Source organism: Poecilia latipinna, unplaced genomic scaffold (genome assembly GCF_001443285.1).
Source record: "Poecilia latipinna isolate Pla-1442-1.1 unplaced genomic scaffold, P_latipinna-1.0 Scaffold350, whole genome shotgun sequence".
Classification (NCBI taxonomy): domain Eukaryota; kingdom Metazoa; phylum Chordata; class Actinopteri; order Cyprinodontiformes; family Poeciliidae; genus Poecilia; species Poecilia latipinna.
This window is the reverse complement of record NW_015112966.1, coordinates 166,418-232,921: the sequence shown is the minus strand read 5'-3', so window position 1 is coordinate 232,921 and position 66,504 is coordinate 166,418. Positions and strand designations below refer to the sequence as shown.

The 66,504-nt window shown below is 39.5% G+C and overlaps 4 protein-coding genes across 11 annotated transcripts in view; 1 reads left to right on the top strand and 3 right to left on the bottom strand.

Annotated features, from left to right (window-relative positions):
• Positions 1-8,599: 8,599 nt before the first annotated feature.
• Positions 8,600-21,681, bottom strand: LOC106949547 (ral guanine nucleotide dissociation stimulator-like 1). Its single transcript, XM_015035871.1, has 18 exons — positions 21,427-21,681; positions 21,239-21,331; positions 18,524-18,816; positions 17,351-17,395; positions 17,053-17,255; positions 16,768-16,913; positions 16,432-16,674; positions 15,775-15,878; positions 15,323-15,407; positions 13,799-13,870; positions 13,194-13,280; positions 12,557-12,589; positions 12,144-12,265; positions 11,803-11,892; positions 11,063-11,192; positions 10,462-10,776; positions 9,004-9,118; positions 8,600-8,917 (listed from the first exon to the last, which is right to left on the bottom strand). The coding sequence occupies exons 2-18, from the start codon at positions 21,260-21,262 to the stop codon at positions 8,778-8,780; spliced, it is 2,247 nt and encodes a 748-aa protein (XP_014891357.1). The 5' UTR covers positions 21,263-21,331; positions 21,427-21,681; the 3' UTR covers positions 8,600-8,777.
• Positions 21,682-25,691: 4,010 nt separating this feature from the next.
• LOC106949548 (choline transporter-like protein 2) lies at positions 25,692-48,462 on the bottom strand. Of its 5 annotated transcripts, XM_015035873.1 has the most exons (23): positions 41,709-41,961; positions 38,800-38,848; positions 38,648-38,721; positions 38,471-38,555; positions 38,107-38,191; positions 37,815-37,928; positions 37,656-37,716; positions 36,841-36,964; positions 36,667-36,750; positions 35,825-35,937; positions 35,193-35,324; positions 35,019-35,118; positions 32,795-32,887; positions 31,415-31,499; positions 31,041-31,303; positions 30,491-30,585; positions 30,274-30,377; positions 29,294-29,367; positions 29,146-29,216; positions 28,927-29,015; positions 28,678-28,762; positions 28,083-28,279; positions 26,416-26,505 (listed from the first exon to the last, which is right to left on the bottom strand). In XM_015035873.1, exons 1-22 carry the CDS (start codon positions 41,740-41,742, stop codon positions 28,110-28,112), a joined length of 2,184 nt encoding a protein of 727 aa, XP_014891359.1. In that variant the 5' UTR covers positions 41,743-41,961; the 3' UTR covers positions 26,416-26,505; positions 28,083-28,109. The 5 variants fall into 5 exon arrangements, with proteins under 5 accessions (XP_014891362.1, XP_014891361.1, XP_014891359.1 ...); XM_015035876.1 differs by lacking the exons at positions 28,083-28,279; positions 41,709-41,961 and adding an exon at positions 48,253-48,460 and having other exon boundaries at positions 25,692-26,505; XM_015035875.1 differs by lacking the exon at positions 28,083-28,279 and having other exon boundaries at positions 25,692-26,505; positions 41,709-41,954.
• Positions 48,463-51,219: 2,757 nt separating this feature from the next.
• On the top strand, positions 51,220-56,557 carry gcdhb (glutaryl-CoA dehydrogenase b). Of its 4 annotated transcripts, none has more exons than XM_015035878.1 (12): positions 51,220-51,329; positions 51,708-51,823; positions 52,252-52,284; positions 52,393-52,533; positions 52,928-52,990; positions 53,089-53,259; positions 53,803-53,932; positions 54,718-54,934; positions 55,011-55,114; positions 55,223-55,348; positions 55,449-55,609; positions 55,979-56,052. In XM_015035878.1, the coding sequence occupies exons 2-12, from the start codon at positions 51,721-51,723 to the stop codon at positions 56,050-56,052; spliced, it is 1,323 nt and encodes a 440-aa protein (XP_014891364.1). In that variant the 5' UTR covers positions 51,220-51,329; positions 51,708-51,720. The 4 variants fall into 4 exon arrangements, with proteins under 4 accessions (XP_014891364.1, XP_014891366.1, XP_014891365.1 ...); XM_015035879.1 differs by lacking the exon at positions 51,220-51,329 and adding an exon at positions 51,538-51,633; XM_015035880.1 differs by lacking the exon at positions 55,979-56,052 and having other exon boundaries at positions 55,223-55,347; positions 55,447-55,594.
• Positions 56,558-64,735: 8,178 nt separating this feature from the next.
• The window catches only part of farsa (phenylalanyl-tRNA synthetase subunit alpha), a 7,337-nt gene continuing 5,568 nt past the window's right edge, over positions 64,736-66,504 (bottom strand). The window contains exons 11-13 of the mRNA XM_015035869.1: positions 66,428-66,504; positions 65,572-65,686; positions 64,736-65,110 (exon numbers count right to left, since the gene is read on the bottom strand). The exon at positions 66,428-66,504 is cut by the window's right edge and continues 1 nt beyond it. Of these exons, the coding sequence (XP_014891355.1) occupies positions 65,005-65,110; positions 65,572-65,686; positions 66,428-66,504 (298 nt within the window). The 3' untranslated portion in view covers positions 64,736-65,004. The remainder of the gene's footprint in view (positions 65,111-65,571; positions 65,687-66,427) is intronic.

Sequence of the window (66,504 nt, the reverse complement as noted above, 5' to 3'; positions counted from 1 at the left end):
GGTGCATTTGACAAAATGTCATTTTTATTGCTTGTTGACTATATTGTGTTTTTTATGGTGTAAAGCATTTTGAACTTCAAATAAACGTGATTTGATCTCCGGCGTTGTCCCTTTTTCAACCTTCCTGACCTCTGTTGTTCAGAGCGATACACAAAAACGACACTTTGAGGTTTCAAACGTGCAACGTGACGAAACGCCGCGTAGTTCGAGGAGCACGATACACCACGAAGATCATGAAACCTGATTACATTTGTCTCAGAATAGAGCGCCGTAACTATACCAACTCCATCCACCAGCCCCATGGGAGTCGCACTTTGGCAACAGTAGCCATAGTGAGGAAGAATATCAAAGATGCGGAGCAACGTGCCTGCACTCCTTTTGAGAGCTAAAACGTAGAAGTATGCGAGCCGTGGGTGGAAATAACATCAGGAGAAAATGATATGGAGCCACATGGGGATTCGTATTCAGCTCCTCTATAAATACAGAAGCAACAAATGTATGCGCTATACGCTGGCCGCATCATATCTCACTGCATGTGTGGGTTGTCGACACCTTCAACATGAGCTCTTCCCCCTGCAAAGAAAATAGTTCAGCATGTTGCCGGCTGTACGCGGCGCTGCCACGCGCAAACAAGGTTAGCAGATGGCGCCGCTTAGAATAAGACATGCATACAGCCGCTCGCGCCGCGGCGACGCAGCCGCCTAGATGATACAATTACTGCAACAGCAGCAGATACTCAGGATCAAATGCAGATAAGATCCCAGCACAGTTTCTTTATTTCCTCAACAGATTCCTCTATCAATCCACAACACAGCAATATTATGAAGAAGTAAAAGAAAATCTGAAATAAAATGACATGAATAAAGTCAAAATTGCAAAAATAAGTCAACATTTGGAGAATAAAGTCACATTATTACAGGATTAAATTCATATTACAAAAAACGGAGCCAAAATGACAAGAAGAAAGTTGTAACAATATGAGAATGAAGTCATAATCTTTTATTAACATGGTAGTATTACAAGAACAAAAAAAATCATAATATGAGAATAAAGTTGTAATCATTTTAAAATAGAGTCGTGATATTCTGAGATTTAAGTCTAAATGTGTTATTATTCTCATGTTATGCAAGAAAAAGGCTGCTGCACAGTGGCGCAGTTGGTAGAGCTGTTGCCTTGCAGGGTTCGATTCCCGGCCCCGGTCTTTCTGCATGGAGTTTGCATGTTCTCCCTGTGCATGGGTGGGTTTCCTCCCACAGTCCAAAAACATGACTGTCAGGTTAATTGGCCTCTCCAAATTGCCCCCAAGTGTGAGTGTGTGTGTGCATGGTTGTCTCTGTGTTGCCCTGCTTCAGATTGGTGACCTGTCCAGAGTGACCCCAGAACGTTAGCTGGAGATAGGCACCAGCACCTCCTGACCCCACTGAGGGACAAGGGTGTAAAGAAAATGGATGGATGGATCTTAATACTACAACAATAAAGTTATATGAGAGTAAAGGTGAAATAATACGAGAATGCAGCCACAATATTATTATGAGAACAAGGTTGTAATATTATGAGTATTATCGTAACACTACGACTCAATTGTAATATTTCAACTTCAATCTTGAAATATTCTGATTTTATTCTCATGTTTTATTTTCTCAGCGAATCCCTAATATTCTGTCGTACCACTCCTCTATTTAGAACATAACAATCAGATGAACACAACTTTAAATTGTGCGTTCTCATTTTTTCCTGCATGTATTTCAGGCTTATTAAATGCACCGACCCGGCCAATCAAGCAAATAATTCTGGCACCACCCGGCTCGGATTTCGGGTCAGGCAGCGGGCTGTAAATTTAACCTCCAGTACTGATTGTATTTCAGCAGCTTTACGCGCTCCCGGCGTGCCGCTGCAGTCGGCGGCTGTTATGACACAACCAGAGAGAGCAGCAGCCTGTTCTCCATCAGAACGTCAGGTATTCTGCTTTCACATGACGAACCTGATCTGCGCGGCATGCTGGTGAAAACAAAAATAAACGAGGCCAAAACAGGGGCGCCGCTAATAATAACAAAACCGAAGCATCCTCGTCTCGCTTCTGCTTCGCCGTTCCTACGACGCACTTCTGTCTTTCCAAGTAAACAGGACATGAGGTCATCAGTCATCGGGCTGGTGCTAACGACGCAGTGGTTTTGACCATGATGGCCGCGTGCCGAATCCGAACCGCTGGGATTGGAAGTTTTGTGTCGTGATTGGATGTGGCGCTCTCTACAATCGAGTTTGTTAAATAAATAGACTACAAAGAATGTGTACCTGGGATGTGATATTACCCAAAAGTTTCAAATCCCGCCATGTAAAGACTCTCACTTCCTCTAACAGTCCGAGGTCAGGAGGTGAAGACGGTCAGTCCACGCCTCGTTGATCCTAATTATGTAACTGTGGTTCCTGGACAAATCAGGGCATGACCTTCAATCTGAAGAGCAGAGTTCACATGCAGTTCACTGTCATTTCTGTTTGTTTCATGATTTAGTTGTAAAATTTACCTCCCAAAAAAAAACCTCTTCCTCTTTCAGCTGCCTCTAGTGACATCATGAAAGTTGTAAGGAAAGTGTAAAGAGCTTCCAATTTCCAATTGTATTTTAGTTATCATTTCTCCTTCAAAGTCATGGATTTCATTTCACTGTGGCAACAGTACAACACAGAGAAGATGACCAGAACCGGAATAGAACTCCAACGCTTCAGAAACCATCAGAACTTCCTCCTTTACCAGACTGATTGTGTGTTTTCCAGCCACATACCATCATTTCATTGCACAGTCAAGTAACTATGTTACCTTTGTTATTATGAAAATGCTGTATAAATTAAAATATGATTTTAAAGAAATTTTACTTTGCAATTTGATGCTTTGAAATTGGGCCTCTGTCTCTTTAAGAAGCTTCTGCTCTTTCTGAAACTCCGCCTTCAGGAAGTCACCACAACACTGCTTCATTTTCCCGTTCTGAGGAGCGCTGCGATAAAAAGTAGTGCGTATGTTGAGTTCACCAGGTAGTTTGCTAATTGCTGCTGCCGCTAGTCTAGAGGAGCTGAGTGAGGGGCTCCTCTGTGAGGCGGAAATTTGGCTGAGTATGTTTTTGATGAGGAAAGCAACATTAAAACATGAAGGGGAAAAAAGCTGTTTTTGTTTTCGTTTTCATGAATGTAGGAAATAAACGGTCATATAACATTTTCAAATCTTACCTATGTTGTGCAAATATTATAATTTAATTAAACATTAAATTATTATCAGATTTGTATTGCACCCCATTTTTATCTAGTTCGGTTTTGATCCCCATTTGGGCATGCTTACTTCTATAGAATATGAAAGATTGCATAAAATAACTAAGTTACCTTCTGTGAACAGATTATTAGAGCTATAACTAATTTTTTTTAATTTACACTTTTTTTATAGTACACAAGCAGAATAAAGATACCTTACTAACTGGGCAGGAACAAACTGGTGCTTCATCAGTGTAAAATTTTGTACCAGAAAACTGATACAAATGGGACAAAATGGCCAGGACACGCTTCATTTTTGCACCTCTTGTGATGTCACCAACCCAAATTTTTCACCAAACTTAATCAGCAAGGGTCTTTTCTTATTTTTCTTCAATATACATTTTAAAAAAAAACTTACTTTGTGGAGTTCTCCAATGGAAATCCATGCTGCTTTATTTTTGTCTGGCTACATTTACTAGTAACCACACACAACTACTGGATGGTACCTTTAATAGGTAAATAAGCACCATTTAGCAGTTTCAAGTTTTTTTTTTCTTTCTTTTTTTGGTAGCTACTCACAGTAAGAATACAAAGAGAGAGAAAGAGAGAGCCAGACCTCGCAGGCATGCATAATACATGAGGTAGCAAGAGACGAGGGGCAATGTCCTGGTTCTCCTCTACAACTGCTGACCTAGGCAACAAACCCTCAACACACAATGTGAGGCAAATCCTCATCTAATGCATCCAGACCCATATCCCCTTTGCTGAGTGTGCATATGCTGCAGCCAAGTGCTTGGCTGGACCAGCAGGGCAAGTCAGGCTCTTTTCGGTTGTCACAAATATCCTCTAAAGTCACACTGAGTCCTAATTTAAATTTGAAGTGTAACAAAGCTTAGCCTTTTTTCTTTTTTTTTAGGTTTAAAGCTATCACCTCCTCAAAATATGTCCACAGCAGTGAAAGACCTCTACGGTAGATAGGGTGACAGCTGCGCTTGTAAGAACTGAATGTGCTAAAAAAGGTTGGCCATTACTGACCCCATGCGGCGTATCAATGTCATTACAGCTTGTTAGTGACATATTCTCCTATTGGCGGCTCCTCAGCGCCGTTACGTGGAATTGTAGAGAACTGTGTCCACTGATATTAACGACTTGTTAGAATTTAGTGACAAAAAAATGGCATAACAACTTGTAACGATTTTATTTTACTTAACAAAATTAGTTTTATTGCGACTAACTACAAATATTCAGTATTTTTTCTGTGTACTCCGGTCGCCAAGCAACCCCATTTTGTTGCCAAATTCACTGTCGGGTCTTTGTGCAATGACAATATAGTAAGTCCAAGTCTAAATCTATTTTTGATTTATCCTCTCATGTCAAAAGAAGAAAGAAAATTAAAGTATGATTAAGGCATGAAACTTCAGCTAAACACTTTAAAACTTAAAGTCTAGTTTAACAAGTTAGCATGTCAGCCTTTTACCTGACGACAGCTAATTCGTGCCGTTACTTGGCAACGACTGCTAGCAAGTTTGACTTTTAAATTAGCACCGTCAGGGTGCTAATTACGACTGGATATCAATTTAAGATACTCCCCAACACAGAAACTTTCTCAACTACAAGTAATACGAAGGTCTGTAACTTTTTATTGAAGTAATATAACAACCAGAGTTATGAATGGACTGAACTAAAGCATACATTTCGGATCCTTCTCAGAAATTTGGCCTGAGCAGTTTTGCTCCACCATGATTGGTCTTATTTGATCTCTGCCAATGATCCTCATAAAGGATATTTGTGTTTTTTTTATTATGCTTACAAATACACACTTATTCCTATTTCTATGTGCTTATACATACATATTCTTACACACACTCATATGCATATGACCTATGATTTAGCTTATGCTCAAATCTGTGGCTCACTGGTCCGATTAAAATGCACAAAGCCCCTCAAAATTTCATAGCTTTTTTCTTTTTAAAGAATTTTGCCATTATTAAACATTTATAAACTACAAGACAAGGTTGTATTTAGATACATTTGTTAAATTAAATGTAATTTAATCCCAAATTTCTGTTTGTAGCATAGACCTGAAGTAAGCTGTGTCCAACATTGCTTCTGTTTTGTGATTAGTTTGCAAATTGAAAGTGGGACCACATTGCCTGAGCAGATTCTCTCTCTAATGTGTGTAGTTTATAAGAAACAAACTCGACGAGGCTAACTTTATTAATTAACTTTATTTGTGTTATTTTGATGGTTTTATTTTTAAGGTCTCGATGGCCGACAGAATTAGTAGGTGGTGTGACTTACAAATGAGCACCAGCAGGGGGCAGTGCTGCTACGTGTGCAACTACAGAAAAGCAGCACTTTCGGCTACCAATTTAGCAAAATTGGAAAAATATGGATTTAAACAACAATAATTGCTGAAGTATTTTTGTTTGTCAAACAACAGTAACATAATTAAGCAAATAACTATAATATAATGTGGACATTTCATGCTTTTGAATATTTTCACCTGTAAATCACTTATGGCCCACGTACAGCAGAAATGCAATGCTTTGGTCTGAATTCCTCGTTATTGTAGCTCCACTGTGCCCGTCCCGCCCCGCCCCGCCCCCCTCCAGGTCGCAGACAGTCCCACTCCACGCCATTCGGTCAGTTCTGTAGCTTGTTAGAAACGATACGATTACCTGCAAGGAAATTTTTTATCAAAGATGTCAACAACCATCCAGCATCCATACATGTTAGAGCCAGAGTCAGAGTCTGTCCCAGGGCAGGAGAATGAAGGCGATTTTTAATGGATCGCAATGGTGTCATTTCTGAGTTTACATCCTCTCAGAGGACAATATGGAGCGTAGCTTAACCATATGCTATCACAATAGCATTAAAAAAGTAAAAGTCTCGCCATCATTAAGGAATTAGTTAACGGGAGCGTCAAGAACTTCTTTGAAGGCATTTGATAATGTGTTCTCCAAAACAAAAATGTTAAAAATAAAGCCAAATAACATCCAAAACATGTCTAATTGAGGCATATTTATATCGTCAAGGATACTGCTAAAAGCTAGAACACAGCGCTAACGTAAGAGGAAGAGGAAGGCTCAATGCCGCTATCAAACCAATAGCCAAAACGTCATTATCACCACACACACACACACACAAAAAAAAATCGGTCTAAAATAAGCTTTGTTGTCATTTTAATGTGATTTGGAGCTTACCGCTTTGCTGTAGTTTCAATAAAGAGAAGGAACCGACGCCTCAATCAGAGGAGGTCTTTCGAAAAATCACTCTTGATATTTCCGGAGGTTGCTGAAGCGCTCAAGAAGGCCTACTTTCTGATCTCCACTAATGTGGGTACTTTTCTGACAAAAATAACATTTAACCAGACACTTCGAAGAGGCTCCGATGATGAGTAATAAGAAATACACGCTGGAACCGAACATTTTGACTTGGTTACTTATTACAACTACTTCGGCATAGCTGAACTTGTACTACAAAAATTGCTCGAGGAAAAGAAAAATGGCGGATTCATACACAAAACTGATTAACCGGAAGTCCATGACTTTTTTTAGTCATTTCTTTTTTTTCCTTCTTCTTTGATGTTTATTGGTGGTTTGCAAACAACGAAAATTGTGCATTACCGCCACCAACTGATGTGGAGTGTGGATCAGAATGTCACTCAAGTATTAAATTCTATTAAATCATGACCTTTTTAAACGACCTTCTTGCTAAGCAGTTCCTAAGCAAATATGGTGACAGAATACACATGAAAAGATAATAGGTGATAGAGAGCAATGAAGAGACTGAAAATTTTAACCCAAAAAGAGTATAAAAATAGCACTGAGCGCAAATAAATTAGAATTTTTTGCACTCCTAGATACTCAAAGTTCACAAAAATATGAATTTCAAGGCTAAAAAGGTGGATTTTGCACATGTTCCTTTTAGGAATGCAGAAGGGTTAGAAAAGAAAAGCACATCATTGAGTTTATGTCCAAATTTAAGGCAGTCACTGCAACTTTAAAGAACTAGTAAGTCTATATTTTTTGTCAAAACAAAATCTTAGTCTAAATACCAATACAGACAAGACAGGTTGGAAACTTTATTTTTATTTTAGTGGTTTTTAATACATCCTGGTAATGCAAATCAAATTCTGGATTGAAAACAGTCAATTCTTTTGTTGTTTGGAAAATTTTTGGCAATTAAAAAAATGATATGACAACCAGTTTTACAGGAAAAAAAAAAACTGTGTGGCTTCAGGTGTCATGTGCAGGAACACGTTACACTGAAGTGTGTTTTCTAGAAACAGCTTCTGTGGGAAGTGGAAGTCATTGAAAAGCCTGTTCATCATCTTCCCACAGCAGCCGTTTCTCCCCTCAGGGCTGAAAACCTCTCAACTTTCAGGCTTTCAAAGGAAAGAAACTCGTGATTTAATAAATGTGTGTTTACGGTGTCCGGTTCGTCTTTGCTGCCCTTCTATAAAACCGAAGATCTTAATGTCACCTCGACCGACGTGACTTTCTGGAAAATTCCGTCAACATAATCAAACACTTAGCTAGTTTTAGCACAACTTCAATCCTGGGTCAGTTTGTTTAGTTACAGCTTAAACAGACTCCTTATAGTGTTAGATATTCAAACATTCATTAAATAAAAAAAACTAGAATAATCACAAAGGCATTAACGGGAGCATTTTAAACTCTGTCAGAATTTTTTTTTTAAACAAGCAATGTTTTTGCCATTTAAGAGATAAGCTAGTTAAGTGATGAGTCATCGAGATGTGCTCATCGAACAAAGGTGCGGTTAAGGTGAATCACAGTGGAAGCAAAATAAATACAAAACGTCATCAAATTTTGAACTTTTAAAAGTCTAAAAGACAAACTAACACAAAAAAAAATAGAAAACCACACATTTAAGTTTTACTTTCATTTTGTATATTGGGAGTACAGCTCAAGAACGTCAACGTTTCGCCGCTGCCGTCATGATCCCTGCCACAGGAATGCCCTCCTTCCAGTCGGAGCTGCCAGTCGCTTGTGGCAACCATCAGAGGTACACCATGAACCAGAGAACTCAACCTCCACACGCCTTTCAGATGCCTTCCAACTAAGTGACGTCGGACAAAGGCAGATGTTCTAACCCATCATTGGTTTAAGTCTTAATCCCTTTTAATGACTCCAACTCAGTCGGGAAACGTACTATTGTCACTGTTTTTTTTTTTTTCTTTTTCCTGTGTAAATGCATTGGCACGTGCTTTCCGAACAAGGGTGTTTTCCCGCACGTCGTCTAGCAAGTCAAATTGAATCAGCGTTCACATGAAATCTCTGTGGGAAAAGTCACTTCACACCAGGCAGTGTTCCAACCAGGAAGATGAAGGAGTTTTAAGTTCCATCACTAAAGTGCTTTTTTTCTTGTCAGAATCTTGTAAGCTTCCTTAAACGCATTCTGCTTTCATTCCTTTTGGTGCAAAGCAACGAACCATAGAGTTCGGAAAGCCACCTTTTATGAGTCGAAGCCCGTTTTCCCAGGAACCGATCGATCCAATCGGCTTGGCTTAGCGGGCCTCACCTGGCGAACCAGCCGAGACTGGCGGTTTGTCTCAGCGGCTGCTTCTGGCCTTTGCGATACAAGCGCAGGACGAAATCGAAGTTAGCCATCGTGGACATGGCGTAGAAGACGTTGGCTTTGTCCGGCACAAGCAACTCTGAGGACAGAGAAACATACGCTGGTTATCGTCGTGTTACTCTCCCGACCGCGGCGTTTACTCTGACCGGCTCGGTGTGTTCGGACCTTTCTGCTGCGACATGATCTGGGACAGGGTGAAGTCCTGCGGGTTCATGTGCTCCAGGTGATGCTTCTCCAAAGCCCTCTGGATCACCTGGGCCGTTTTATCCTGACTGGTCAGCTGCAGAGACACAAAAAAAACAAAAACAAACACACACCTCAGTGAGTGGCAACATTCCGTTTAGTCACGGTGTGTGACGTGTTTTAGCATGCGCTGGAGACAGCCCATTCCCGCCAAACAGCATTTTCTCTTGATATTTTGAAGAACTGCTTCCGTTTTGGTTGGGTTTTCCATTTTGGTTTGTCGGTAAGGCTTCCCAACTGATTCCTGTTCTGGTGTTAAGATAAGCAACCACACCAGACAGATATTTATGGATGAAAACATCTGACTGAACAATGCAAAACCAAACCAAAACCTACATACTCAAGAATTAAACCAAAGATGTGGCCCCAAAGTAAAATAAAGAGCAAGGAGGACAGAATGTACATAGTTTTAAAAATCAAAAGAGGAAAAATCTAAATTGATTAGCCTGCAGGAATATCAGGAATCCAGCATTCTCCATTTTAATGTGGTCCAAGAATGAAGACTCTATAGAGTCTATTTGACCTCAAATAGACTCTATTTGACCTCAAATAGACTCTATTTGACCTCAAATAGACTCTATAGAGTCTTCATGTTCCTCAGTGAACCCTAACAAGGTAAGGTAATTTTATTTATATAGCACGTTTTCAGCAACAAGGCAATACAAAGTGCTTGGAGTTAGGGTTCGGGTTCAGCTTGTTTTGAGCAAGTTTAAACATGCTTCAGATGTTTTATTCATACTCTTAGACAAGAAATCGACCAGAATTTTCAGCTTGATCGGCTCTAACCTTTGGTTACAAACTTAAACTGATCTACACAGGAGCTAGCGGTTTGTACTGATTCTTTTTTTGTGTTGTCATTCATACTATAATGATGTGAAAGAAGTTAGAAGAAGAACGCAGACATAACACAGCAGCATGCCGTTTATGGAAGAAATAATAAATGCCGTCATCTGTAGGAGACGATAGGAGCCGTCAGTATCATCAGACTTTCAAAAGTTCATAAATATAATTTTCAACCATTGTTTACATCTGGATTTATCACAAATTATGATGAAGAAAGAACCATACAGATCTCAATAACCATCTTTCTAATTAAAGCAACATTTCTCTTCTAATTTTAAGACATTCTTCTGGTGAAGTTGCGCAAGTTAGACCTTTTTTTTTTTTTTTACTTTTTTACTTTAGCTTGCTCTTAATAATCTGTCATAAAACTCACAGGCGGGATGATACAAACCACTTTTTGAAAATATGTTTAGCCATTTGGAATTTCTATTTGTAGAAGAAGAAAAAAAAGCGAGAAAATCTGATGGTAGGAAAAAAACGTAACATTTTTTTTAAAGCCACATCTCGAAGCCGTACTCCAAACTGAACCAAACTCACCAGGATGCTTTTGTACATGTTGCCGTTGTCGAGTCCCAGGTCCACACTGACCCGGATGATGCAGGAGTCGCAGCCCTGCCGGTTGTACATGGGCAGGGACGTCATGGAAACGGAGCGCTTGTGGTGGGGGGACGGGTGAGCGCCGGGTCGGGCGGCAGCGGCGGCTGGCTCTGTACCACACAGGTTGGCGCTGCAGTCTGACGAGGAACCAGACGGAGACTCTAGAGAGGAAGCAGCTGAGGGGCAAGGGAAGGACGAGGAAGAGGAGGAGGAAGAGAAGGCCTCAGATACGTTGTTGTAGGAGCTGTGGAAGGACTGGAGAGGAAAAGCAGAGAGAAAATAAAATAAACTTTCTTGAATGGTGTTTAAATATTAAAAACCCCTTTTCTCTACTAATTAGAAATGCGTAAATGTTGTGTTTGCTTCAAGAGGACGACTCAGAAACAGAGCGCATTCTGTTGGAGACACACAATGACTTGGCTTTCAACAAAGACCATCAGTGTCAGCACTAGAGACAATAGATACAAGACAGAGACAATGGGCTTTCATCTAAGAACAGAGACACACACTCTCACACACAGAGAGGGAGAGAGATGGTTACCTGTAGTTTAATAGAACATGTTGTGTTTGGGGAAGAAAGATCTTCCATCTCAGATCCACTGGATCCAGAGGATGAGAGGCTGATCTGGTCAGCGGGGAGTTTCTTAGCGGTCTCACTCACCGACCTGAAGCTGAGGGGGAAAAACCTCATTAAGGATGCTGCAGCAAACCAACTGAACCAGAAGAATAACAACATTACACAAGCTGTTAATCAACATTTAAAAACTTTTAATGCATTTTTTTTTTTAATCTACAAACATCCTGAGCTGGAACCTTTGGATTCACGTTTTGGATACGGCTGTAAATCCGATGCACAAGCTGATTTCCTCGGCCCAGTGGGGGTTGCTTTTAAAACCAATCTGATGGGACGCTGGGAAACACTACTGTTATGTTTAAGTTGTGCTAAAAGGAGTTAGCCTAGAGTCGAAACTTTTCAAGCCTAAAATAGCATCCTAATGCTCAACAGGTCACAGCAGGACAAGTCTGAACAGACAGCCAGAGCTACAATCCAAACGAGCTTCAGCTAGGTTGCTAGCAAGGAGGGGAAGAAATTTCAACCTCCATATGTGGGAAGGTAGTAGAAACAAACTACCCCATTCGCTTCTCAGTCCTCTACTCCTTTTTATTGCTCTATTGCATAAAATATAATTAAAATTTGTTGTAGGGTGTGGTTGTGACAAAGTTTAAAAAGGTCAAAGGGTCTGACTACTTTTCCGAGACGTTGTACGCAGTGACACTCACAAGGAGAGTTTCTTTGTGATAGAGCGGTTGCTCCAGGAATTCGGTGAACAAGCGTCCACCGGAGGCTCCAGCTGCTTTGACATTTCATAGCTGTAACAGAAAGAAAATAGAAAACACAAGAAAGTATTGAATTTTCATGCAAACTGCTTTTTTCCTCCCCTAATTTGAATCTCCAAATCAAACATCCTCCATTTCTTTTATTCTTTTATGCTGAAAAAAGGTTTTAAAAAGCAACTTCTGTAGTGCACAGAAACCAACTCTTTACTATACTCAAGCAGGGATGCGTGTGATTTTGTCACATGTCGAAGGGGGAAATAAAAAAATATATATTTTCGGCTCACCTCTCCTGATCTGTGAGCAGTCTGTGTCCGTGCAGCCAAGCGGCGATTTTGGGATGTTTGGGGAGCTTGTACTGGGAACAGGACGCCTGCAGCACGCGGATCTGCGACAAGACGTCAAACTCCTGTGTGGGAAACGAGAAATGTTGACGGTGAGACGGTGAGAGCAGGGCGAAACGGACCGCTGGATGTCAGGACTTCAGGTTGCATAATCTGGCCCGGAGCAACAAGGTTGCAGTTGCAACACTCAAGAAAGTCACATGAGAACTCCAGCTTCGAATATGAAGTCAGGTTTATGTTTAACTTTCTGTCAACTCTGACAACACATATGTACTGCTCTACTATCTACTATACACTCAGCCAGCATGTAGAGAAATGTCACATAAAGAATCCATTAAATGACAGGAGCTACTTACCCTCCTCCTCTTCTCAAAGTTTATAAGTCCATCCTGTTGGGAGAGTGGATTATTAGCACTTTCATTTATTACATAAATCAATGATTAATTTGGTAGAAGAAAGCCTAACTAAGTTGTTGTTTTTTTTTTTAAATATTAACCATGTTGGTAAAAGTACAACAATAGCTTTCTTGAGCAACTCTGCAATTTTTTCACACATCTTTGGGGTCAGTTTGTTTTTTTTAAGTGAATTATTGTAACTGCTACACAGCTGATTTTACAAGCTCAAAACTTCAATAGTGTATATAAGCATAATTTTAAAAACCTAATTAGTCAATTTATTTCATTCTAAAAAGGCAGAATTTTTCTTTATCAAACTAAGCTTTTATTTGTATTAAAACTACCATTATTGCTTCTATAAGAATATTAGTTGTTAATGATCTACATGCAACAAAAAACTGACGGTTACAAGAAACTCAAAAGTCCAGTTCTAGAGCCACAAGTGGCGCTTTGGCTCACTTAATATATTAAAAGATGAAACATTGTTTCATTCTTTTGTTCTGTGCTCTAATGAAATTCACTGGCCCTTCTGGTAAATTTGATCTAGAACTGCCAATAAAATGTTCAAGTATTCCAGCATAAACCTAGCATGGTTTACCTCTGTGGTGTCAGGTAGAGCCGTGTCCAACATGGTGAGGACGGTCAGATAGGTGCCCAGGTAAGGAACCACTCCACTTGAGGTACTCTGTAAACAAGCCAGGTGTAGAAACCCATTAAAGTTACAGCAGCAGGTTTATTCCCCCTTTACTTTTACTCTAAAACCAGTTTACTCTTTTTTTTTTTCTTTCCATGGGCTTGTTTCACAGTGACAGATCTAAACATGACAATGTTCACACCAGGACTGAAGGCAGTCAGCGGAACCTCTCATATTACCACCCAGAAGAATGTGGTCAGGACCCCATGAAAACCCCCCGTCTGGTCTATTATTACTGACCTATAATCCTATTGACCGGACGCCATTTGAAACCCGCTCAGCGCCGAGCGGAGCTAAAAATAGTTTTGGGTTCCAGTTGCGTTCCAGAGAGGGAAATCAACCCTGGCGGGGCTCTTTCAGAGGCGTGGAGTATGAGGGGGATTTGCATGAATCTTCTGCCTCATATGAAAATGACTCAAAGGTGAAAGGCCAAGTGATATGGAGCACCGGCTTAATCGGGCTCTCTCTCTTTTTTGTTTTTTCTTTATTTGTATTTAGGTATAGCTTACCATCTGCCGGGGGAGTTGACACTTCTTGCTTAACTTTGGAGAAACATTATCCACATTGGCTTGGCTTCCGTCCTGTTGATGACAATCAAAGCTGTGCTCAGTTTGCAGTTCCACTGGCAAAAGGAAGAGCTTTTAATCACACATTAGCCTGAACATCCTGTTTAACAGTTAATTGTTAGGTTCTTCTTTTTTTCTCCAAAAGGATTGAAGTCCATTTCCAATGTACCTGAGCGTTTTTATCCATAAGCAAATAGGCTTAGGTTTGGAATACATATGAATGCCAGTGTTTACATAGATAAGAGGTCTGCCTGAAAAATGGTATTGTGGGGCAACAAACGCTAGCTGTTTAGCTGCTGGGTACAGAAAGAGCAAGGGATCTGATGACTTTAGGGTTCTTTATTGGAGCTGGACAAAAGACGTCTGTGACGCAGCTCCCTAAAGAAAGTCACGGAGAGAAGAGTGAGACGGGAACATGATGTCCTCGAGGCCCCTTGTTTGCTATTCATAATCATTTCTGCAAACATTAACTCAAAAGGGAATCTTTTTAAAGATTAAAAGAGTGGCATTGGTGTTCAAGGAGACAATCTTTGCACCTTGTTCATGAGCTAACGTTCTGTTTTTTTTTTTGTCTGTTCAAGATCCAAATCTGTAATGCTAGGTTCTTTTTTTTAATATGAAACCAATTAATATTTTATCAAAATTCTGTATGGGGGCAAATTGTAATCGGCAGGTCATGATTTTTAAAGAGCGACCAGAAAACTGCAATTGCTGCACTCCAAATATTAAGGATTTGTACCTTACTTAACATTCGACATGTACTGGTTACTGGTACTAAGGCATGCTAATGTTTTAAAAAGTTCATATTTTAAAATTTATACTGTTATACATTGAACAGTTTAACGTCTTGACCTTGAATTTTGAATACTGTAATAGCCAGAAAGCGGTACAACACTGCCGATCAGATGGCTGAAAGAAGGTTACTGCAGTTTATCACAGGCTAACAAGAAATTGGGAATAGTTCTGTTTGCCAAAATACATGTTGAATCGTGATGGGGGAACCAAGAGAGCACCAGCATTAAGAAGGAATAACCGTGACTTTTCTATTATTAGTTGTCTTCCACTGTTTTAAACCATATTTTTGCGTTTTTAGATAAAAGTGTTTCAGTAAAAATGATAAAACATCATATTTTTTTCAACCATAGTTAACGCGATTGAGAATCTTTATTAAACGGGGTCTGTCCACTTAAGGGAAGGTTTAGGTTGAGGTCCGTTTTTGGCTGATATCAATTTTTCTTTGGTCTGAAAAGTCAAAGTTGCTAGTTTGTCTGCCCACTTGCTGACATTAAAAGGGACAATAGTTGATTTTCAGTCCTTTGTGGACGTTGCTAAGATCAGTTACTCATGGCCAATAACTGATCTACCAAAATTAAGGAGCTCTGGGACAATTTATTGGTATACCAGCAGTGCTGATCTTCATGAGTTGGGTATGTGAGGGTTAACTCTGCAAACATGTCTTTTTCTCACCTCCACCAGGAGCTCTCTGTTGGTCAGAACACAGTTCTCGTCCGGGAACGTCTCCCAGAGATTATCGAACGTGGCAGTGCTGTCTCTGCAAACAGGGACCAAGATGACATGAAGACGACAGCTGCGGGTTGTTCCAATATTATCCACAGTAAGCATTTTTAAAGCTTTCCAAAGTTTAACTTGTTTGCACGGTAAGCATTTTAGGTGAAGCTTAGCACCAAACTAATGAGCTTTTAACTCAGTTCACGACCCGAGCTAAAATATGGGTCATGAACCAAAGGAGACGTTTGCTGACTCGCCCAATCAAGTTTCACAGAATTGCACCCATTAGCAGGTTGATGTCCTTGTTAAGAGGCCGTTATGTAGAGAAAACCTATTTACGACCTTGGAGACGGGCCAAAGAGTGCGGCCTTTGAAATGAAATAAAGTACATAGATGATCAAAAACCCCACCTGCTGACGGCTGCCCAGGTCTTCCTCAGCCTGTAGACGGCATTCGAGTGCAGGGCAGAAAGGATCGCCTTGAGGGAGGAGAAGTTCTTCAAGCGACGACATTCCTGCAGAACAAAACAGACTCTCGTCATTTCAATGTTTCTCCAGTTCTATGCTAACCAGGTTGGTATGAGATCTTCAAAGTGTGATGCACTTTTGAGAAAACATGCAAAGGTTCCAAGGTGCTATACCCTATTGTTATTCTTAGTCGTTCTAGACCAAGAAGTGTAGCCAATTGATCCACCTGCAGTCTGCTGCTGAACAGATGAGCCACTCCAACAGCAGATATTTTTCCAAAAAGTTGCACTACAAAACACACATGATGTCTCTGGACAACAGAAACAAAAAGAAAAAACTACCACCGCACTCACAGGTGTTTGCATGTTACATTCGATAACTGTGTATTTTTACTTCTTAGCATAATTTATAGTGTTGTACGCTTAATGTAGGAGCCCTACACTGCCCCCTAAAGTCTAGGAGAATATGGGTTACAGTGAGGATGAGCCACACGGAGTATAAATTAGTGTTGGCCTGATTCCGAGCTTCTATTTTCAAGAGTTAAGCATAAACCAAGTTTACCAACTATACATAATGACTAATGAAGTTACTAGAACCCACCTGTGCCACTTTGATCCACTTCTCAATGACGCGCGCCCTCTGGGCTGGAGTTGTAGGAGGCGACCCAGAGGAGCCGTTAGCTGGTTCTGCAGACTGGGAGAGCAGCGACACGATAACCCTGTTGGTCAACGCGTTGAACTGCGCGATGGTGGCTCGGATGGTGGGAGACATGTTTTCCTTCTTATCTCTCTGGGACCACACACAGCCCAGACACTGGTAGGGCACCACTTTGACAAACAGGGCCTGGAAAGGTCAAGGAAGCCCACCGTCAGCCTTTAAAGCATCAGATATGAGCAATATTTAATAATGAGACATGAAAAATATCCAGTGACGCACAGAGTCCATTTGAGTGAGCTGCTCAGCGATGGCTGAGGCGGAGAAATCCATGATGCTGCCCTGATCCAGAGAGGTTTCACATCCTGAATCCTCACTGGCAGACTCTTCCTCCCCTTGGTCAAGACCAGCAGCATTCGACAATGCTCCTGAAATAAAAGAAAAAAGAAAAAAAAAAAAAAACACAGTTACTAGTGGGAACTTAACATGTTTCCCACCACAATTACTGTCAAGAAGACCAACTATGTCGTCGTAGTCAAAGGAAAAGTTGTGGAATAAAAAGGTCACCTCCATCTTTCTGGAACTTTCTGAGCAGCTCCTCGGCTTGTCCAGCCAGTGAGCAGAAGTTCGGCTGGCTGCGCATGCCGCCTTGCACGGCGGAGCTGATCCTCAGGTGATCCAGCAGCAGGTGGAGAGCCGGGTGCAGCGGAGGGTCCCTGAAGTCCTCGCTGTACTCATCCAACCACGTCTGGATGAAGGTCAACAGGAGGCTGGAGAGAGAGAGAGAGAGCAGAGCGCTGGAGGGAAACTTTACCAACCACGGAAAAACCACAACAAACCTCAAACTGGGACATTTTCCACCCACCTCCTGCAGTAACCCGCGTTGTCCACATCTGAAGAGACGCTGTCCCTGTAAGCAAATTTTAAAAAATCAAAAGTCAGCTTCTTTCTTTCCGTCTTCTAAAATCTTTTGATTATTATTTGCACCCGCCTACTCCCCAACGTTAAACCCAGGCAACGCATAATGGCTGTTGTTGGGAGCTTCCAGCTAATGAGCACCTGCTCGGCACAGATCACATCAAAGCCGGGACGAGAGGCTCTCTTTATCGGTGGGAACATCAAACACCAGGCTCCTTTCAAAACATGGGGACTGGGCATGAATAAACACAAGAGGTTTTGTTTTTCCCAGACTGATTTATGCTTTTCTTTTGTCCTGGAAAATAAACTGACATATTGGTTCCTAGGAGCATTCATACCCTTTGAAAGGTTTTTTTTTATTTTTGTCTCTATTAGACTTTATACAATTAGAACCTGAAGTAGAGGTGCAGTGATTTTGTTTAGCCAGCCGATCGTTTGGTACCGACTTCCTTAATTTTGAGTGATGGGCGGATACCAGCATGTGAATACTTGCCAACTTGATGACTCTTTCGCTACATTTAGCAAAAATAAATAAATAAAACAAAATAATAATAATAATAATAATAATAAAAAATTTTCTTAAATAAGAAAAACAATCTGTGATCAACCAAAATACTGTGATCGGTGCGAAACCAGAAGGTTTCATCCCTTTTTTAGAGAAAATTAGCTCAAACTCAGACAGACTGGATGAAGAACATCTGTGAACATCATTTTACAAGTACTGTCACAGATTCTGCAATGGATTAAAACTTTGACTAGGCCATTTTGACACAAAACCGTCAATCTAAATCATTCCATTTTTTCCCCCACTGTATTGGTGTTGTTGCACTGGTGGAAAAATACTTGGTGAGATTTTGTTTTTCCAGTGCATGTGTGTGTGTACAGAACTTTAAGTTTGTTTTGCTAAAAAAATATCACTGGAAAAGTTTTCTTTTTAACTCTATATCTCCAAACTTGAGATGGAAAACCAAGTTTTTGCCGTCTTTCTATCGCCGTCCGCACAAAATGCTTTGAATGGGCCGTACTTTTTACACCTCTGATGTTGACCACACAGAAGCCAAAAGACCAGATGAAAACAGACAGTAGCCAGCTCGGAGTGGTACAAAGGAGGCAGTTGTACCTCTGGAAGAGCAGCTCTACGAGCGCCGTGGTGCTGGTGTAGGTCCGGTAGGTGGAGAGGAAGATCCGGCTGTAGTCCGGATCCTGGCTGCTGCTGCTGTCCAGCAGGTGACTTATGAGCAAGTCCAGGGTGGCGGCCTTCAGACGCCGCACCTTGCAGGTCCGGTACTGGACAAAACCGCAGCAGGAGCTCGTCTCGCTGGGGCCGGGCGAGGACGGGTCCGGCTCCCGGCGCAGCGTCACCCCGTACACCACGCCGTCCTCCTTCTCCTCACCCCACTCCTGCACTGGATTCTGGAGAAAAACAAATAAACAAAAAAAACAATCAAGTTGGGGGAGGAGGGGATGACTGTCAGGAATATAAAAACTAAAAGGTACAGAGTAACATGTTCAAATATAGATCAAGTTATGTTTGCAGTTACAACAGAAGGGTCAGAGGGTGAGCTCAGCAAACAAGAAATAGTCACAAGCAATCCTGGCCACACAAACAGGTGACACAGCAGCCCACTGAGTCTTAACATTGATCCCTCGCAAAGCCGCAGCAACAAGGTAATATTTACATCTGCTAATAGTCATCATCTACAGCGACGGCACAAACAGGCTGGCGTGTGATGATGACAACAATTATTTCAGATCTAGCTGATTCAGATACCGATGCAGAATAATAACATAATGGTGTGTCTGTTTGGGGGTTGTTGGGGTTTTTTTTTAACAACTTCCTTGCAGCTCTGATCTTTCCAAGAATCTTATAGCTAAACATCAGTGTTTATGGACAAACAAAGGAAAATCAAGAGGTTGGCACATCAACTTGGGGAGGGGGGAAAAATTTCCAGTGTATTCAATCCTTTTAGCACACTATATATCTGCAGGTGTTGACAACAGCGGGAGTCGTTGCTTTTAGATTTAAATCCTCTTTTCATAAAATGAAAACAAAGGGTTAGACTTTGCTTTCTGTTAGAGCTTTCTGTTTGGTTTTACGGCCAAAGCCAAAGTCAGAGCAGAGTTTCCAAAAGCGCGCCTGGAATGACACTGGAGAACCGGTTTAATCAGATGAGCGCCCGAGTCAGGCCACCAGCTTATCACACTGTAACATGAAAACAGCTGCATCGCCATCAAATAAGCTATTTTTCCATAAACTGTAGGAACCAATTTAGAATTTTTAAAGTTCACTTAAAAATGTCAACATAAGCTACTTGATTTAGGTAACAAATCCTACCTGAAATAAAAATATATATATTAAAAATGTGTTCTAATTAACAAAATTTGCCTAGCTACAGTTTTAGCTAGTTTAGCAATAGCACTATGTAGCTAAAACATAAACAGAAAACAAGTCAAGTTGCAGCATCTGAAATACAGTTTCGCAAAAACAATATTCAAAGAATCTATTATTAGGCACTGCATATTGCTACAGAAATCAGAAGGTATGATTTGGTCCACAAGAGTTGGTGTCATTTATATGTTGACATTACATTTAACTCAAAGTAGCGATAAGTTTTTACAGTATTAGGTTGTACGTTTTTCTTCCAAAATACCCAAAGATTGGAGCTAATTTGCTAATTTAAAAGCAGCTGCCCACAAACAGCTGACATCTGCTAATACTTGAGACTCCTTCTAAAATCGATTAGAACTGCCCATTTTAAAATTTCATTAAAATGCATTGTGGAAACCATCTTAGCACAACCACAAGAGCTAATGTCTACAGTTGTCCTCATTTCTACTCGTATGGATGCTGCCAATCAGCAGCCAGGAAAATGAACAGCCCTCCTGAATTGGCTGCATTGCAAACCGATAGAGTGGTAACAATGCAGCTAAGAAGTTTTCAATTTTTAAAAATCTGATTTTTTTTTTAGTTGAACTGTAAAAATAAAAATCTGTGAATTGCCAAACCTTTAACAAATAATTCAAAGTAGAGTTAAACAAACAAACAAACAAAAATTTGAATAAATGAATCTGAAAATACCCAACTATGAATTGGTGGTTTGCAGACAAATGAACAACGTCATAGGAATATTTATAGGTTAATCTCCATGGTAACAGAGTAGGACAGATCCTGTCTGCTGCCCACGTCTTTGCTAGGATCACATTTCATTTGAAATGCTGAGCTCACAAAAAGAATTGAGACAAAAACAATGACCTCTGTATACGTTTCACTTTTCAGGCTCGTCTCAATCTGAAATGCCAAAAGTGAACACAAAAGGAAAGAAATTCTCTTATTGTGTCTGCAATTAGAATTAATGTTTCAAAAAACTTTCAGCACTTGTGCCGCCCCCGATAACATTTCACCCGGAGCGGTGAGCCACAATGTCCATGTTAAAAAACGGCACTGTTGATTGAAAACACAACCTCTTCTCCCTAGTTCTACTGTATGTACAGTTATTTTATGATTTATAATAAAATAGTGTATCCCATATAGCATTGACTGAAGTTAACAACAAAATAATATCTGCTAGAAATCAACAAATGTGCAAAAGAAAGCATGAACAATATTAAGAAAAACACATTAATGGTCCTTTGGGTGGTTGCTATGAACCTAGCAACCAGCCAAAGGTTGCTAGGTTATGAACTTAACTAAATGTGGTCCTCTAATTCTACACAGAGCCCTTTTGAATGGTAAGAAAATAACATTATTACCATTCAAAAAATTATGTAGACCCCCCCTCAGACAGCAGGCAACTTGCTGTGACACCTGATATGTGACGTTTCCAGCCAAACTCACCATGGTCAGCTCCCATTTTCCCATCTTGTCCGCTCTGCTTACGAAGCGCGGCTCTTCATCTTGACAGCAACTTCAGGTAAAGTTAACTTCCAACTAGCCAAGCAAAAAAAAAAAATTTAAAAATCCGTGTGAGTCTTCCTTTTTCCAACAACTTTACAGCCAAAAACATTGGTCCCGTCGCGAGCTACCTTCACGCGCTTGTCTTGAAATGTTGAAGAGGTTTTAGATACATTTTTGCAGCTGGATATTTTAAAGAGTCGGGCTGGTTTCTCTTGCCTTTGCCTGCGGTTGGTGCCCGAGTATCTTTGGAGCTGTCCCAGCCTGTCCGCCAGCACCGACACCGACTCACAGACTCTCCCTCGGTGACAGGAGACGGGAAAGAAACCCGACCGTCCTTATGTGGGCGGCGGCGGCTCTCCCGGGCCTGAGGGGAGGAGGTGTGTCCCCGTCATGCCTGTCTGCTCTGTGTGTGCGTCAAAAGTCCTTTCGCTTCTAGTCAACCACTGTTATTTTATCGATCTAGTTACTCTTTAAGTTTTAATTATTCTATTGCGCTATTTTAGAATTAATTAGCTTTGTTTTATTAAAAAAAAAAAAAACAGCACACAGCAGTGGCCTACTTAAAATCTTACTTAAATCCAATGAAAATGGTGTGGTGTGACCTTAAATGTGACTTTAATAGCTATTTTCCTCCAAGAGTTTCATCGCTTTTTATATGATACTGTAGGTCCAGCAGTTTTATCCAGTTCAATTCAATTCAGTTCAATTCAATTCCATTCATTTCAGTTCAGTTCAGTTCAATTCAATAAAACTTTATTTGTCTGTAAGGGGCAATATAAAAGCACAGTGAAGCATCACAAATATTAACACAATCACTTAAAACACAATGACATACAAACATAAGCCTAAAATCAAAGAACAAACAGAAAAGAAACACCATGTCAAGTCTCTCTAATTGTTGTGGTTTTACTTTATTTATTTATTTTTATATGCCACCAGATGACTGAATCAGTTGAAGGATGCTCACATAACCAAATGTTTGACTTTCAGCCTCATGATGACTAAACACAGAGAGCATGAAAAACCCTCATGAGAGGAGAAAATGCGTATGACTGTCAGATAAAGTTGATGTTTCACACTGATGCTAAGACAGCATCTCACATCTGAGGAACTGCAGATTCCTCCTGAAGAAATCGTACTAGTTCCTTCAGATAAGTTAGAGTTCGATAAAATGTTGATAGGTCACCTTGTTCGTGATCAAATGTGTTTATTGTTCCAAGCCAGGTTCCCTCAGTGTGGCCACCATCATGTCCGTTCTACCAGGAAAGAAACACACTCCTCTGTTCTGTGAAAGATTATTTTTCTTTCATGCTTTTGGCATTTTTCTGGGCGCCAGCTGGCTGCTTTGTTTTTCTCGTTCTAATAGAAAATCCACCAACAACAGTACGGTTAGAGCACTAAGTGAATGAATATGAGTCGCTCTAGCCCTCATGCGTATAATGATGCGTATATCTTTTGTGGCAACAAGAGCACTGACACGGTTAACGCGACATTCCGATCCTCTTTGTGCCTCACAGTGCAGCTCGGGTTGCAGCTAACATCCTCCCAGCATCGTCACTGGTGTGAAGACGCTGATGCTGATGCCGGGTGGGGCCCACTAAGGTTTTATTTGGCATTTCTGTTATTATCGCTACATTTCCCACGCTCTGTGTAAGCGTGACGCAGTACATGTCAATTATATATTACATTTTTTGAACATTTTGCCTCATTCCAGTCATGAACTTCAAAGTATTTTCATGGGATTTTATGCAGAAACGCAAAAGCACAAAGAGGCATGTAATTACTGAGGTGGAAGGAAAAAAAGAGTCGTAGTTATCCCCAGATTTTACAAATGTAAAACTCTGATTAGTATGGTGTGCATTTGCATTTGACCGTAAATATAATCCAGTGATTACCTTTAGAAATCACCTCACTGGTAAAGAGAGTCCACTAGTGAACAAGCATCAAAGTTAAAATGGGTAAAATTTGGTATTTTAAAGGTTTTCTACATTCTATTGTGATTATAATCACATAATCATAATCTATAGATTTGTTATGTGATCTTTTGCTTTAAATGATCATTCCAATAACAGTAATGATAATAATAAAAGAACTAAGTGAAAAAGTCCTCTACACACTTTTGCCTTAAAGTCAAGAATCCAAGTTATTTGTCCATGCAGTTTATTGCTTTAGCATCAGTTCATAATGAAATACCAAATCCAGGCCCATTGATTCTATTCAAAAATATGTTATTTATCGCAAAGGAAAATTAAATGTTGCTGTAACTCATTTCAAAAAGGAACATGTTCACAAATAGATTCGATGCTTTCTGCTGGCTAAGAATGCAGACGTGGGAATGACGCGACACCTGAGTTATGTTGTACCTTCAGTGATTACTGTGTGTTTTACACACAATCATGTTGGATATTGAACTAAGTTAAAAAAAAGAAATCTAGTTTCTGGCAAAGAAAGATAAATTTCTTTTGGTCAGGAAGGTTTTGTAACAAGTTTTGTAGCGCATGAGAACCTTGCTTGTTCGGTTTTCACTCTGATAATCTCAACCTTGGTCTAAACGCCCTTAAGCCGTCCTCCCTACCAGATACTGGTGGCTGTAACGTTTTCTGAAGTTCTTCTTCACAGATTTTGCTCACTTCTCACTCCTGAGAGGTGTCATAAGGAGAGATTGGCTTGGTATGTTGCAAACTATTTCTCTATTTTACTCCACCATCTTTTCATGGCAATGGAATGTAAACTCTTTGGTTGACTAGAAAGACTCATTGTTGAGGTATTCTAGCTTCATGCCCAAGTCCAACCTTTGAATGACATCTGTAAAGAACAGCTACTGCACAATACTTTTGAGAGAGAGCCTTGAAAATGACATCCCAGGTCTTTCATTTGAGCATTTTCCAAGAATAAATATACATTCTTTCGGTAATTAGTTTGGTTCCGATTGGCTTAATAGAATGCCAGGCAGGCGCTTGTCAGTGAGTCCACTGTGTCCTTGTGCATTATTGCAACGTAAAATTTATATATATATCTGGCATTTTAGACTCAGGAATTCAAAGACTTGGAAGGAAAGCTGACAAACAATAGGTTACAGCACTGAGGAATGTAGACAGACGGTTCCTTATCATTAGAGCACAAGACCCAAATACCTGTTGAAGGTCTTCACATTCATCAGCCTCATGACAAGCACTTCTTGTCATTAGCTGTGTGCTTAGAAAACTACTTCACTAAATGTCAGCAGCTAGCTTCACTGGAGCGGCTCTGAAGCAGCTGACAGCTTTTTGTTCAACACTCCAAGCTGTTTGAAAGACTTCTTCACTGTTTGGACAATAAAGCAAGATAATTCATAAAAAATTAAGAGAAAAGAAAGTGTGATTTGAGAAAGGTTTGGTCAAAACTCCTCGCTCAGTTGTCGGGTAGCTCCGTACATTTGGCACTAGACTACTGCCACTAGGTGGCACACGCATGGCACTACATATAATGTAGTTCCCAATGTAGATTATCTTTTATTTGAAAAAAACAAAAAAAAAAACAACAAAACAAACAAACTTGGAGATAAAAGAAAACATGGGAACTCAAACACTTAAGACGACTTTCTTCCAGCCACTCCTTCACAAAGACCGGATACGTATCGCCCAACTTATAGTCATTGACTCACCGTCATGAGGTCTTCACGAATCGATGACTTTTTTTGACTTTTTATTTTATTTTTTTAAGTTCTGCATTAATTTACCTCTTATCTGAAAGTTGACTTAGTTATAAAGCAGCGTTTGCTTTTGCATTTTCGTTATGTTAAAAGGACCTAAAATTTGTTGGTGTCAAAAACATTTCCATCAGTTTTTTTTTTTGCTTTGTTTTAAATATGTTTTAATTGCCCCATGCCTTACCATTAAAACAGCCTAGTTATGGTTTCTTAATGACTTCACCTACCTCTCTTTACCTTCTAAAATAGGATTTCTGCTAATTTAAGACTTTTTACAACTAAGATTTACTACAGAAATGTACAGAAGAAAATTTGGATATTTTCTTCTATACATGCTCTCTACAATGGCGACGACAAACGCCTTCCAGTCAACCTGGCAATAAATTTGCACTTATGACACAAAAAACCTTAGCTAGCTAGCAGGGGTATATTAGCAGCTTGTTCTCGATCACTTGAGGTACAGAAAGCACTGAAGGTCTGTACTCGACTAAAACCTTTGTCTGACTGAAAGTCCAGAGAGAAAACAAAAACAAACAAACAAAAAAAGAATATTCTACATTAAATGGTCATGCCATGACAAAATTTAAGACCTGTGATTAACCCATTTAAGGCCAAGTTAAAAAAAAAAAAAAAAAAAAGGAATTTAAGAACTTGTCAGGCTTTAATTTTAGGTGTGCAAATTTATGACCATGGATGCGTGGACAATGTAAAACTTTGGTGACATTTATTTAATGCAGTACAAACATACTACTGGCACAGAGACAGAATATATGGACTGTACAATTAAAGCCAGTGATGCAGAGGCAGCTGTGAATGACTCCAATGATATCTGGGATAGTTTTTTTTTTTAATGTATAAAAACAGTTTTATTTTTAAACAAATACAGCATATGTCCCAAATACAAACCCGCACATTTATGTAAACTGTGCTTTTGTATCCAATAAAACCCTTCCCATAATGTAAAGTGTAGAGGAGGCCTCTGTCTGGCAGTGTGATGGCTTTAGTAACATCAAGTACTAAAATAAGATTACACATGAAGTTGTAAAAGCACTTTAAACATCAAGAAGTTACCGTGTACCTTCATATAGCAACATAAAACATGCTCAAGAAAATTTGCATGATTAAAAAATATTCTTAAAAACATGCAAAACAAAAGAAACCGATTATATCAAAGACTTTAAAATTCACTTAACTGGAAAACCCAGGAAGCTAGGAAAACACGGACATGATGGTGTGTGATGCAGACAGACGCTCCGAACCATTACGAAGTAAATACATCTGACATGAGAGGACGTCACGCAAATCCTGATGATCCAGGGACTTTCTTATCTTTGGCAAAGTGTTCCTGAAAGCCACAGTCTCTTAGTTAACGGACTGGTCTCACATGGAGCTGTACAGTTTGATCAAAGGTTCTACTCCCCTCCTTTGGTCTTGTTCTTCTTATTTAGGATCTTGAGGAGGCTGTCAGGCATCATGTATGGCCTTTCAGAACTCCCATCATTCCTCTCCAGGTCCTCCACTGAAAAAGATTTTGTTAAAACTAATCAAGCAGCTGAATCGTTTTAACCAAGCGTAAAAGTTCAAAAAGTATAGGGAGGGAGAAGTTTCAGAGACAAAAGCTTGTTTGTTTAATAGGAAAAAAAGGCATCCAGCTTTAATAGTTCAAACAGAAACATGCAGTCAGAGACATTTTCAATTCATTCTTCATCTCAGTGAACTGTTCATATGGATGAGGAAACTTTTCCACCAAGAATATGCTTGGAAGAGTTATCAAATATCTACAACCTAGAAAATAAAAAGCATAAACGTTGCTTCGTCTTGGAAGTGTCGGTAGCAGCTGCGTTTCCATTACAAATCTCAAAACTCTGTTAATATTCTGCTAATGTCAAAAACGCCCCAGAAATTTTGTAGTTGCAGTGTTTCAGTTAAATAAGAAAAGCAATTAAAATCCTATGTGAATACCTTTGTTCACATGATAATTAAAAACATGCCATGATTCTCCTATCACTTCCTGTCTTTCTGGTTTGCACCAATTGCAACGTCTGGTTATTGATCATGTGACTCGTGTAATGCAAAGAAAGTGTTCCAATTACAGTTTTGGGAAATAAACCAAAACTGAATTCTAACAAACTTTTCATCAAAAAACAATAATTTTTCCAAAATTGTCACGTTTCCATGAAGCAGCTTTAATTTCAAAGTGTTAAATTGCGCAATTATATGGTCAATGGAACGCAGCTACAGATGGAGTAAAATAAAATATGGCTTAGTGTTTAAATAAAGTGCAGGATTATGTAGTTTTTTGGACATTAGTTTTAAAGCTAACTAATGTTTTATAGTTTTAATAGAAATGGAGGACCAGAGGCACAACATGGCCGTCAAGTTTCCACTGGTTGCAGAAGCAACCATTTAAGAAGGCAAAAGTGTCAAAATGGCAGCCAGATTTCCCACTGGTTTAACTGAGGAGATGAACACTATCCCCAAAGAAGAAAAGGTCACTGCTGTGCTACTGCACATTGAAAGCAAACGCTTCAGATTAGAATCAAATCCTGTCAGAAATCATTCACTTTGTAGACTTTTGAACATTTTACAAAAGTACTCAAACGGTAATGCATTGACCAAATTTCTCATTGCTGAATAAGCAACGGAAACGTCAACTGCTGAGCGGTGAGAACCACTCATGAGGTTTGGTCTTTACCAAACCAAGCAAGTAAAATGGTGCTGAATTATTCCTAATTTATTTTAATGAAAGTTGCATTTTAGTTTTACATGTTAGACCAAGCTTGTGAAGCTACTGGTGTATTCAAGTGTGCTGTACTCGTCCACTTGGTTTAAAAAAAAAAAAAAAAAATTAAGTCAATTCAGCACCATTTTTCTGTATCGGATCAGTATCTGCGGAACTAATCAGATATGGCGATACCTGTATTTGTATCGGATGCTTTACATTTAATCATCATCTTAAGTTTTCTAATATTAATAAAAAGGAAGCTTTTCGACGGCTATTCATAACTAAATGGTTCCATTTAAGGCAATTTGTCGCATTGTTCGTCAATGTTTCTGCTCCTCAGAAAAAAGGATCACCACACTTCTTTGTTGTACTTCTAATTCAGCACAAAGTCCTCATCTCTAAAGTTTGTCCTTCTGGGGATTTCTCAGCCTGCCGTCTTCATCCTGTGGCTGCAGTGCAGGAGAGGCGCTCGGATCTGCCACCTCGCCCTTCCACAGAATCTCCCGGATAGTTGTTGACATGTAATAAGGCCTCGCAGGTGAGCCGTCATTGCGTTCCAGGTCTTCACCTTGATGCATGTGTGTATGTGTGTGTGTGTGTGTTAAATGATGTAGTAGAAGATTAGTAGATTGAGAAATAGCAGGATTAAGAGAAATGGAAGTGAGAGAGGGGGAAGAGGAGAGACAAAAACAGAGAGAGAAAGTCAAATGCCAAGCAGAAGCACCCAAAGACATTGCAGATTTTGAAAATTAAAAGTTCATCACCGAGCAGCCACAACTTTCAGGTAATACAGAACAAATTAGCCAAGCTTTTATATGTTGCAGTCATGCAGAAACGTGGCTGTTGTACACCGTATTAAAAGTATTTAAGAATTAGTGAAAGCACCAAACCCAAGAGCAAAGTCGTGAAAAGCCAGTTGCTCGATCTCAGTGACTGTGTAAACAATATACCACCGTGATGACTTACAGAAGCAGAGGAACAGCGTGTCCACACACATGTCGTATACGCTGAAGAACCCGTGGGCGATGAGATACGAGCCAATCACCACAGTCTGGATGGGGAAACATGAGCCATGGGCCGTCATTCACAGTACAAACACACAGCCAGGTTCAAGACGAGGAATGAAACCCAACTCAACAGCAAACTCGACTTGTTCCTGAACAGATTCAACCTTGAAAACTGATCTTTTTTTTTTTTTAAAAGCGAGTTGCTCACCAGGATTGGCACCCAGTAATAGTGGAGGTTGGGCGCTGTATTCTCAAATGCTTTCACTCTTCCAGAGAAGAAAAAGAAGGCAAAGACCCCTGAGAAGAAAAACAGTAAATTCAGTAACACTCGTTCTTAACTGCAAAAATGCTGCAAAAAAACTAGTGGTTCTGTTTGTGTTGCGAAGACTGATTTTGTGCATCACTTTTAAAAGCAACACCAACTCACCCACAAGCCCAACGACGAGCAGTTTTCCCAAAAATAACAGGAAGTCCGTCACCTTATCTACGACAGCGACCCTGCAGGATGAAACAGGTTATTAAGACAAAAGAAATAAAATAAAAAGTTCACACCATGAGGTGGAGTTTACAATTACCTGAGCAGGTTTCTCGCAAGGAGATTGAGGGCACTGATTGCAGAGGCGCAAAAGTTTTTGCCATGGACCGCCACCTAGAGGCCAAACATGCACATAAACAACAGGAGGGGAAAAGATGTTGATTCAGTAAATGACGCCAAAGCTGTTTGTAATACAAAGAACAAATCTTGGCTTAGTCTCAAGTCATCAAAATGGAAGAGATTTGCAAACATTTGCTTTTGCTGATGTTGGGTTTAGCTAGAGGTAAACTTTTTGCTAGCTTCTTGAATCCTAAAACGGTAATTCCCAGACAATGTTTGTTAAAAAAAAAAAAAAAAAAAAAAAAAAAAAAAAAACAGAAGAAGAATTTGTACCCCGACACAATTTAGGGGTTATGCAGAAAAAACTTAATATTTCCGTTAGGGATGCACAGAAAAAATCTAACAATTTTAAGCTTCTGAGGTTAATCCACAAAATGGTGTCATGGATTTCACAGTTACTAACTAAAACTGGGATTTTAACTTGTTAAGTTTGATTAATTACATTGATTTTACTGTGCTGACCAAAATAAAAAAAAATACACAAAAGTCCTGAGCTGGAGCCTTTGCTCCACAATCTGCAATGTGCGTGATTAAGAATCTTATTCAAGTCCCACCACTATTGGTAACATTTCCACTCATCCTATCCATTGACATTTGTGAAATCCTTAATTGCAGAGCTGAGCAACACTGGATGTTGCTCCTTCTCACACACAGTGTGACAATGCCTCTAGTCCTAATTAAGAATCAATAGGAGAAAGGTTTCGTAAGGCTCCTGTATAGTTACCGTAAATAATAAAAAAAAAAAAAATAACAGCACAGCAGATCAAAGATTTTCTCTTCATTTTTTAAACTTTTTATTTTTTATAATATAACATTTAATAAATAACTAAGGTCTGCATAAAAGGTGGTCAGCAAACTCTAATGTATGACCTTCAACATATATCTTCACCAAACACACACCATAATGTAGGCGTTTCTGTTCATGAACTTGATGAATTTCTCCAAACACCAGAAGCAGCACTTCAGACAGCACAGCAGGAACTTTGCAAATTTGTTTTCGGCTCCTATGAATGACAAATTCAAGAGACAAATCTAAACCCAAAGCAACTTAGAAACCACTTCAAGGACATGTCACAGTCTCAGCGACAAAAACATGGGGCTCCACAGAGAAACACACCTTTCAGCTTGTGGTCCAAATATTCCAGCAGAACTCTGATGATCTGAACGATTGATAGGATTAGAGAACCAAACGCCAGAGACCCTGTGTGATACCTGGCGGGAAGAAAGGAGGAGGAAAATAAAGCAAATATTAGTGCTTAATAGTAAGAGTGCATCGATTGCACTTTTCAGACCAATCAGTTTAAAAAAAAAAACAAAAAAAAAACTGACGTGTTTTTTCTAATTTAGGAAATTTTCTTTTTTCCAAAAAGTCGCCAAGTAGTGCAAAAAAAAGTTGTCAAGTTGGGGTAACTATTGTTAACTGTGTAGGTGCAGATGTGACCTGGTGGTAGATGTGGCTAGAGTAGCCAAAAACTGTACCCAAGTAAGAGTAGCACAACTTCAACATATTTTACTTGAGTAAAAATAAACATCCATGAAATTACTCAAAAATGAAAAGGTGTTTGGTAAAAAAGGAGTAAGAAAGTACTGAGTAACTAATCAAAAGATCACTAATTTAAAAAAAAATGCCATCAGATGGAATAAAGTATTTTATAGATCAAATGTACCTTAGAGATCTCCCCATGGCGGAAAACACCGGGAAGGTGGGAATGTCGCCTGGCTTGGAGAAGGCCCAGTAGTAGGAGGCGAAAGCCCCAGCTAAAGACATCTGTCCCAGAGCGATGACGAAGTTGGCGCACCAGAAGAAGAGGAAGACATTGTAGAACTGCAGGGCAATCAGGTACTTGTGGTAAACCGTTTCTCCGCCGTAGTAGGCAAAATTGCACTGTGAATCCGGGCACTCCGCTTTCATCTTACTTGTGGAATAGTTCTGAAAAACAGAGGTAGGAGTGACCGCATCAGTAGGATCTAGAAGATTTAGCACCAAGCTGCTGTGGCAGCTTTTTAAAAGAACTGGAAAGAGATTAAATGGAAAACTCACAGCAGGATCACAAGAGTTTCCAGAGTGCACACAATTGAACTGACTGACCACTTTGTAGATGGCATCGTTGGAAGTGGACAAGAAGCTGCTCTGTCAAGGTAAATGCAACGATAGACCGAAGCTTACTGCTGGCCTGTCGGGGGATCAAACCTCCAAACACCAGCATTTTAACGTGAAGGATACTTTATGAAACAATGAACCATCATTGGGTCAATATTCACACAGAGTCTAATTATTATTTATAAGGATAAAGGAGGTCATAAATGATCTTCCTGTGGGAATCACACACGGAGAACAGAACAAAGTCTGACTTGATGGTAAACTAATGATGGAAAGACGGCAACTGTGAAAAACTCAACTTTCAATTGAAAGTTTTGGCACTAGGGTGAGGTGGGGTTCGTTTTTTGGCCATATTGAAATTGGTTTACTTGGCAAAACTGCAATGGAAACACTTTTGACATCACAAGAGTCACATTATCAACAACTGGATGTTGCCGCTGGCAGAAACCATGAAGAAGCAAACAGGAAGTAGCTGGAGGTTGATGGCGCGGCATGTTTTTTAACGAATCATCGAATTTATACATGTGTGATTTTAATTGCATTTCTTATTTAATGGAAATTGTGTTTTATCAACATTAGCAGATGCGCACGTTTGTAATGGAAACGCAGCTTATGTTTACATTATTTTTTCCTTTTTACAGCCATCTGGACTCGATGCACTTAACATGCTCTGTTTTCAGTATGTTGTTCAGAGGAAGATCCCTCCCACCTCCATGTTCAGTCTAAATAAAGATGAGCTTCTGTGTAAATGTGTTAAGAGGTAAAATGTTCATTTATTCTTTGTTTTGTTTAGTGCTCTTTGTAAAAGACTTTGGCTTTTTTTTTTGTAAAGGTCTACATAATTCAATACATTTAAATGAAACGGCACAAAAACAACAAAGCACTGGGATTAGATGGTAGAAATCTAACTTTAGCCATTCAGCTTCTCATAACATAAGTCTAAACTTTTGTTTTTTGCTTAAATCATCTTTTTGCAAAAATAACTTGGGTAATTAATTTAGGAGGCTGCTGACATACTGCTGCTGTAAAAAAAGAAATAACAGAGGAAAAAACTAAAAATTTTACTTATTGTACAATGCCTGTTGAACTTTGTTGAAAAAGTTAGCTTTTTTCTATTGAAGACAAGTAAGGTCAGGTTATCTAGAGTCAAAGCCGTTTCTTTGCAAGGCTGCCCTCTGCTGGCTGATCAGGATCAGGCGACAGAAGGCAAGTGGTTCATTTTGCGGATTACTCCTTACTTTCAGATCAGTGCTGGTTTACTACACCTATGTGCAACTGTTTATCAAAAATATGAGACAAACAGTACAAAGTGAAGGATACACAGCAGTTACGGCCCAGTAAGCGACGACTATTGCCAGGAGCAAGAAGGTGAACAGCGGGTAAAACATGGAACACATCATATATCGAATGGCTCTGGAAAAGAAGAAGAGAAATCCAGGTTAGCATGGTCCAGGTTCTGCCAAGGCTTCAGAAAGTACCAGAGTGTTCCTGTCATGCTGTTCCTATGGCAACAGCAGAGCTTTCTCTGGTCGTTTCTCAACACTCAAGAACGTTCTTGTGTTCTTGGCAAGTACGCACCCTGCAAGAACAGCTCAAAGTCCGTTCTTGCCGAGTTCACAAGCATGCAGTTCACTAGTTCTCCAGTTGGAACAGGGTGTAGTTGATTATGTTGTCACTCAGCTAAGATCTTTCTGGGAATTTCATTAAATTGTCCAGTTTAACACAGGAATTATTTTTAAATTTATAATGGAGGAAAAAGTTTATTTCACATATGCACACAAAAAAAAAACATTAATTCTAAGTGGAAACACCTTCAAAGCATGGGCTTTAATTGTTATTTATTATTTACTTATAAATAGGCCTTTCGCGATAAATGATAAATCAATTAATCGCACGATAAATTAAACCTATCAACCTCATTTTAATTATCGGCTTTATCGTCTCTTCCTGCCTTTTTTCTTTCTCTTAATGACACTGAATGAAAAAAGGCTCCGCTCCGGTGCTCTCCACTGACCCTCCCTTCCTCATTTCCTTAGTGTAATGTCCAGTGCACATGACACGAGTTGTCGGCCCATTTCCTAAACCTGAGAGACATATTAGCCGACAGAAATCCCACGTATAATGGTTCGATTGTCCCGTGTGGTGTCCAGCCACCTGGGCACAAAATAATGGCTACAAGTCCAGTTAACTAATTTTAAAACCAGGCATTAATCAATGCTTTACTAGAATCTACCTGTGATGCATGAGGTTAAAGTCAGCGTAAAGTCCTGACTGTATGAAAATCATTATAACCTATTTATGTCACGTTAACGAAGAACAGCTGAAAACTTACCCGGTTTATCAACTGCGGTAGCAATTTGGCTCCAACTCCTCTCCTTGTCATTTCTATATTCTTTGCACGAAATGTTGAATAAATATTAATGTTGTTTCCACATATCATCTCCGATGTCGCTGGACTTTGGGTTGCACCGTTTCAGCTGTTTGGGATTCCCCTCCGTAATTTCCCCTCAGAAAGCAGGAGGAGAATCCGGCTTTCTGATTGGCTACCTGTCACATTCAGCGTTAAGCTCCCAGTCGGGGAAAACCCCTGATTTAGATCGGAGCGGCCACGACGATCTACATCACACTGCAGGATGATCGGTTACGAAATCACCAGAGACAAGCTTAGATCGGCCAACGATCTTAGATTGTCCTAAGGGGAAAATAGGGGCAAAAAAAAATCGTGTAGTGTGATCTACTGCATTGGGTAGTCGGATGTGCCCATCTTCTCTATTTAAATCTAGTGATCACTGAAGGCTTTATGTTGTTTAGTTTTTATTCAAGTACGTTTTTTGTTAATGGAGACTGAGAATCCATTTTATTTTTGTTTTTGGTTGTTTATTTAGTTCATCAGTTCCAGTGTTATGTGTTCTTTTGAAAATAAAGTGCATCTATCTATGGCAGGAAATCACATGCATTATTAGTCATTACCATTAAATCGGTGTCAAGAGGTCTTGAAACAATATTATCGTTTATCGCAATATTTTTTTTTAGACAATTAATTGTCCAGCAAAATTGTTATTGTGACAGGCCTACTTATAAAATATTTGTCTCAAAAATCAAATAATAGATGATGACCAGATCGAGTCATGCAGTCGATCGATTCGTTCCTTATTCCCCAGGTTTGCAGAAGATCCATAAGGAGGGAAAGTTAAAACAATGATTTCATATTTAATGTTTTACCAACCACCATCTGGCAGAGTTGCTGTCACACAACTGGATGATTATTTTACAACAACTACTAAACACCGATTAACTTATTTTATTATTATTATTATCATAATCAGGAATACTCTTGTAAGATTCCAGCATATAAAGAGAGAAACTATTTTATGTAGAAATGTACATTAAAATAAAAAAATAAATAGTGACCTTTCACCTATTAATGCAAATGCTAACTGTTTGTAAAGATTTCCAGTCATGTGGAAGCTGAAAGGTCAAGACATTAAAAAATATGTGATGCACGCACCATCATGTTTTTCAAAGTACCCTGATGAAATCTTACTTGCTGGCCTCTTTGATGAGAGCAATGGCAATGAGGATCCTCTTCCGCAAGAAGATGAGCAGCAGGATGATGATGACCTCCACGATGGCCAGGATGATCACTAAAACAAATCAAAGAGAGTGAGCTCATCCAAACCAAACAACAGAGAACAGGTGGAGGTTTCTAATCACTCACCGAAGGCCAGCCATGTTTGTCTGACTTGCAGGTAGATGGTGAAGTCTGTATGGAAGCCCAGCTCCTGTAGAGTCACGTTGGCGCCCGGCTCATTCTTCAGGCTGTTATACTCCATGTAGCAGTGGAAGATTCCTAAAGTAGCACATCAATTGCAAGTTGAACAGTGGGAACAGTAGAAGCTACTCCAACTGGGAGAACTACTGGCTTGGCCAGATTGTGAAGCAAAAACCACTCAATCGTTTACTGATTTCAGTAGCAGACCACATCGTACAAACCACCAGGACAGAACAACATCTTACAGTCAGAGGAAGTTTCATCAATATTAATTAGGTTAATTACAATAAAACTGAAAATATATGACATGCCCCCAGTGAGCTTAACTTTCAGGAATGTTGCTCATCTTCTGAGCATCGCTCTAAAAATCAGCCCTGTAGAACTCCACCCTGCTCCGTTTTTGGTTCTGCAATACCAATTTCTCTGATATTGTACGGTAGTCGACATGAAACAAAATGATGCCCCAGCTTCCTAAATCCACTTTGCTCAACTTTTCAAAAATGTATTCCAAAGCAGAGCCACAGAAAAACCGAATAAAATGGAGGAAAATACAATGACTGTGTGCTTCTGGCCCTTACCGTATCCTATTACAGCTATGACAGCGATGATGATGATCCAGATCATGATGCCGGCCAGGAAGCGCATGAGGACGACGAACAGCAGACTGAGCAGCATGGCGATAACCAGCCCTCTGCAGAGGAAGGCTCAAACATTAGACACAGAAACACCCACAGTGAACACAGTTGACAGTTAAAGGGGAAGTATTTCCAGGCATATAGTGTCATTTTATAACATATATATATATATATATATATATATATATATATATATATGGCATTTTATAACAAAAATGACTTCAAGAAATTTCACTTTGAGATTTAACTTCTTGAAATTGGGCCTCTGTCTCTAAGAAGCTCCTGCTCTTTCTGAAACTCCACTTTCAGGAAGTCACCGCTACATGGCTATTAAACTATTAAACCTTTAGCAATGTTTTTACCAGCGATGCACTGAGAAGCAGCTCCTCTGAGCTCAGTAGATGCACAGCTCCACCAGGTGTTTGCTAATTGCTGCTGGCTAGTCTGAAGGAGTTGAGTGGGAGAATCTCAGAGGAGGGCTGAGATTCTCCCTCCCCTGAGAGGGAGAAGCAGAATTTCGTAAAAGGCACCGCTGAGGAAGTTCATCCTCAAAGGCGGAGCTAAGTCCACCCAGATGTTCTGCACAGCTGAGTGGTTGCCACGGGAGATTAAAGGATTTCTCAAACATGCATGAAAGATTCAAGGCAACACTCCAGGTATGTTTTTGATGAGGGAATAACATAACGCAATGTAAAGCTCAAAAAAGTTGATTTTACATAATACTTTAAAGTAGAAAAGAAATAAATACATAATTAAAGAGACAAGAAGGAGAAATAGTTACTCACATAAGGATCCAGTACCAGGACTGCGTGTAATCCTCAAATATTTTCATAACCACCTGACGAGCCTCCATGACCACAGTGGCATTCCTAAGAGATTCATTTCCACAGTGTGAAACCTGATTGCTGCCATGTTTTAATAATCGTTTTTGTGGCGTTTGGGATCTGCTGTGTACTCACTTTACTCCATCCACAAGATCTTTAGCATCCCGTTGGTTTCCTTCTCCATCATCAAACGTGGTGCTGTTTCCAACAGTTACTACACCTCCTTTCAATCCCAAAGCTGGAAAGCACCTACGGGTGACTAAGGAAGAAAGAACCACACTGAGGTATATAGCAGCTCGAAAAGTTTGTCAACAAGGAATACGCTATAAAACTTTTGAATATCTTTAAAAAATATTTTAGAGTCCCATCAGAAGCATTAGTTTCAGTAGCAATTAGCTAGCTATCTAACTTTTATATAGATTTGCCCCTTACAGCCACAAACCTGAGTGTATTTTATTGGGATTTGATGCAATTAACCAAAGTAGTGCATAGAAGAAATCTGAAAGGTGTGGCCTACATTTCTATACAGTTCCCTTTACTTTGATATCTTTGAAAAAAAATCTGGTGCAATGAAGCCTTCAGACAGACAAAATCTAAACTGTGTAGTATTTTAGAAAGCTGTAGGCGGCCATTATCTTTGAATCCACAGCTGGTGAGACCAATCTCTTTGAGAAAGTCAATACACTACACACACACACAAGTAGGCATTCTGTAAATTCCTGTAAATACATGGAAAAGGTTCAGCTTTGCAGGCGCTGTGTAATTTGACCTTTTGCAGTGATCTTTTATAAAAAAACAATCAAGGACTGTAAGGGAGCTAATTTGGGACCTTGTCAGGTTATCAGGCAATAGGCTTCAGACTGACTAATATCATTTTTAATATTGCAAATCGAATGCTTTCAATTGTATGCAATTAATGCGACAGCTTCAGAAGTACAAAATCCACTAACATGACTTGCTGGGGATCAGCATAGTGGGGCAGAGTCTGTCACGAAGAATTTCTGGTAAACTCTGAAATACAGGATCAAAAACAGGCAAAGGAAGAAACAATGATTAGATTAATCTGCACTAATCTAGAGACTAAAAAATGCTACAGGAGGGGAACTCACCATTGAACTTGTCACAGTCTCCTTGCAGAAGTTTTTGTAGTAATAAAATTCTTTGTTGTTGGTATAGGCTTTGGCTAAGGTCATAAACTTGTCGGGACACTTCTCCACGCACAGCTGAGGATCAACATTTATAGTAGAAAAGTTTTGTCAAGTGCAGATAGCAGCAGGGAGGATAAAATCCAACAACAACAAAACAAAGTTGTGATGCAAAAGGAATACAAACTAGAATATCCCAGTTTCCCCAGGTCCCTAAACACAACACTGAAGAGACTGAAGATGGCCGAGTTCACACCTGTGTGGTTGGACACTGGAATGAAAGCAGCACCATGGGGCTGGCACACTTCATGATGTTGAAGTAGAACAACTTCCTCTTATTCCTGTGGGGAAAAGAACATTTTTCTGGTCGACAATATTTTATGCAACAGTTTTGGAAAAAGCTTCCAAGACTGAAAGGTAGTTTGAAGGCTTTCTTTATCTAATGCTGTTTTACAAAGCCTAAACCACAGTTTCCCACAGTGTGTTAAAATCTTAGCGGGCCACTAGGCTTTACTTACCCCTCTGCCCCATCAGGATAAGCATAGTTTGTTTATTTTAAATATGATCTTTTATACACTACATGTAGTTTCATATCTAGATTTGCTCAAAAAGTAACTCACTCGAGCGGAGTCCCAGCCTGTCCGCAGAAGTCGCCTCTACTATCTGTTGGGTAGATTGCCTTCCTTGGATCGCCCTGGGACCAGGCTGGAAGCACAAAGATTCAATGGAAATGTTTACAGCTTATAACTGGATTTCTTTTCTTTTTTTGTTTTTTAAATTCGCAAACCAGACCTCACCGAGTATTCCCACTGCAATATAGCCCAGTATAGCGATAATAAAGATGATGCAGCAGACGATATCAGTGCAGGACCTGGAGAGGAGAAAACGATGAATGAAAGCCTTCATCAGCGACACAATGAGAAATCCAACCCTGCAGTCCTGGCCTCACCTGTTCTGGATGGGTCCCTTGAAGGAGGGGTCGTGTTTGAAGGGCTCACCTGCAGGAAACAAAGACCATCCACAACATAAGCATATTAAAAGGAAGAACTGAAAGAATGAACTTAAAATAACATCCCACCAGAATTATGAAAGAGAGAAAAAGAATAATAAACAAAAAAGTTAGTGGCATCAAGGTCTATTGTGATGGTATAAATTTCCACTAAAAATCCCTCAGAAATTTTTAGATTAATCTCAGACATTTTCTTAAAAACACACACACTAAAATTTCAATTTTGTAAAAAATTGACACATGAACTGAAAGATATTTTAAATATTCAAGATAAAAAAACAACAAAAAAAGCCAAAAATAAAAGCCACACACAACCAAAACTATAAATAAAATATATTATGAAGTCTCATTAAAAAAAAGCATCAAAATCATCAAGATCATTTGAACTTATGCAATTAATTTATTGTGACAGACTTCCATACATGATATCACCATATAATCACCATGTAGCACTTTCACTAACCAACGTTAACCAGCTTATTTTAGCACCTGCCTGAGTAATTAATTTAGTGCTTATCCAGCATTTATTCATGGGTTTTTCAGTAGTTTGGTGGTTCTGAATTAACAAGAGCTAAGAATTTAACCAATTTCTGGTTTCATGGGGCTTTAAGCCAACAAACAGATTCCTGTACAAACCCATTTGCGTTTCCCACCCTGTGGAACTCCGTACAGATCGGGCTGATTTCAGGTCAGCCCACAGTGACATGAAATCAGCCTGATGTCAGTTCAGGAGAGGAACGGTCAGTTCCTCTCCACGGTGAGAGGAACTGACTGTTCCTCTCCTTTCTTCTGTCAGCTGATGTTTCCCTCCAAGCGCAACACGCCCGGCACCAACCTACTAAATTCCTTGTCGGTGACTAAGCCGGAGCAAAACCATGAGAAATCTGCCCCTGTGCTTTACTTTGACTAAACCGATCATATTTATAAGGAGTACTGAGCCAAAACTTACTTTCCATCAAACCGCTTTGACATGTATACCAAGCTATGTCCCAAAATCAGAGATATGCAAAAACTAGTTACATTTACTTGAATAAATTGGGAGAAAAAATTAATTCAACGAGTCATTTTACTGCATTATACTTTTAATTTATACTTGAGTAATACTATATTTTGAAGTGTCTAGTTACTTTACCTACCTTTGGTTACTTCACTAAATGGTTTTAACCTGAAATGCACCACACACAGAGATACACACCTAGAGTTTATGTTAAAGTGAGACTTCTTGTTTGTACACAAGCTTTCTTGCTGTAGTTTCATTTTCCTTCTCCTGAGCCTGCTGTGGTATTTGGAGGTCAAGTGAAGCTACAGTAACACGGGAGAAGTTCTCACTGGAAATACTTTGCATCTAAACTTGTCTAGCAGGTGTGAATTGGTTACATCATGTTATGAAAATGTTGGATTTGGAGAAGAATGTATTATTAACCAGGTATTTTAGTCTTAAAAATGACAGAATTTCATATTTTTGTCCGTCTAGCTGCCTTATTTTAACAACTTGAATCCGTACTTTCGTGGTCCTGTGAAATCTATAACAGATAAGCCAGAGCAGGCTCTCTTTCCTTAACCCTTGTGCGTGCGAGGACTGAGACAAACGTAGAGGACTATGGCAAATGATACAAGTTTTACATGTGTGTGGGGTCGGTTGGACCCCATTTCTACATACGAGGGTTAAATGTTTCACTTCATTTGGGCATGAACGCTTGTCTGCACTCTGGTGCAAACCAAACGGGAGAAAACATGAGTCTTGGACGGTTTGCTCGCAAGTAAACAGTAACAGTTGGCCTACAGTGGGAAAGCAAAAGGACCAACTTAAAGAAGTGAACCAGAGGAAGGAAGTGGCACATCATTACAGATATATCAGACAAATCACTGTAACAGTGTCTGTAAGAGCAGGAAAAGTCACGTCATGTCCCTCTCCTGTCTTACTGTGTGCTATTGCATTAATTTGAGGCCAAAAAAAATAATACTTAAATGTGAAGCTCATCTTATCTGCATCGTCAAAGGTCTAAAATTCAGCTGTCCTCTTCTGATCTACTGAGAAAGAAGATTGACTGATGGACCCACCCACCAGGTCATGTCTGCATGTTTGCAGTTAGCAATAGTCAGCAACTTTCTTGCAATATTTAGCAACATTTCAGACAAAAATATATATAGATATATAAATAAATTGGTATCGGGTAAAATCGGAATTGGCAAGTCGTGCTCAGCCAGAAAAGCACAATCGGTGCAGTCCTACTTTATATTTGAATTGCAGCTACATAATACAAGCCATGCTTTGTGTTAAACAGAAGTCCGTCTGACAATGAAGACATTTGTGTTTCAGAAATAAATGTAGGATTCAAAGACCCTTCTTCATAAAAACTCTGAAGGAAGACGATTAAAAAAAAAAGTAAAACTTGAAAATTATTGACATCATTATCATTTCTAGCAATAAATCAGTAGTATAAACAGTGAAGCTAAATTCATGACTTTCTATTGTATCTTCATAAAGGTCTGCATGTGTTTAGTTGAGGCAAATACAACAGCAAGCCTCCAACCACTTCATGTCAAAAAGGGCACCAGTCTCATATTTCATGTGTGCAGTCACGTCTGACATGCTGTCAAGTCAAGCTATGAGATGAATGTTTGAAATCCCATCGGAGCATTTCCAGAACGACAAGCAGAAAAAAAAAGTCAGGTCAGTATTGGAAACAGATTTGACGTCCAGCTTGCTGCTCTAACACACCTGAGCAAAAAAAAAAGCTGCTAACAGTAGCTGGCTCCGCACAAACACAAACCGAGGCTCATTCTACTTCAAAAACAAACATAACTCTGATGAACACAGATCAAACGGAGGCTTGAGGAGTCGTTACCGTGTTTTCCATAGTGTTCTTCCTCCTCGGACATGTTGAAGCTTGCTTTCAGGGCCAAGATATGCAGAAAAAGTTAACTTCTGCTCCCGCTCTGCTCCTGCCAGTGAATGAACGAGGGGAACGCAAACGGAGCACAAAACCAGTCCATCCTGTCTGAACAACCTGCAACACTCCTTCTTTTCTATTTTTCTGAAAACAAACTGCTTCCACCTCCCTGCAGGTCACCAGTCTCCACCCTTTTCCCACAGACCTCATGCTGCGCCGGGAAAATGTATAAAAGAAAAAAAAAAAAAGCACGACAAAAACACAGTTGTGCTTTACGAGCTTACGGTCACATAAGGATGATGGGAGTGGAGAACATTTTTAGGATGTGTTCAGGAAAAACGGAAAGCTCCAGCATTACATGTTTATAACCAATTAGTTTTAGGTGTGGGGTTTTGAGCCAATCACCTGCTGGTTAGGAGGTTGTGCTGCATGGTCTCCCCCTAGTGGAGACCTTTAGACACTGCATTGGAACTCAATGAGGAAAAAATCCAGAAGCTCTATTTTTTTTTAGTCGTCTTTGATGGCGACCGGATGTTTTGATCTGCTCCCTCTGTTCTGCATTTAGACCGTGTTAAACCAATCTGTTACTCAAACAACGAAAGCTCAGACGGACCAAAGTGTTGTAAATGTTTTCCTCAGATGTTGAGGGAGAGAAGGAAAGGAGGAGGAAAAAACATGAAGTGACAGAAAGTTTCCATCTGACCTGCTCCTGTTTCATGGCCAGTATTGCAGCTCTCAGCAGTGCTTTCAATGTTTCTGCTGACAGGCAAAATCTAAACTCCTATTAAGCACTACAATAAATTAAAAAGGTCGTTTTTCTCCATTTCACTCATCACTACTAAATGTAGATGATTCAATTGGAGAGAGGAAAAAAGAGAAAAACAATGAATCATGCAAATGGAAATTGAGTTTGTTTTAATTAATTATGTGATTAAATGATTTATTGCGTCACATATTAAAAGAAGAAGAGGGTTATAGGATAAACTGAACGTACTTTTGAGGTTATGTTGTGGTAAAAAATGTCTTGAATAGCAAATGCAATCAGAGATATTAGGAATATTTGGTAATATGATTTGATCTTCGTGCAAACTGTCAGTGCTTGTCAATGTAAATAAACTCAAATATCTTGGACACGCCTTATCTGCTAACAAACACATTGCTCTCCATTTCTATTTGTCACTTTGTTATCCTTTCTACATCGTCCACCAATACATTTAACTTGGTCTGACAAAGACGCTTCAAACCGCCTAAAGGAAACAAACCTGATAGCCTCAATTTTCAGTCACAAATATTTGCAACTGACAAGCATTCCTTTGATAACGTTTCTCTGGAACAACATCTAATCACATAAATAAAGTCATCAACCACTGGAATGTGCTCTCATTCCACCCCCACAGACGCAGAGCCGTTGGTGTTTGTGACATGCCGATATTCCAGGTTTGGTTTGAGTTCCGGCATCAATTCGACACATCAGAGGGCGAGGCCGTCACTGGGAAACTGCAGAGCAACCTGGTCATGTAACTAATCCCACACTCTAATTTCAAAATCCTCCTTTCGTCAGACATGTGGGATGATGTCTAATTAGAGAGCTTCAGAGCTTCAAAGGTAGAACCACAACTTTTATGATTGATGCCAGCATTGAGAAGCTTTAATCTTTTTCCATAGTGTTAGGCTGTTAACTCCAATGAAATATCCCTTTAAAAAAAAAAAGAAAATTGCTGAAATGGGAAGAAATAACAAAAAAAAAAAAACATTTATTTGCCCAGATTCTAAAGAAAGCGACATTTGATTAGAATAACCTGAGCCCAAGAAGTTGATGTTATCTTTAGACTAGACACTGAAGCTAATGAGTCTCAACATTCCGTGACTTCCCTCCCCTTATTGTCTTGATTCCTCCCTCCACATTCTATAATGACGGAAAATGTTCAAATCTCTTGTGGTGAGTCATCTCCCTGTCAAAAGCCTACATGCAACTACAGAGTGTTGCAAAAGTATCCACAACCGTAGGATTTCTTCACATTTTTGTAATTTTATAACCGCAAACTTCCACTTACTGGGAATTCAGTGAACACAGTTAAACACAATGCTGAAGTGAAAATAATAATAAAAAAAATGTGTGGTGCTTATTTGCATTCAACCTAAAGTTCAGACTAAAAATTGTTGCACATTCCTATTTGCAAAACAGCTCAAGCTCAGCCAGACTGGATGGATTCTCCAATGGATCAAGGTCTGGACTTTGATGGTCCATTCTGTCTCTGTGATGTGTATCTCTTGGCTGGGAAGTGGGCTAGCTATTATTGCAGTAACACTATGCTAGGATCCGTTATCAAGGTGACGCAGTTGGGAAACCTTTAACTCCGGGTTACGACCGCATCCCTCAGTAATAGTCTTTCATTAGGGACAAAGGGCGTGGATTTCTGGATGCAATCCTTGCTTTTCAGTCCAAATTCAGATCTATTTATGGAGCTACTCAGGAAGCAACACAATAAACTATCCATGAATCCTCTAGGGAATTTGGAAAGCCCTCTGTTTTCTCCAAAGTGACACGACTGACCAAAGCGTCGGCACTGCTTCTTTCAGCCATTGTTGACGTCCAGATTATCCGCGTCTGGCTTCTTCTGGTGAAGAATTATGACGCATTTATGCAAATGTTGGATAAAATGCGAAGCGAAACCACAGACACTTTGAAAACAATTGGAGAAGTTTCCAAGTTAGTACTATCACATATGAAAGTGGCACAAATTTGATGTTTTAGTGGGTGAAAAGAGCATATTGGACCAGTTCATCTGTTCAGGCTGCTGTGTGAACATAGCCAGTCAAAGTTATCACACTGCTTAAGAAGGCAGAAGTGACAAATTTTGTGTTTGTATCTGTTTCGGTGGTGGTGGTATTTTGGATCGGCTGAGTAGATAAGAACCACCTAAAATAGGCGCTAGCTCTCTGCTGCCGGGAACCTACAGTGTAACAAATAATATCTGTTTTTAGCTCTGAACAAGAGCTGTGCTGCTCCTCACCACAATTTTTTTTAGGTTTTTGTCTCTAGCAGCCTTTATTTGATAGTGAATTGACAGGAAAGTGGGTAATGAGAGAAGGGGAAGATATGCGGTAAAGGTTGCCAGGCCGGGAATCGAACCTGCGACAGCCACGTTGAGGACTAAGTATGCCAGTCACAATAACAAATTTTGCTGGACTGTTGAAATCTAAAGCAGAAGAAGAAGAAGATGCCCATTTTCATTTAGCACATGCTAGTAGCAGACACAAAGGATCAGCACTTTTACTGTTACAGTTACCGTTCAGAAACAACCGTAATCAGTTCGGTTAAATCTAAACTTGGCAACTTTTTCAGCTGTAATAAATGTGATATTCAATTGACCTGTTATGACTCAAATGTTGGGTGCCCGCCCCCCTCTGCTGCTGCATCGTTGTGGAAAACCTGGAGCGGCAGAGATACCTGCGGCTTATAGTCCGTTGCAGCTTATATGTGTACGTTTACTTTTTTTTTTTAAACTTTGGAGTTGCGGCTTATAGTTCGGAAAATATGGTATTTATTTCAGAAATAGTGTTATTTCCTGGATTTATTCTGTAAAGAACCCAAAGAGGGTTATTTGATTGTGCTTTCTGGAAAACAATACATTTTTACATTTAGGCACTCCTGCAATCGTCACACTTTTTCTGTCTGGAACCTTGAAGATTGGTTTTAAATAAATGTTCTAGTTGTTTACACTGTCTTTTCGTCTCGTCAGTCACATAATTTAAACAGAATCTCTTGACCTTTTGAATGAGAAAATTAGTTTCTGAATCGAATCGTGGCCCTAAAAGTCAAAATCAAATCACTACACAATGAAAGATTTACGTCTCTCCAGCTCTTTTCCTGTTCCACACAGCTGAATCAAATGATTCCACTACCTCTTCAGCATGCCATCGAGTCTGGCAAAGGCCTGCCAACAAGACAGTAGATCTCGAGGCCTACAGTTTGGAGACCCCTGATTTAGCGTTCAGTTATTTTTCAAAGATAAAAGCTGTCTCCAGCCAGCTCTGAACATGCTGATGATGGGTTTAGATTCTGCACAAGTTTAGTCACATGCTTTTGTTTCTGTGGGTGGCCTATTGAGAACATCAAAGTGGAAGTGTGTGGCTGCAGTAGCAGAGCAGGTTGTCACTGATTGCTAGATTACCTAAAAAAATATCAGAAGAAATGAGCTCACAGCAACCTGCAGATGTAGGCCGAAGTGACTTCAACGTACACAACAGAGAAGCACTCGGCTCAGGTTTCAAAACCACTTCTCTACACATGGCACATAATTACACCTAATCTTTAGCAGGGCATGTCTGCATAGCTGCTCTCTGATCCTGTCATTGAGGTTTCTTCACAAACCAGACCCTGAAATAACTCAGAAAATCCTCCACTGCACTCCGGAGAGCTTTAGGTTGTTTGCCGTTTCCTTCTCTCCAAGTCAGTTTTAGGTTTGAAGATGCATTTTGAAATATTAGCTTGAGTGTTTTTGTGGGTACGTTTCCTCAGGGAAACCGCCGTTGCTACAAAAGTGAGCTCTGGAGCGAAGCCACTGCCAATTACTTCCCTCACGCCAACATGCAAATGCATATTCCTTGCTCTGTGTTATGATACTAAACTGAAACTTGCTTTGTGCAAGCAAGCACTGAGAGAGCGAGAGAGAGAGAGAGCGAGAGAGAGGATGAGGAAAAGGAGAAAGCAAACTTTCTTGGAGGCTAAGTGAATCAATTAGCCATCATGTGGCAGGCGGAGTGGAAATGGGTGTGTGCAGGCACACAATGGAGGAAAACAGAATGCCAGCAAATGGAAGGGTTGTGTTTCTCATTTCTGCTTGTCAGCATCCTGCAGGGGAACTGTAGAAAAACTTTAAGCTGTGCAAATACCTCAAAACCACCTAAAGACTTGCCAAGCTGCGTGTAAACAAACTCGTATCAGTACTATGTGTTGTTATTTGGATTTTTTAGACCAACAAAAAGTAATAAAGTGGCATTTTGACTTTATTTCAATAACCCTCAGAGACCAAACCTGAGTTGTTTGGGGAAAAAACACTAAAACTAGCTTGTGAAACATGGTGTTCAGAGTATCATACTGTGTTTGATATTTCTGATCATCAATAGCTGTGTTTCCATTGACCTTAAAATTCCACAAGGGATTACAAGAATAACGGAAACACACCAATTTTGAAAAAAAAAAAAAAAAAAAAAACAAAAAAAAAACCCAAAGTTTTCAACAAAGACTTTTTGCGATATGATCTTTTGGCCGTATCGAAATAGATATATTTTGCAAAACAGCAATGGAAGCACTTTTTTTTCACAACACCCGAGTGATGTGAAAAATCACTCGTTGTTGTAACATCAACAACTAGATGTTACAAGTGGCGAAGAAGACAAACAGGAAGTGGTAGGAGGATGATGGCATGTTTTTTTTTAAATAACGCATTAACAAGCTTATTCACAAGTGATTTTAGCTGCATTGTTATTTATTTAACTGAAACACCGCAATTGTGAAATTGTGTTCTTTTGACATTAGTAGACTTTTTAATGGAAATGAAGCTAGAGATGAGGGAAGCTGATCAGACATGATGGAATGGTAAATGTAAAAGTAATGAAAGAAAACTTATTAGCAGCTGCAGAAAATGTTTACCTTCCAACAAAATAGTGAAACTAAACATACAAAATTGTATGCTGTATATTTTTTGCTAGATTGGCCAAGTCAAAGCTCAGACCTAAACACAGTTTAGAATCAGCAGCAAGAAAGATACTTTTGATCCAATCTGACTGAGACTGTTATTTTGCAAAGAAGAATTTACAACTGTTTCTGTCTCTAGACAATATATGCGAGGGGTTATTAAAAACAAAATGCACGCCACACTTTTAATCTGCTTTATGTTGGTCAGTCACATTTTATTAACCTTACAAAAAGTGAACCCATTTAAGGGGAATGCATACTTGAACTAGACCAGGGCGCTGGACAGGCGCTATTTTTAACAGGACACATATCATTATTACCAAAAGCTCACTTTGGTATAAAACGAAACAGAAAGACTGGCAGCTGACTTATTAGCTCTATAGATAGTTTGCCCCTGCTTGCCTCTCATACCAGTCTGAGGAATGTGGCACCAACTGGACGAGCACAACGTAGACTGGGACGCTTTTCATCCTAACAACGCACGAAGTGCTGCCCCAACTTAACGCGAAAGCATCACGCGCAACATCTTTCAAGCGTTATGTTCGTTTATTTACTTACGTACAAAGCACGAGAGATAAAGTAGTCTTTACACGAGCTACCAAAGGACAATTATTTGTTTTTATTTTTAAAGGAGAAAACAGGAGACTGAGAGCTAATGCGTCTAAAACTGTTTTCACTACGTCACCGTGAGAAACTGTGTCGCGTGGAGGAGTCAACCAACAACTGGTTAATATGTAACGAATGAGAAGGCAACCGGACAAATAAAGCATAGCATGGCTCGGAGCTTTAAACAATTACCATATTTCTTCTTCTCCTCCAGCTCCATGATGACGGAGTGTTCCTTCTGTAGTCCAGCTGCTCACAAGCGAAGGCTAGCGCATATTTTACAGCTCGGACTCCAAGTTATTGTAGCGCTTTCCTCCGTTCGGTTACTTTGTTGAAGTCCGCTCAGAAATCTTCCCAGACCCATAAACATTTCAGAGGGCGTTCCTAGCTGCAGTGTGCTGACCAATGACAGCGCAGGAGGCTATGATTGACACGGTGACCAACCAATCACCGACTGAGGCCGGGTTAATGTTTAGTACCGTTAAGTGGTAACCAAGTTGCTCAATAGAAACAATTCCATTATAATCAGCTCTAGTTTACTTCAAGATTGCAGGATTGATTTGGACATAAATACTGATTTACGTTAAAACATGTGAGACTCGAAAATATTTCAGAACAATGAGAAATGTACACAATTTCTTCATTCATAATTTATCGTAAAAGACTTAACGTTTCCTGTTCTGACTCATATTACAACAGTAAGAAGGCCTAGGAGGAACTATGACTTCAGCAGAAATTGAATAGTAATGATTAATTAAAAACAATCATCACTTTGCTTTACGGGAAACAAATAAATTCATAATATTCTGACAAATCCATAGAATGCATTTTATTATGCCTCTATAGTTCTTATCTAAAGGTTGCCACTTTGTCTACTTTTACCCCAATTTAGAATTTATTTAAAAAAAAAAACATTAAGTCATGTTTCCTAGGAAACATGCTATACTGTGCACTCTGTCTATCTGTGAAGGCTATTTTGGTGAATTATGACATAAATATCCACACAATTAAAAACACCTGACTAAAGAAGCGTTAGTTAGAAATGATCACAGAGATATAATTTTAAAAATAATTTTTAATGAAAATATTGTTAATTTAAAATGTAGTGTCTTCACATGTCATGTTCATCCCACTTCAGAATTATGCACCACTTTATGTTTCACATAAAATCCCAATAAGAACAAACGCTGAAGTTTGTGATTAAAACTAGGGAAAATATGACAAACATCAACCGGTTCAAATGCTTTTCCAAGGCACTAGTTGTACAGTAACAATCTTGTGTTGCTAATTATTAATTCATAAATGTTTCAACTTTTAGACTGCATACTCAGTTTACATTGCAAAAACACAAAATCTTACCAAGTATTTTGGTCTAGCTTCCAGTGCAAACATTTCAGTACACTTGAAATAAGACAAAACTAACTTAAATGTAACTTTTCAGTAAGATATAGGAGTTTGCTTTAAGTAAATAATTTCTTAAAGTTACTTGTTCCATTGGCAGATTATTTCACTTAAAACGTGGCAAAAATATCTTGTGATAAGTGAAATTATCTGCCAATAAAACAAGCGCTCTTCAATCAATATTAAGGAGTTATCAACATTAAAAAAACTCCTATATCTTGCTAAAAAAATTTGCTCTAACTTAGTTTTGTCTTGTTTCAAGTGTACTGCATAATAAACTAGACCAGAAATACCTAGCAAGATTTTGTGTTTTTGCAGTTTACTTAGTGGAAGCAATTGTATTTTTGTTAGAGTTATCAAAGGCAGTTCGGCATATACAGTTACGGGCATGAATGCAAGAGTTTTAGAGTGTCATTTTGTAGATGTGGCATCTTCTACATGTCTTCATGCTGGTGTGACACAAGATGCTGGTGCTCTTTTCTATGGAATGATTTTCCAGACGTAACAAGGCTTGTTGTGGAAAATTGATTGTCCTGCTGTGCATGTAGAGCCACTCCACACCCATCCACAGTCTGATGCAAAAGGTAGACTGTGCATCTGTGGGAAACCTCAATACAGAGGTCTAATTTTCTAATTTTCTCTAAACTGTGAGAGACAGAATTTTTTTTTAATTAAGCAAGAAAATCCCTTTGTATTGTTACTATTATTTCTATTTATTTGCAATCTATCTCTTGGAATAAGTATTTGATACAATATAAACAAAACCAACAACTTAGTATTTGGTACAGAGATGTTTGTTTAAGATTCCAGAGGACAGATGCTTCCTGTAGCTCCTGCAGAGTTATGTTGTTAGTGGATATCAGAGAATTTGAAAGTGAAAAAAAAAAAAAAAGATATGAAAGAGTCGCAAAAGTCAGCAGACTGCATAAGGGAGGGGGTGAATTTGGATTATTTTGGAATTTTGCTGAACAGAGAAAAGAGACTTAGAGTAACCTTCACTAGAACTGATTAAACCAGAGTAGCATGCAGATTTAGTTGAGACAATGCAGTCCTTATAAAGCAAAATTCGATTTTTGTATGAAAAAAATATCCATCATAACTTTACACTTCGCCCACCAATCTGAGTAGTTAAGGATGAATCTTTGGTTTTCTGTTATTTGGCCAAATTTTGACCCTAGCAAATGATCGGTGCAACATTTATCTAGTCTTGATTATGTTAATGTCTGATTTTAGTGGGTCTGTGTGAATTGTAGCTTCAGTTTCCTATATAATTATCCAATTATCTGTTTATATTAACAAACCACCTGACAAATGTTTAAAATAAAGTACAGTGAATGCATAATAAAATATGAGAAATGTTTTTTTCTTTTGACACTCAAGCACTGTCAAATATGTTCCTATTGGTTCCACAGTAAACACAACAACGCCTGGAAAATTTGATACAACATTCCACATGTTACTTCTGTGTAACTTGTCTGGCTCATCTAATAGTAAAGTTCATGGTAACCGAGACGTGTTTTTTATTATTATTATTATTATTATTATTATGATTATTACAAGGAAGTGACACTCCCCCAGAAAGTGACCAATCAGAGTGTCGCTCTTCTTTAAAAATGTACGTGGATTTTTAATAGTTTGTAATAAACACTGATAAAACGTATTTTTTTCTTCGCCCTACTCAAAATTTAGATATATTATTTTTGATTGTACAAAAATGACATCAAAATAAGCACGTTTTAATGACGCTACAACGAATAGGTATGCCTTACGTGATGACGTATGCGTATGTTTTGACGGTAAAGTGTCAACGCACTGTTACTCAAGACCGACCGTGAAGCTAGAGAAGCTATTTTTCCAAGATTACAAAGGTAAATACTTATCATACAACCGTCGGCGAGGTGCTGCATCTCATTTTGTAACACAAAGTTCTAATTTCTCCTATAACTCTTGTATAAGTTCAACGTTAAAACTCAAAATTAGCACAAAGCTACAGTGAGCATGCGCGTATAGCTTGTTAGCAGCTGTAGTTACCTAACCGCACAAGTTAGCTCAGTTAGCCTAACTTGACCGAGTTCCTGCGATGTTTGGATTAATTTGTTTGCCATCACGATAAAGAGGCATTAGTAGACATGAATATAACGCGTTTTTCTACCAGTTTTCCTGCCCCTAAAGGTAAAATATGGCAGAAATGTTCTAATAAATGTGTCAATGAATGCAATGAGTTTGTTTTAATATAATATCCACAGACTGGTTTCTATCATGGCGTTGAGGAGCACCGTGTGTCGCCTGTTGGTGAATCCCCACAGATGCGCCTTCTTCTCAGCCTCCAGAGCCCAGGGGACCGCTGCAGCGACCAGACCTGGTCAGTAACTAGTCTTCATACTGTCTGTTTGGTGTTTAAACTGGAACTGAAAGTCAGTGACTTTATTTAGTCACTGAAAGGGTTCCAAATAAAGAGTGCTGCAAAAGTGTACATAGCTACTGAGCCTTATCACAGTTTGCCATATTAATACCAGAAACTGTGTATGTGAATGCTCTGGAATAGTTCTAATTTGTTCATATTTTCTTTGGTTCAGGTCGGTTTGTAGCATGTTTGAACATTTATTCATTCAGATTTTCTGGTTTTGAATGATGTGCAGATTGAAGGATTTGTAGTTGTAGTTTTTTATTTTACTTTTTTTTTTTTTTTTTTACAATTTGGAGCTGCTTATTAGGATCTTCTTCTTTCTTGTCGTTTCCTGTTATGTTGCGCATAACGTTAACCGTTTCTGCTTGTATTTTTTGTTCCAGATGCAGAAAAGTCAGATCAGAGGGCTAGGCCACGTATGTATCGACAAATGCTATGCATGTACTTTTTTTTTTGGAACTGAACACGTTTTCTGATTAGCTTAAATAATAAAAACAATAATTTCCTGTTTGTGGGTCCGGCAGCTAAAGTCCAGTTTGACTGGAGGGACGCCCTGGACCTGGAGGGCCAGCTGACGGAGGAGGAGATCCTCATCAGGGATTCCTTCAGGACGTACTGCCAGGAGAAGCTCATGCCTCGAATCCTGCTGGCAAACAGAAATGAAGGTCAGAGGTGTTTCCTCAAGATTCTACATTGAATAAATTGGTTCCCACATTTCAAAAATACATTTTGAATGGGCTTGTCCCATCACCATTTGGTAATTTTGTTTAGAACATGATATAATAATATAAAAACCAGAGGAGAAGTTGAGGCTGCAACATAAAGAACTCCAAAATTCTGAGATAATTCCAGAAATTATCTAGAAAAAGTTGAGTTGAAAACTTGAAAAGTTGCGAGAAAAAACGTAGAAATTCCAAGTTAATCAGTTTTATATTGTTTCTGTCTGTCAGTTATTTCCAATCAAATGAAATTTATTTGGCTCTCAGTTTGCTTTATATTGGGGAAACAAAACCTCTTTTCCAGCTTCAGCTGACGGGTTGTGTTACGTTTTGCTTCCAGTGTTCCACAGAGAGATTGTGTCTGAAATGGGAGAGATGGGAGTCCTGGGCCCAACGATTAAAGGTCAGTCTAAAACATTATAGGATAGTCAAATTTCCACTAATTTCTTGCTTTTTTTGAAACTTTATAAGGACACGTCTGGTTTCGTGTTTATCGCTCAGGGTACGGCTGTGCCGGGACGAGCTACGTGGCGTACGGTTTGATTGCCAGGGAAGTGGAGAGGGTGGACAGCGGCTATCGCTCTGTCATGAGCGTGCAGTCATCGCTGGTCATGCACCCTATTAATGCTTACGGCACAGAGGAGCAGAAACAGAAGTACCTCCCAAAGCTGGGTAAGAAGAACTGAAGAGTTTGTCCATCAGCAGGTTTCTGGTGCTCATCCTCACTGATCAGCAGCAAAAGTCTAGAAGTTTCTGTTCCGCTTGCCGAGGTTTAAAATGTGTCAGCAGTCTTACACTCCTGCTGACCTGTACAGCTAAACCTGTCATGATAACACATCGCTGGACGATACATTGTCCCAGTAAATATTCTGATAAACGATAATATTGTTGTTTTGAGAGCATTTAAGTTATATATTGATAACGGCATAATAATGCAATTTTGCCTCCTCAAAGACCAATAAACTTTAATTTTGTTAAGAACACTTAAGATATTTTACATTTCCAAAAAATAAAACGGAAATATAAAACACAACCAAAGGCATAAATGAAATAGACTATGCTGTCTCTGTAAACAGTGCTTTATGCTAAAGGGACTGTAAAGGGGTACCATAAATAATGAAATCTTAACAATTATTTTCTACATCTGATGTTTGTTTTTTTTATCATCTTAGGATTATTATATGTTTTAGTGAGTGACACGTTGGTGTGTTGCAGCTCGTGGAGAGATCCTGGGCTGCTTCGGCCTGACGGAGCCCAACCATGGCAGCGACCCCAGCGGCATGGAGACCAGAGCTAAATATAACCCGTCCAGCCGCACCTACACCCTGAACGGCTCCAAGACCTGGTGGGTGGAGTCTGACTGACAGCATGATGGCGCCACACACAATGCAAAAACGCAACATTTTACCAAGTAGTTCTGGTCCAGTTTCTAGTGCAAATATCGTAATGCTCCTAAGATAAGACTAAACTAACTTACAAATAACTTTTCAGCCAGAAATCAGAGCTTGTTTTAAGTCAGTAATTCCTTAATGTTGATGAAAAATAACTAGTTATAAGAGATGTAATCTAATTTTGGAAGGTAATCTGAGAATGTGTGAATATTAGAGGCATTTGACCTTGTTTATGTATTTGATTATTCAGTAAAACCCAGCGTCTGCAGTAAGGATGTATGATCATAGTTGTCCACAAAGTGGCGCTCTTCACCACAGAAGCTCTATATGTGAAATGCTGAAATATTTACATGTTTATTAACACATTTATGTACTTTAATTTGTGCTACATTTTCTAATTGGATTAAAACTATAAGATTAAGGGAAGGCACACAGTAGAATTATTAACATTTTCTCTATTTTTTTCTCCACAAATAAGAAGCCTGTCATTGTATTAACATACGCAGCTCATTTCTGTGGAGATATAAGTCTTAAATTTGATTCATAAAGGTATTAAAATGCCTTAAATTCATGTAAAACATTAAGTTGCCTTTTAATATGTTAATGGCCTGTTGATGGCCTGTAGAAACCCTGGTTGAATTCACTGAATTGTATATTTTCGGTAACACTCATCAGCACACTGGGAATGACTCTTCCCGGTGCGTTGTGTGTCTGATTTACGTGCCTCTCTACCTTTTAGGATCACCAACTCTCCGGTGGCGGACGTGGCCGTGGTCTGGGCTAAATGCGACGACGGGAAGGTCCGCGGCTTCATCCTGGAGCGTGGCATGAAGGGCTTCTCCACCCCAAAGATCGAAGGGAAGTTCTCCCTGAGGGCATCGGCCACTGGGATGATCATTATGGATGAAGTTGAGGTTCCTGAGGAGAACCTGCTTCCTAAAGCCGCCGGCTTAGGCGTGAGTAAAGGGCCAAAACGAATGCCTTTAAAGTCCGTTCTTTAGGACTGTTCAGTTTGTAATCGTGCCTCTGCAGGGTCCATTCGGCTGCCTGAACAACGCCCGTTATGGTATCGCATGGGGTTCTCTGGGAGCGGCAGAGTTCTGCTTCCACGCGGCTCGTCAGTACACCCTGGACAGGTCGGAAAGCGTCTGCTGCCGAGAACTGAAACCGGGACATTTTTATCGTTTTATCAATTTAACTTGTATCGTTTTGTGGGGGTTTTTGTCTTTTGTTTTCTTCACCAGAATCCAGTTTGGTGTCCCTCTGGCCCGGAATCAGCTGATGCAGAAGAAAATGGCAGACATGTTGACGGAGATCACCATCGGTCTACAGTCCTGCCTGCAGCTCGGCAGGCTTATCGATGAAAAAAGGTAAGAACATCAAAGAGACTTAAGTCGGTCATCTTTAACGCGAAGAACATCCGATGAGAGGTTGGGCAGAAATAAAAACCTGCCGGTGTTTTAACGACAGAGCGGCGCCGGAGATGATCTCCATGCTGAAGAGGAACAGCTGCGGTAAAGCTCTGGACATCGCCAGGCAGGCCAGAGACATGTTGGGCGGCAACGGCATCGCCGACGAATACCACGTCATCCGCCACGTCATGAACCTGGAGGCCGTCAACACGTACGAAGGTCAGATGCTAAAATATTCATAAGTATCGTATTCATTTAATATACTTTTGATCATTTACATGTTCTAACATCAACACGTAAAAAGCTCAGCCCTTTCTGCTTGACTTCACATCAACACAGTGTATTTGATCTGTTTTCTTTTAATTATTCGATTAATAATTGGATAGAAAAAAGGTGTTTAATAGGACTATTTTGTTTTTGAGTCTGTCTCCTCAAGTTAACCATTAATCGATTATTAATTCAGTTGACGATTGTTTCAGTTTTTTTTCGACATGCAATACGCTGTCACTAATAATCTAGATATTGTTATAGATTTGTTTAGTTTCGGCCATTGTTTACTAGATTTATAGATCTGCCTTTTCCCATCAGGTACTCACGACATCCATGCCCTGATCCTGGGCAGAGCCATTACCGGCTTGCAGTCCTTCACCGTTGGCAAATGATCCAAATGATCCAGCTCTCAACAAACAATTCTGTGGAAGGAAATGACATTCTAATTACAAGTCTGTTTCTTAAAAAAAAAAAAAGAAAACCCAATATAAACTTCTCTCTCGTTTGTAGAAAATCACAACGATTTCCTTCAAACGATTTCCTTCAAACGAGTTCCTTCATGTGTTTTAAACGAACAAATCGTCTTCTAAAGAACAGATCTAGTTCTTCAGTTGTGCGTGAAAAGAGAACGAGTTTAAAAAGCTATAGATTTGTTGCTGTTTTGGTCCTGCAGTTATAAAAGCAACAAAGCGTGAGTACCCATTGTGTGTTTGTGATTGCTTATGTGTCATTAATGGAGCAGAAATTGTTACAGTAATTATGACTTCATGCACTTTACACACTGTAACACTAAAATGTTGGCCTGCAATCATTTGAACGGATAAACCTTAAAAGCATCTGTTAGACGTGTGGAGAATGTCTGTATATAACTGAGACATGAATAAAATCAATTTCATAGCTGTGTGTTCACTGGAAATGACTTTGGAGTCCTCTGGACTTGATAAAGTTCTATACAGGTGCAGGCCTTTTACCATCGAAATGAATTCGGCAAAGGGACAAATGCCATACAATTTGGGTTTTTAATGACGTGTTAATTGGGGCGACTACAAATACCTTTCAACTAATTTCAAAGTGAAAAATATATTTTTTCTAATCCACATGTGGTTCAAATTATGCATGACAAATTTCAGGGTTTTTGTGGGTGCTTTGCCTTGAAAATGCTTGAATAAAAAAAAAAATAAAGGCGTTTTTCAAACCATTTTACAAGATTTGGAAAATGCTTAATATTGATATTCAAACTGCAGAGTTTTTTAAATAACATTGTCATAAACTTTGAGCAGGAAGGTAATTTTATCTTAAATTAATTTGTTCAATAAATATGTATCATCACGAATGCCTCATGTTTCAGTTTTAGTATAATAGTTATTTTTTCTCCAAAGGGCTTGAATTTTACTATAGGGAGGATTTATGACTATTAAGTGTCATACTAATTTTGTAATTAAGTTCCACCTAATTAACCAGACACATTTTGTAGTTTTCAAACTAAACGTTTAGCTTCCTAACTAAACATTTAATTTGAAAGCTAAATATATTGTTTGTAAACTAGTGAATTAAATACTGAATTTGGAACTCTGACATCTATATAAATGTATAAATAACATGGTGAACAAATGACTGAAAAATCAACTCCCCTCATTTTTTTCTCTATGACAGGGTAAATAAACCAAAATATTGCTGTCATAGTCCTGAGTGCAGAACAGATCATCTCTGTTCCTCTGTAAATCCAACGAGGTACGACGGACGTATGAGAGCAGATCCGTGTGTCTGCTGCTACTTTTTACTGAGGGGAATTGAAGAGCAGCAAATCCCTGTCAGTACATGCTTCTTATGTAAGAAAATGACTTTCATCCCTTTCTTTTTGTCTTGACTAAAAGCTTTTAATCTTTTTGGGAATGCGTAGATGTGACTCCCTGTGACGAAATTTCACCCCCAAACGGACTTTTGTCCTCTGCGTCATTTCAGTCAAGTGGGAAGTGATGTGGAGAAGCCCAACAACAAACGGCAGCTATGTGAGGATAATTACGTTTATAATCTCAAGTAATCTCATCTGGATTAGAATCACAGCAGGGTTCAAAACTGTCAAAATGAGATCTCCAAATGACAGGGTTCAAATACAAATCTTACAATCCATTTATATAGGGATCAAATATGCTAATGTTCTGTTTAAACCAAAATAAGGGGTTAGAACTCGCCATTGGGATTTGTGAGTGGCATTACAGCAACAAATGGGTGGCAGCACATTTTTTGGGATTTAAATTCAGATTGTGGTGGATGCAAAGTTCTAATTTTTTTGGTGATTGACAGCGTTAAGACCCGCCTCCTGGCTTTGATTAGTTGTTTCTAGTTAGCACTGGGAGAAGCTGGAAGAGCTCCATTTTTTTTTTTCACAGATTGTCTCACATCACACTGTCGGCACATAACTGCAGTTTTAACAAATATGCAAAAAAAAAAGTAAATGTAAAAACATTTTGCTAGCAAATGTCAAACATTGTGAAGTTTTAATTATTGTTATCAAATGTTAGCAAAATGCCATTTTGAAGCCAGAAAAATTAAATGCAACTTCTCTAAAGTTAAAACTCAGTTTCACAAAAATAATGTAGATGTTTGGGTGTTCAACTGGACCGTTCAAGGTCGATATCAAGCTCATTTCCTGTTAGCATCTCCACATATCTTTTCGATAAACATTACTTTTTCAAGCGACATGCAAACATATCTTTGTCTTGACTTATTTTTCTTCAACTTCTTAATATTTCTTGTCTCTACCCTGAAGGACAAGTTACTTTTTGCGAGATTATTTTCGTCTAGTTACTTTCCACAGGTGCTTGGCACGCTCTTATCAGTGAAGCGTGACCCGGCGCTGCCACCAGAGGGAGCCCAAGAACAATCCTTTTTCTTCTTGCATATGGACTGATTTCCACATGGTCTATTTCATATTATTGTATAATGAAATTGCTTGTTTCTCTTAATATAATCATGTAGAAATCATTAAAAAACAACAAAAAAAAAAAAAAAAAAACAGTTCCACAATTTCCCTGCTGCCCCCTGTTTAAAATGAAACCATCGAAAACAGCTTGGAAAATCCTCTAGACATAGCTGACGCCTGGGTAACATGCTCTGAAAAGCCGGAGCCAGACATGAGTGACGAGAAGCAGCTACATGAAGGATGCTAGAAGTGGGCGGAGCTAACAGGTTACATGTCAGAGCGCGCGAGGCGCTTCACATCAGCCGCGCGCTCACTAGAGAGCAACAAATCACAGCCGTGACTTCTGCTTTGAGGTTCCGCTGAGACAAACACGTTTTCCTCGCGCCGATGGTTTGGATACATTTAAAACTCAGAGGAGAGATGGAAAATATAACAAGCTTCTACTTCCAGCCATTTTTATAAATGTTGCAGAAAAATAGAATTTGTCCATCTTCGTTTGGACTGGATTTTTAAATATTTGGAAAATGCTTTACTTTTAAAGAAAGAGACCTCCTCAGAGATCTTTATTATGAATGCTTATAATTTTACCATCTTGAACTCCACCTATGACGCACAAGCCTACCCGTTCTCGGGGACTTTAGACGACCCTCTGTACAAGCAGTACAAACCCCCCGTGAAGGAGCTCATCCCGCTGCCGAAGGGAGTGCTGTACCTGATCATGGCAGCCCTGGTGGTCGTTGGGGTCGCCTATGCCATCGTCGGTCATCTCATCAAGGACCTGGCCATTGACATAGCAGGTACTGAGTCTTTCCAAGATGCGATTTTAATCACATTGTTGTTTCAAGAAGTCAACTTGAACTCAAACTCATCATTGACTAGAAAGTGCTAGTGATTTTGGTTTTTAGATAATTAAGTCAGGGTTTTTTCAGGGTAGTTTGATTTAATAATTCAGTCCATTTTGAGCACCAGTTTTAAATTATTATGGATTTCCTATAATCCAAAGAGTTCTAAAGTTTTCACACCCCATGATGAACTTCATTTTTGTAGTTCATCAGTCTGAGTGGATTATTTACACAGACACAGGTGCAAGACAAAGATCACAACCTGACACGTCAGGCCCAACGAGTGCATGAGATGGGATGGATGTACCAGATGGACGGCAGGACACGATTTATTCTCCCACATCAGATTCAGGCCACAGTTTAGAAATGTGGGCGTAAAAGTTGGGACTCCTGGGTCCTGAAGGCAGATAAATGTGCTGATTTGTAGCGTGAGGACAACAGAGCAGGACGGAGGAGAGGGATTTTATGATTTGTCATAAAATCATGTCTGATTTTATGACAAGACATGAGACTATGTTTTCTGTAACAAAACCAAATCTCAAATCAGCACAGCCTTATAGTTCTTGATTGTTTTATTTGGAATCACACATCAGAATGCATGCAAAACACAAAATAAATTTTTTTGTTTACAGCACATATATAGTGACACGAACATTTGGTTCTAGTAACTTTGCTGCATAGCATAAAGTTCCACTGTAATTCTAATATGACCTAAATATACAAAATAATAATAAGTATGTACATGGAAATATGTAAATCCTGGAAGATCTGATGATGATGATGAATACATTTATGATCTTGATCTGGCTAAAAATGAAAATGAGCTTTACACCCCTGAGCTAAACGCTGTATTTTCTGACCCTGTGTGCAATAGGAAAAATCAACAATATTTGCTTTTAAAATGTATTAAAAGGTGTACGGCCGTTCAAATGTATCAATTAAATCCAATATCTAATGTGATGAGTTCAGGCACCGGAAGCTAAAGAGCGAACCGTCGTCGACAGGATTCAGATTTTGCTCGAGTACATCAGGGTGTATAATAATAATCTTAATGCCTAGATAACATTCATTCAGTCTGAAAGATTAATCCCATTTCATAACAGCGCTTCCCATCCGTTTATTTGTTTTATATTTTTGCATCATCATCATCATCATCATCAGTTTAACCTCGCTGCCTGTCTCGGTCAGATTGCTTGCTGGGGCCTGCCGGGGACGAGGAGAAGAACGTGGACACGAACCAGCAGTACGCCATGGGCTTCGGCCACCCTCCGCACCCCTTCGCCCACAACGCCTTCCACGTGTGGGACCAGGACGACGTGGTCATCCCCCTGTCTCCGGAGGACAGCCCCCAGACCAGCCCGCTGCTGCTGGCCGCCATCCCCTACATGCCGACCTTCATGCCACACCCGCACAGCCCGCCGGGCCACAGCCCTCTGGGTCCCTCAGACAGTCCGGGACCCATCAGGGAGACCACCGTCCTCCCGGGGGATTTCTGAGTCAGATGACTGCGTCCTGTGTGTGTTAACTGTACGAGAACACGTGAGATGATCTGCAGCGGAAAGACTGCAATGGCCGATTGATGTTGTGCCGTCACGATTTTTACGGGAAGTGCTGTAAATTTGGATGTGCTGTGAAGCAGATTTAATCAGTTTTTGCTTTATTTCTGATCAGATTTAAATGTTTCAGATCATCCAGTAAATTCAAATGTTAGACAATCTGAGTAAACACAAAAATCAGCTTTCTGATCATGATTTTTTTTTTTTTGTTGTTGTTTTAAAGGGGCGGTATTATGCAAAATCAGCTTTGAGCTTAACATTATAACATTATTCCCTCATCAAAGACATTCCTGTAGTGTCGCTTTGATTCTTTCAGGCATGTCTGAGAAATCTTTTAATCTCCATGGCAACCATTGAGCTGTGCAAAACATTCGGTGGATTTAGGTCCGCTCTCGAGACACAGCTCCTCCTCGGAATTGCAGTTTCCAAGCCTCACAGAGCAGCCCATCACATGCTCAGCTCCTTCAGACTAGCCAGCAGCAATTAGCAAACACATGGAGGAACTGCAGAATCTGCTGAGCTACTTAAATTAGCCACTTCTCAGTGCAACAATTGAAAAACATTGGTAACGACATAGAGGAGCCATGCTGTGATGACTTTCTGGAGGCAGAATGTTGGCCAAATGTTTTTAGACATATTTCATTATAGCACTTATATAACAACTGTAGGTAACATACTTACTTGATTGTGCTATAAAATGGCACTGTGTGCCTGGAAAATATATAACACTGCTTTCTCTTTTCTCTGTAGAGTTTTGTTATTCCCCAGACAAAAACCAAGAGTGGTAACTTCTATACTTCTTGGAAGAAATACTTTCTGTTCGGGTTGACAGACTGCTCCATCTGTTCTGGCTTTATAATCCATTTATATGACAAGAGATTAGCTGTAAAAGTCAGAGGACAGATATAGATGTTTTCATATTAAAAAGGCATGTTGTACATACGAAATGCACTCCTTCTGCGTGGTGCTTGTTGAGGTTACGTAATAGGAGGTTTTGGAAGTTTCCAAAGCTGCTTCCATCCTATTAAGACACACCGACTGGCTGCCGGCGCTCTGCTGAGTGTTATTTCAAGGCACTGAGAGATTAGCGTACGAGGAAGACTTAACGGAGTTCTGGCGATTCAGCATGTGCGCACACGAGACGCCTTAATCCGACATTCCTTATCGCAGGTGTCGCACGCAGCCGTGGATTCCCTCGGTCTGACCCGAGCCAAACAATGCGGCTTATGGCACCGAGGCATCCGAGGTTTGCTAGCTACCGAGGTTAAGCTGTTGTCAAATACCAGCTCGCGGAAGCTCCAGGGCTTCTTAAGAAGAGGGGAAAATTGGAAATCCCTGCTTATCTTTGCAGCTGTTTTCCGAACCTCCTTCTAGAAGGTTTGCTGAAAAACAGCGCCCTGCGGAAGAATTTGTGCCGTCTAACTCCACAACATTTTTGTGTGTTTCAGCAAAGTTTCATATGACAGACTAAGAGTAGGACTCAAAGTGGAATAAAAAGGAAAAGACGTTCTTCAATTTAATTCAGAGAAAAGAAATAGGTAATAGTAAGTTGACGGGAAACAGCCTGGCGAGAGAGAGGGAAGGCGAGCAGGAAATTGCCCGAGACCGGAAGTCGGACCCAGGAGGACTAGCCTCTACACTTGGTGCACGCGCTCAACCTACTGAGCCACCGGGCGTCCCGGAAACTCGGTTTTAAAGATTACTATGATAAAACGAAAAATAGACTAAAACAGCAAATTGGCTCATGTTCATATAGATTTCAAATTAATACTCCATTAAAACTCGAGTTTTAAATTTATGGTTATCCTGCTGGGAAAAGGTTCTTTCTTCAAAAATTGACCTTTGTTTAGTTTTTCCACTTTTCCTGTTCCTACTCAAATCATCACCAGAGCATAATCGTGCCTCCCCCATGTTTCACTATGGGGATTGGTGTAGTCAGCCCTTTATAGTTAGTTTTGGTTTGGTTTGGTAGTTCTATGTTTGCTGCAACAGTCTTATGGCATTCTGTCAACAATATCTGCACTTTTAATTAACCATATAATAGTGCAATTTGACATTTTGAAAATAAATTAGCTTAATGGAAACAGCCGAAATTCTTGAAAAATAAGGGAGAAAATAATTAGTTGTTAAATAAAACATTTTAGCGCTAGGACGAGGCGGTTTTCAGCCCCGAAACTGGTTTATTTCACAAAACTGCGCATCACATGAGTCCCGTGAACAACAACCGGATGCTGCCATTGGCGCAAACCACAAAGACGACGACGACAGGAAGTAGTTGAAAGATGATGCACAAAAGTTTTGCACACATTTGTAATGGAGACACAGCTAATGGCTTTGTTCTTGTTACTCTAAGACCAAAATGTCACATGAAGAGATTTCTCCACTTGAGCAATGAATCTCTATTGACCTTTAGAGAAACCAATGCTTATTTGATGAAATCACTAACATCTCGCCTAACTTGTCAGATTAAATTACACACAGTTGGACTGTGTTCAGTAATAATTCAGTGGCATCAAAGTAAAGCATGAGCTTACGGAGGTAACCCGACGTCTGACCTCTCTCTGAACTTTCCTCTCGAGCAACAAGCGGATAACGGAGGTACTACGTTGGGGCATGAATGAGACTCAGCAGGCAAACTCAGGCGCAGCAGTTCCTTTTATTCTGTGAGGTTATTCTGGAGGAAAAAGTTGAAGTGAAAGATGACAATAAAGCAATGCCACTGAAGAAGGTGTTGGAAAAAATACATATGCATGTAGGTGGGGATCATGTCTAACCCCGTTCTGGTCTTCACATCGCCTTCCAAGAAGCTGGAAGGACAGATTTAATCCAATATTCTTAGAATCCCAAGCAGATACGTCTGCCAGACAAACGGATCTAGCAGAGAGAATAAAAATAGGGTAGTAATTGGCATTAGGAAAGAAAAAAAAACAAAACAAAAAATAGAATACGTGACAGTCTGCAGTCACAGTTGTTTTGGGACTTTGTCAAGTTTTGACACCGAGTAAGGCAAAAATAGTTGACTCAGAAATCAGGATGAGCAAAAATTGAATCTGCTCAAGTTTGGAACAACAAATCAATTGAAGAAAGTTTTAACACTAAAGAGTTCAGGAAATCCGTCCCTTTAAATAATGCAATGCCTGCTTTGTTTCGAGCACCGAAAGGTTTTTATGGACCATTTTAGATAAATGGATAATAATAAATAAGGAAGAGGATAAAGAGCCGCTCCAAAAAGAAAATAAAAAAATATTTCAGACTTTTTATTTCTCAAAATTCTGACTTTTGATCTCAAAAAGTTTAAAATCAGAATTCTGAGAAAAAAAAGTCAATTCTTTTCTTTTGTTTTTCCAGTGACCGTAATGCTTTTCTGAAAATAAATTGGTGACATTGCTTCAACTTTGAGTTCCTAGAGCAAAAGTTTTCACACTCAACAGGTTTTGAAGTGTACTTGCGTTCAGCTCTCCCTCTTACTCTCACATTCATAAATGAAATCCAGTGTGCAACATGAAAAACTAAATAAAAAAAAAAACATAACCTTTGGTGCTAAAACCCCATTCCTAATTCTAAATTAGCTGCCTTTCATTCTGTGAGGTTATTCTGGAGGAAAATGTTGAAGTGAAACGTGTTTTATAGTTGTGGCTTTCCAACATCACAGAGATTAGGCTAACCAGTTTATTTTAAAGGTGTTTGAATAGCTTTTTCAAGGAAATATATTGGTGTATGCGACAAAACAGACTTTTTAAATAATGACAGGTGATGGGGTTGCTAGAAAAAGATTTATTTTTCTTCTTTTTTTCCCTGTACAAATTGGACAAGACGGTGCAGAAAGAGTTTGCTGGGTGTAACAAAGATGGAGGCCACTATTACGCTACTTCTGGGTTGGGTTGGAAATCCCAAACATTTCCCCCCACCTTTCAGACTTTGACTAGGACAACCCAGTGGGTGGAGGGCTTTCCACTGTAGAAATGTTTTGCGTGGGGCAAAACGGGTCCGCTCCAGGCGTGGGTAATGTGATGAGGGTGAAACTCAGGAGTCCAGTCGGCATATGGGGCTGTCGTAGACCATCTGCAGGTTCACCTTGTGTCCCACCAGCTCTCTGATGTTGTTGATGCCGTATTTGATCATGGTGGGCCTGCGGAGCAGAGGAGACAGCCGAGTGAGGAAGAGGAAAACGCTGATGGAGCGACGGAGGAGTCTGACCCGAGGGTTTTAAATCAGACTAATTAAAATGCATAACCCCATTTATGGGGTCGTCTGCTCGTTAAAAACAGACCGGGTCTCTGGTTCTGGCTGTAGCGCTTCAACAAATACAAACAAAAACTCTTTAACAAGAAGCTAGCTAAAGTAAGATGGGTCGACCAGCTGTAAACCACGTAGGAACAGTTGCTTCCCCCTTTCACACCTAACAATAGTCACTGCCAACTTTACTTTGTTGCTATATATTTAGCAATTTTTCAGACAAAAAAACCCAAAAACAAAATCTGTATCAGCTAGAAATCGAATCCATAGGTCAGGCTTATTGAAATACTGGTGAGTGGACAGAAGTCCGTGAAAAAAGCGACCTTGTTTTACACTTTGCAGCGAGTGGCTCACCTCTCCAGAGACAGACCCCAGGCTATCACCGACACGTCCTCTGGGAGGCCCATGGGCAGCAGCATCTCTGGCCTGAACACCCCAGAGTTTCCCACTTCCACCCACTTTTTCAGCCCTGAAACCCACAGAAAGACAGGAGAATAAGACTCTACATGAAATGAACATAAGGATAAAACGAGAGCAGCACAGTTGACAGAAACATCACAAAATGTGTTTCCTGGTAGATCATTCAGCAGTTAAAAAAAACTTAAAAAGTGACTTATTTCAAAACTTTAGCATCAAGTTTAAGCTTGTTTTTAATAGAGATGCACCGATGCACTATTTTCACTTCCGATACCGATATCTCGGATTTATTATACAGAAAAACAAATTGACTTAAAATGTTTCTGTTTTTCTTAAAAAACACAGAAATTAAAGTAACTTAATTACAAATGTATTTGCTAACTCTGCACCAGGACATCACACTTAAATTCACCAACAGCTCCACAAGCCTGGTCAAACATGGAAAAACAACTTTCATTTGTTCAGCCACTGGAAAGTAAATAACTAAGAAACTGACAAAAAATTAGGTTGATTATCTTGGGCAATAAACTGCAACAACATGATTCAAAATGTGTAATTATGAATGTAGAATAAATAATAAAGCATTCAGCATAGAATTAGACTGAATAGATCTGCCCCCATAGGTCATTCACATTGTAATTGATACCCGATTTAGAAGCTTTTTCAATATCAGGACTGATACAAACTTTAATACTGAATCGGTGAATCTTGTTCTGATCAGATATTAATTTCTGCATATACATGTAAATATTTGATGATATAAGCTACAGATGAACACAGAGCTCTAGCGTACCTTCATGGTAGCTGAACACTTCCATACTGGGCTCTGTGTAGGGGTTGTAAGCTGGCTTGAAGCGCAGTTTGGTTATT

Coding starts and splice junctions, on each gene's coding strand:
- LOC106949547 (XM_015035871.1), bottom strand. CDS start 21,262: ATGGGAAAATGGGAGCTGACCATG. Junction 18,817..21,238: donor GAAAATGGGAGCTGACCATG/GTGAGTTTGGCT, acceptor GTTTTTCTCCAG/AATCCAGTGCAGGAGTGGGG. Junction 17,256..17,350: donor AACGCGGGTTACTGCAGGAG/GTGGGTGGAAAA, acceptor CTCTCTCTCCAG/CCTCCTGTTGACCTTCATCC.
- LOC106949548 (XM_015035873.1), bottom strand. CDS start 41,742: ATGTCCGAGGAGGAAGAACACTATGGAAAACACG. Junction 38,849..41,708: donor AGAACACTATGGAAAACACG/GTAACGACTCCT, acceptor TGTTTCCTGCAG/GTGAGCCCTTCAAACACGAC. Junction 28,763..28,926: donor ATTACTGGGTGCCAATCCTG/GTGAGCAACTCG, acceptor TTCCCCATCCAG/ACTGTGGTGATTGGCTCGTA.
- gcdhb (XM_015035877.1), top strand. CDS start 51,721: ATGGCGTTGAGGAGCACCGTGTGTCGCCTGTTGGTGAATCCCCACAGA. Junction 53,260..53,802: donor GAAGTACCTCCCAAAGCTGG/GTAAGAAGAACT, acceptor GGTGTGTTGCAG/CTCGTGGAGAGATCCTGGGC. Junction 55,610..55,978: donor GGCCGTCAACACGTACGAAG/GTCAGATGCTAA, acceptor TTTTCCCATCAG/GTACTCACGACATCCATGCC.